This window comes from Vidua macroura, chromosome 31, assembly GCF_024509145.1.
Source record: "Vidua macroura isolate BioBank_ID:100142 chromosome 31, ASM2450914v1, whole genome shotgun sequence".
In the NCBI taxonomy this organism is placed as follows: Eukaryota; Metazoa; Chordata; class Aves; order Passeriformes; family Viduidae; genus Vidua; species Vidua macroura.
This window is the reverse complement of record NC_071601.1, coordinates 604,846-658,641: the sequence shown is the minus strand read 5'-3', so window position 1 is coordinate 658,641 and position 53,796 is coordinate 604,846. Positions and strand designations below refer to the sequence as shown.

General features: G+C 50.8%; 2 protein-coding genes across 3 annotated transcripts in view; one reads left to right on the top strand and one right to left on the bottom strand.

Annotated features, from left to right (window-relative positions):
* Positions 1–633, top strand: part of LOC128820838 (L-threonine 3-dehydrogenase, mitochondrial-like) — a 12,610-nt gene extending 11,977 nt beyond the window's left edge. For both annotated transcript variants that reach the window (XM_054001663.1, XM_054001662.1), the window contains exon 10: positions 1–633. This exon is cut by the window's left edge and continues 2,240 nt beyond it. The gene's annotated coding sequence lies outside the window, so the exon portion shown is untranslated.
* Positions 634–32,561: 31,928 nt separating this feature from the next.
* Positions 32,562–52,711, bottom strand: FAM167A (family with sequence similarity 167 member A). The gene is made up of 3 exons (XM_054001695.1): positions 51,905–52,711; positions 43,882–44,422; positions 32,562–34,975 (listed from the first exon to the last, which is right to left on the bottom strand). Exons 2-3 carry the CDS (start codon positions 44,254–44,256, stop codon positions 34,712–34,714), a joined length of 639 nt encoding a protein of 212 aa, XP_053857670.1. The 5' UTR covers positions 44,257–44,422; positions 51,905–52,711; the 3' UTR covers positions 32,562–34,711.
* Positions 52,712–53,796: the final 1,085 nt, after the last annotated feature.

Genomic DNA, 53,796 nt, shown 5'->3' with positions numbered 1-53,796 from the left:
CAGCTCCAGTTTAATTGAAGTCAGTAAGAGTGAGGAGCAGGAATGTTCTTTCTTCTGAAACACTATCCTTGGTGGTGGAATTACACAAAAGCCTTGGAACAGGTGTCATGGCAAAGGTGAAATTCAAACCTCCTGCCAAGATGTTACTGGCCTCATTTAGGAGCAGCCATTTAAGCAACTTCATTTTTTAAAAATCTGAAATGAATCATGTTCCTATAGAGAGTGGTCTGGAGGAAACTGTGGTGACAATCAGGGAATGTTGTTAAATGTGTCTGCAAGGTCTGTGTCCTGTTTGAAATTCTCATTTTCAATCTCACCAATGATCTGTATATTTTTTCCCCCCATGTCTTCCACATTAACTTCTCTTGTAATTATGTCATTTTTTTTTTCTGTATTAAACCAACTTGATGTGGTACAAAAATATCTGCCTTTTTCTACCAGTTGGAAGTTTGACTTCTGGGCAGAGACTTCCCTCATGACACTTGAGCATTGTGGCTGTTAAATTACCTATAATTACCTATTCAGGACAAAAAAAAAATTTAAAAAAAAAAAAAAAAGGTTGTTAAGAATATTTTTTTCAACTATTGTTAGTTGTGGGTGATGCCTCCTTTAATAAAATCCTATGCAGATGGATCCTGGGTTTGTCATCCTTGGTTGGAGCAGGTGAGAGCAGTGCTGGAGGCTCCGGCAGAGCTGGAGAAGGACTTGGGACAGAGGATGGAGGGACAGGACACAGGGAATGGCTTCAGACTGCCAGAGGGCAGGGATAGATGGGATATTGGGAAGGAATTCCTGGCTGTGAGGGTGCTGAGGTGCAGCTGGGTCCCAGTTTCTGTGTCTGAGCAGGTCCTGCCTCCAGGTGTTGCACAACCTGTGATGGGTCAGCAGAAGTTTGGGTGAGGAGATCACATTCATAACTCCCCACAGCCCCACCCTGCCTCCTTAATCCATGGATAAACCCTCCCTGCAGGTGAAACAAGGCCTTTCCCTCCTCCCACACCTTGGCTTTCTAACGATGGGAACCTCTGGTGGAGAGAAAATTCCTTCTGACCGCAGTTTAATGACTAACGTGGCCACTGTGCTTCGGAGGGTGTTGCAGCACCACGCTCTTCCCAGCTGCTCCCCTTTGATCCTTGGTCTGGATCTTGTTGAGTCCTGTTTGACACAAGCCCAGCCTGGCTTTTAGAAGTGCCAGAGGTGACGGTGCTGCCTCCAGAGCTGCTGCAGCTGGAGCCAGGCTGGGAGAGCTGGGGGTGTTCACCTGGAGAAAGGAAGGATCCAGGGAGACCTCAGAGCCCCTTCCAGGGCCTAAAGGGGCTCCAGGAGAGCTGGAGAGGGACTTGGGACAAGGCATGGAGGGAAAGGGCAAGGAGGAATGGCCTTAAACTGAAGGATGGTGGGTTTAGATGGGATATTAGGAGGAAATTCTTGGCTGTGAGGGTGGTGAGGCCTGCACACAGGTTGCCCAGAGAAGGTGTGGCTGCCCCATCCCTGGAAGGGTCCAAGGCCAGGTTGGATGAAGCTTGAAGCTGCTTTCTTCTCTTGGCTGTTTAAGACGTCAGGCAGGTGCAGGAAGAGGGAAGGAATCTCCTTCCCTCAGTGGAAAGGTGTGAGGAATGTGAGGGATTAACCCCTGTGCTTTTGGAAAATCCCTCCTGCCACTCCTCAGGTTGTAATCAAGCTCCCAGCTGTTTCTCAGGAGCTCTGCATTCCTGCAGGGAAGGGAAGTTGAGCCCAGGGAAGTGAAGAGAGGAGAGCATCTGGGTTATCCAGAGGGAAATCCGGGGGCTGGGATCCCTGTCTGGCAGCCCCCTCCCCACACTCTGTATTTCAGCCAGGCCTGGTGGCTTTCCTGCCCCTCTGCAGGGAGGTTGTGTCTATTTTAGGGAACATCAGCTGACATTTGCCCTTCTCCTGGAGCCTCAGGCCAGACAAATGTCCTCCAGGCTATTTCTGGCTTCGTACCATAATGGTATGTGATCCTAAATTCCCCGTGGGACTGAGCACCGTGCTGGGGCTGAGGGGCAGGGAGGGGGCAGCTCCTGGAACAAATCCAGACATTTCAGGATGACTGGGATGACACAGAGCAGCTCAGAGCTGGCACACACAGCTGTGGAGATGTAATTCAAAAGACATCTATGCCTCAGCAGCACCATTGTGGAAGCTAAGTCTGGAGTGGGCATTGCTCAGCCAGGAAAGAAAGTTGTTTCCTGTCCTTGTTTCTGCAACTATGAGCAGTTTTGGATGTTTTCCTACCCCTAAGTCCTTGTGCACCCTCCTGGAGCTCCTGAGAAGGTGCAGCACACAATGAACAAGTTAATGTTCACTTTTGAGGGGATTAAAACTTTTTAACAAAAAACACAAACAGTCTTTTGCCCTCGCCCCCCATTTCAATATGGGTGCCCAGAGTGGAAAAAGCCTTGGGTACAGGACAATATTTCTTCTGAGCTCAAGCAGAGCTTTGATATCCCAGTTTGGGTAAGAGAAGGCTCCAGAGAGACCTGAGAGCTCCTTCCAGTGCCTAAAGGAGAAGGTGCTCCAGGAGAGCTGGAGAGGGACTTGGGACAAGGGATGGAGGGATAGGGCAAGAGGGAATGCCTTCCCACTTCCAGAGTGCAGGGTTAGATGGGATATTGGGAAGGAATTGTTCCCTGTGAGGGTGGGGAGGCCCTGGCACAGGGTGCCCAGAGAAGCTGTGGCTGCCCCTGCATCCCTGGAAGTGTCCAAGGCCAGGTTGGACAGGGCTTGGAGCATCCTGGGATAGTGGAAGGTGTCCCTGCCCATGGCAGGGGGTGGAACTGGATGCTCTCAAAGTTCCCCTCCAACCCAAACCATTCCATGATTCCACAATTCTGTGAACTCTTCCGCAGATGAATGTGAAATTGAATGGAAAACTGGTCTGGGATGGGAATGCATCCTCAGGAACTTCCCTGATGAGCTTTGGACCAATCCTAAAAAAGAGGAGGCTCTTGGCAGGGCACACCTGGCTCCAAGGACACTGATCATTTTTTGGCACGGCAGGGGCATTGCTGCCAGGGTGATGTCACCACACCTGTGTGATGCAACAGATCACACATCTCTCCAGCCTGTCCTCTATTCCACGTTAAAGATCTGTCACCAGCAGAGCTGTTGCAAAAAGGATGAGTCAGAGGAGAGAAAGTAAAGTCCAGAGTTCATCCTCCTTGACCCAACCTGGCCCAAAAGTCCCCAGATTTGATGCATTTTTAAAGCTCTTCTTCCTGGACCCTTGTGATGCTGAGAGGCTTATAGGAGGTTTAGGAAAAATCCTTACCTTTCTAATCCTAGTAATTTTAAGGGAAAATTGGTCTTCTAGAAATGAATATGAACCGTGTGAGCTCCAAAATCTGTAATTATTTTTTTAAGACAGTTGAGTTTAAATATTTTATCACTATTTTATTTATAATAATTATTTATCTTACTATAATGCTTTATTTAGTGGGATTAGCTTTTCACTATATCCGCAGCAATAGTCCTTTGGTAAATACAGGAATTACACCACAATTGCTCAGATACAGCTTGCCAGCATGTCCTAAATTGTGATAAGCTGCTAAAATGACATTTTTTGTTAGGGTGTCTTGTAGGGAACGCATTACAGAGTGCCTGAGTGTGTTTGGCTGCACACAGACACCACCCCAAGGATGCTGTTTCATGGGATAAGTGGTTTACTGAGCTCCAGATCTAGGGAAACTTGGTTTGGTGGGTTTTGTGATTGATGTAGGTGTCTAATATTGAAAAAAAATATGTTCCTTTTGCCTGTGTCCAGCCCCATTCTGGGGGCACACGTGTGCTTCCACATTTTTCCCAGTTGCATGTGCCTTTGGGGAAGGAGGAAAGGTCTATAAATTGCTCATTTATTTTTTCATGTGTTTTTTCCATGGTTAGGTGTGGTTTAAGCAGGTCTGAAGTTGAGGCAGGGGAAGACATGTCACACTTGGGCTTTTTGGAGGAAAATATACTTCGGAAACTGGGGATAATCCCAATTCCTCCACAATCTTTCCCCCACCTCAAGGTAGTATGGAAGCTGACACATAAAACAAATAAAAGTAATTCCCAGTTGGATCAGAGCTGAATTTCCCAGAACTGAGAGCAGCAGGAGGAGGAAGAGAGGTCAGTGAGGTGCAGATCCTGCTCATCCAAGCCCAGGACAGCTGATCACTGAAACAAAGAATGGAATATGAGCATTAAGGTGGGAACAAACCTCCAAGATCATCAAGTCCAACCTTTGACTGCATCCCATAATTCCCACTAAACTACATTGTGAAGAATATTCTGATTCCCCCCACCACCTCTCTTCTCACTTCTCCATGAATTTTTCCACCTCCATGGAAGGCAGAGGCCTTGCAACCTACCCATCCCTGGGCACGTAGGCCTGGCAGTGATCCCAGGGCCCCAGCTGGCAGGAGACTGAGGCCATCAGGGTCAGCATTCCATGGCAATGGTGGCACCTCAATCCCTGGGGATACCCCACAGCCCTCTTGGACAAGGTGTCCATGCAGGTCTTGGGGAACTTCCGGGAGGTTTTGGTTCTCCGGAGGTTACAGCCACGGTGTGAAGGGGGTTGTGATGGAGGAGGGCTGTGCACAGGAGGAAAAAGGCATTGTTGGGCTGGGATCCATGGAGGGACTGCAGTCCACAGTCCCCAAGCTGTTGGCTGGAGGCAAATACAAGAAATTGTAATTTAATTATAAAGAACCACATGAAAATAGTAGAACCATAAAATGGTTTGTGTTGGAAGAGATCTTAAAGATCATCTCGTTCCACCCCCTGCCATGGGCAGGGACACCTTCCATTGTCCCAGGTTACTCCAAACTCCAATGTCCAACCCGGCCTTGGACAATTCCAGGGATCCAGGGGCAGCCACAGCTTCTCTGGGCAACCTGTGCCAGGGCCTCACCACCCTCAGAGCCAGGAATTCCTTCCCAATATCCCATCTATCCCTGCCCTCTGTCAGTTTGAAAGGCCTTACTTCAGTTTTCAGCCCTGATTCAGACTCTGAATGCAGTGGTGATGATGATGATGATGATGCAGTGACAACAGAGCCACTCACACTGAGCTCAAAGCCCGGATGCTCTTCCAACACTGTTCCATTACTGCCAAGAAGATCCCACTCATGGCTCTGGCTGATGCTTTTTATGATGGCTTTTTTTCCATGGCTGGGGATCAGATATTTGCCGGGCTGGAGGCTTGTGCCAGTTCCCAAATCCCTCCCCACGGCAGCCACCTGCCACTCCACCAGAAGCTGCCTCTCCATCTCTTCCAGGACATTTGGAACCAGACACAGCTTTACTTGTCTGGCCAGGGCAGGGTTCTCCACCTGCTGAGGAGCCTTTTGAAGTGGAAAGTTTCATTTAAGGCTTAACTTGTCCTCTCCCCAGAAGCCATTGAATAAGTGGTGCTGGTTTGGCCGGGAGGCTGGAGCGGAGGTGGTGGAGGTTGCTGTGCTCGGGCATAGAAGATGCAGCACAAATTTGGGGTGTGCTTGGGGCCAGCAGCACTGCTGGGGTGGGAGAAGTCTTTGGAAAGAAAATGCTCCAAGGGCTGGAGGCCCTCTGCTCTGGAGCCAGGCTGGAAGAGCTGGGGGTGTTCACCTGGAGAAGAGAAGGATCCAGGGAGAGCTCAGAGCCCCTTCCAGAGCCTAAAGGGGTTCCAGGAGAGCTGGAGAGAGACTTGGGACAGGGGATGGAGGAACAGGACAAAGGAAATGGCTTTAAGTTGAAAGAGGACAAAGCTAGATGGGATACTGGGAAGGAATTCTTGGCTGTGAGGGTGGTGAGGCCCTGGCACAGGGTGCCCAGAGAAGCTGTGGCTGCCCCTGGATCCCTGGAATTGTCCAAGACCGGGTTGGACGGGGCTTGGAGCATCCTGGGATAGAGGAAGGTGTCCGTGCCCATGGCAGGGGGTGGAACTGGGTCATTTTTAAGTTCCCTTCCAACACAACCTGTTCTGGGATTCTATGAAAAGTTTTTTCCATGTCCGAGCTTGGTGTCAGAGAAACACCTGACCCAGGATTCTTCTTTAAACTCAAAGATGGTGCTCAAAGAATGATTTTGAAGAAGTGGGAAGGTGGAGGATTCTCCATCCTCACACATTGAGCCCAGGCCAAAAAGCTGCTTTGCTTTATCACATCCTCTCTCCCCTGCACCCTGGATTTTGAGGACCTTGTGCACAATGATGTCAGCAGGGGCCGATGATTCAAAACTCCCTCAGTACTGGATTTTGTTTGGACATTTAAATGTTTTGTATTTTCACAGGAAAACGATAGTTATGCACAATTGGGATACACTCGTTTATGTGAAAGCAGCTCTCCCCTCCCCAAAATTGTTATTATTTTAATGGAATCACAGAATCATGGAATCATAGACTAAGCAGGAGGAATGGAAGACAGGAAGAGAGGGAGAGAGAGTTTGAAAGAGCTTCTTGAAATAAATCTCAATTAATTCCCAATAATGGGAATGGGAAGCGGTGGGATGGGAACCAAATCTCTCCCAAGAGGGTGAAGTTCAGGCAGGGACCACAGCCAGGTGTTCTGCTGGGACAGGATACATGGGACCAGCATTGCTTTTAATTTTTTTTTTTTCCTAAAGGTCTTGAAAATTGGCCATTCCCTTTTTTTGCCCCCCAGTCTCCCATGCTATAGGTATTTTACAGCCTTCTTCCCATGGAAATGAAGAATTACATGCCTGAGTTTTATTCCATTTGTCCATCAGCCCTTCCCTAGCAATGTTTGCATCCCAGGATTTACTTCACTGAGAGTCAGAGAAACAAAAAAATGCCAAATATATGGAAAATTTGAGGCGGGAGCAGCTGGAGGGAGTGAGAGAGATGCCCTGGGGTGAGCTGAACCCCATATCAGACACAAGAGAAGCCCCACCCTGGCACAGGTGGCTCCCAAGTCTCTCTCCCACTCGTGGTTACTTTCAGCCCAAAATGTGGGCTCGTCTTGCCATCTGCTGGTGTTATCTGGAGCCTGTCAGAGGAGCAGGACTGGGGGACAGAGGACATCCAGGACAAGGACAAGGGGAGGACTGAGCCCTTTATTGTTGTTGAGATCCCCAGAGGGGACAAGCCTGGTCAGGAAGAGACTCAGCACTGCTTTGCAAGGTAATATTTTGTTTTCCAGAAGGATTTCCTTGCTCCTGGAGCTACTAATTCCTCTTTAAATGTGTTTATCCCCACGATGCATGTCCCCCTCCTAAATATCCTTCAGGGTGCCTTCCCTGGACCCCAGGCTCGGCTCAGGGATGTTCCCTTCTCTGCTTCATCGCTGCTGCTGCTCTCCTGGTTCCACCTTCCTCAGCACAGACATCCCAAAGATGAGCTGCAGGTGGCCTGGCATGGATTTTTGGGGAGTTAGGAGGCCATGGAAGCCATCCCAGGATATGGGATGGACACCAAGGCTTGGAGAAGCAAAAGGATCTGTCCCACATGAAAGCACAGACGCACTGGGAGGAGATGGACATGGGAGGCTCTCGCTGTAGGCCTGGGGGAAGTGTCCCAAAAATGCAAGGCCATGCTTGGCACGGTGCTGGCGGTGTTTTGATTTGGTCCAACATGTTTAACGGGGTTTTTTGGAGGAGGCTTTGGAAGCACATTGCACCCCGTTATTCCTTCAGAAACTTCAGTGGGTGAACCATCTCCACAATTGGATTTTGGGGATACTTGAGGCACTCAGAGGTTTTGTTCGTGCCCCTGGCCTGGACCTGATGGGTGAAAAGCAATCCCAGTGCTTTCCCCACCAGCTTTTAGAGGATGGCTGGACCAGTGAAAGGAGTCAGGAGAGGGAGCCAGAGCCTCAGCTGAGAGCTGTGAGAGCTGCAGGGAACAGCTCCCACCGCTGCAGGGACACCCCAAATTACACAAGCACCCCTTTGGAGCCGGTCCCAGCCACATTTGAGGATGTTCAGAGCATGTCAGGGCTCTAATTTTTGGAGACTGTCCTTGTTTCATAGAATCACAGCTTGGAAAAGCTCTAAGATCCTTGATTCCAGCTGTTTTGGCTGGGATAGAATTAATTTTCTTCCTAGTGGCTGGCAGAATGGTTAAATCAGGATGGAGACACATCCCAGAGTAGTCAGGACAATAATTTTAAGCCCTGTGTGAGTTTTGCTGGGTATTTTAACTGCATGGAGTGCTCTGGGCTGTGGCTGGGATGTCCCTTTGTCCCCTCTCCTGTGGCATGAGGAACCTACATCCCATTTTTACCTGCCTCAACAAATGCCAATCCCTCTGTTTTGGTGAGTCCACCCAGAAGCTCAGCCGATGGGAAATGCATCCAAGGATGGGTTACACTCACAATTTAGCAAAATGCACCCCATGTGCTGTTTTAACTTCAGCTTCAGGCTTTTTCCTTCCAGTTTTCCTTCCCTCTGAATTTAAGGGATGCTCAGGAAGATGAGGCAGCCCCTGTCTCAAGGATAGGAAGAGAGATGCATTTCTGGCTATATGGATACTCCAACCCCAACCTCATGAATAAAACCCTATTCTAACAAATTCAAAATCTTACCCAGGGCAGAGAAAAGTGCAGAGCTGAGTGTGGGAAGAGGTGGTGAATGGCACTTGTGTCTTTTTTTGAGAGAAAACCTGGAGCTTGGTGGCTTTAAACACAGAGAGAGGCAGGATCCTGTCAGCTTCACTTGTCAGTGAAGCAGGAGGAAGGATGGGGAGCCTGAATTTGGTGTCTGGCCCTGGAAATGCAGAGGTGACAGAGCTGCATCCCACTTATTCCCCGTGATTTGGCCACCCTGACTCCGGGTGCTTCAGGCACTGAATGAGCCCTGTCCTGCCACTTGTCTCCAGCTCCATTTCAGCTCCCTGAATTATTGATGGCTCTGATGCAGGAGTTTATAATTAGCTCCCCAGACCTTCTCCCTGTGGGCTGGAGCTAGGAACATGCTTTCCTTTTCCAGTGGTTTTGCTCAGAGCTGAGCAGATTGAGGAGGGAGGAGGGGAGTAAGGGATGGATGGGGACCTTGGGGGACATTGAGGATGGTTTTGAGTGCATGGGGCGATTTAAGAGTGGCCACCTTCAGGGAAAGGGGTCTAGGAAAAGCCTGGACTGTCTGAGGCGTCTTAACCCCAACTTGAACAGCATGGAAGCTGTGACAGGAGCTGGGAGAAGCCAAAGGATCTTCATGTCACCTTTAGGGACCCCCTCAGCCACAGTGCTCATGGATTTACAGGTCAGGGGGAGAAAAACGCTGAGCCCTGGCTGCTCAGAGAAAGCCAGACTTCATCTGGAGGGGACAAAGAGCTGTGTTTGTGTGTGTCTGGATATAGAAAATGATGGGTTAGAGGCACAGCTGGGCAGCAAAGGGGCAGTTCAGTATCTCAAAGCTCTTCTTTAAGAGCCATTCATAGCCTAAAAATGGCTCCAGTGATTTCTATGAGGCCTGGGCACAGTAGCCCTCATTCCTTGAAACCCCAAGTCCCAGTCAAAACAGGAGCACAAATTCCCTGGAGTTCTGAGGTCGGAGGCACCAGCCCTCAAATTTAAGTTAATGAATTGCTTTGTGATTACCAGGCAGTTTGAGCTGAGTTTAACCCAGTCTGAGCTGCAGCAAAGAGTGGTACCTGCAGAGTGCCTTGGCTCCCAGAAGTCTAATTCTGAATTAGTCATGCTGGGGATATTTTGTTTATGCATTTATAACACTTCCCTGGAAGTGTCCAAGGCCAGGTTGGACATTGGGGCTTGGAGCAACTTGGGATGGTGGAAGATGTCCCTGCCCATGGCAGGGGGGCACACTGAATGATCTTTAATGTCCCTTCCAACCCAAACCATTCCATAAGAGGCTTGGCCAAGGACTGCTGGAGACCAAAGGCCCTCTCCAGCCTGAGGTCTCCCTTTTTTCACTGGTAGAAACCCCATGGCACAGTGCCAGTGGGAAAAAAACTGTCAGGTAAAGGAGGGCAGGATGTTTTTGGTAGCCAGATGAACTGTGAGATTGAGTCTGAGGACAGACATCTCCCCCTGACCTCAGCTGAGCGCTGCACGGAGCCCCCTGCGAGCCCTGCCTGGAGAATCCTCAGGCACGGAGCAGGGAGGAGAGCCAGGGCCAGCAGCAGGGAGGACTCACAGTAAGATTTGTTCTGCCAATGCTCTTGTGGGTCTGGGGGTGATCAAAGCCCTGCCAGGAGAGCTCCCATTCCCACATCCTTGCTCCAAGGTGGAGTCATAGAATCACAGAGCAGTTTGGGTTGGGAGAGATGTTAAAAACCAGCTCATTCCAACTACGTGCCTTGGGCAGGGGCACCTTCCACTACCCCAGGCTGCTCAAAGCCGACTAAACCTGGCAAATATTTCGCTGGGCTACTTTAAAAAATGCACGGAGATTAAGGAATTCCCTTTCTTGGATGAGGCAGGCACTTCACCTATCAGCAGGACTCTTCTTCCAGGGTGATGCAGCAAGTCAAAGGGAATAAAGACAGGGAATGATCACATCTCAACAAGAAGCAGATGAGCTGTCTTCAGTCCCAGAAAGTCTTGGCCTTCCCCAGCATGGTGACAGGGGCTCTGCCTTGGAGAAAGCTGGTGCTGGGGTCAGCCCGGGCAGCACTGAGGGCCACTCTTGCCTGTTCCAGGCCTGTTCTCCACTTTCCTTGGGGATTCCAGCATCAAGATCTGGCTTGAAACAGCAGCAACCAGGCTCAAGCAAGAAACTGCATCTATTTATAGGGTATCTGCATAGTTCAGGGCATAGCTGACCCCTGGCTGACCCTTGTATCCCATTCACAGGACAGGCTGAGCAGGGGACAAGTCACTTTTCCACCCAGCACCACCAAGAGCCCATCCTGCCCCAATACCAACCCCTTGGACACCCCTCACTCTGCCCTTGGAGGTCTCACTAATCCCTGCTTGCTTCAAGATGTACATTAAATATACATATTTAAGCACATTCCCTGGAAATTGTCCCTTTTTTGAGAAACCTGGCATTGTTAAAGAGTTGATTTAGTTTCAGTGGCACGGGAAAGGCTGCAGGCAGGCTCAGGGCCATGCTCCTGTTCTGCACCTGCTCACCCCCAGCTTTGGGCAGAGCTTTGGCCAGGGTGAATCCCACTGACCCAAACACCCACTGTACCTGTGCACAAGGGGGTGGTGGACTGAAAATAATGGGCTTTTTTGGGGAAAAGGAGGATTTTCCTGATGACACCTGCAGGGTTTGGATGGAGATGGATAATTCTGGTAAAACCTGTGGCTACCCCATCCCTGGAGGTGTCCAAGGCCAGGTTAGACAGGGCTTGGAGCACCCTGGGATAGTGGAAGGTGTCTGTGCCCATGGCAGGGGTGGAATTGGATGATCTTTAGGTCCCTTCCAGCCCAAACCATTCTGTGATCCTCTCTCCACATCACGAGCATCATCCTGGGGTGAAAATACAGAGATAAGGATGTGCAGCCTTGGAACCAAGCAGGGCTAAAGAGGATTCTTCAGCCTGTGGCACAGGAAACCCAGGGCAGCTGGGGTAGAAGGTGACGGCCACCGTGTGGGTGTGGTACTTGAGACCCTCACATGGATGTTGCCAGCTTGGATTCATGTGTAATTTCTGCTCCCTCAGGGCAGGGAAATAATTGGAAAAACCTCTCAAGGTACTTTGCAGATCTCTTTATCTGCATTTCTGAAGGGCTCAGCGAGCCTGCTAACCCACATCCTTCCACCCAGCCAGGCAAAAACCCAGAGCTGAGTGGATAAGGGAGCAGAGGGGGAGACTGAAGTTCAGGGCACAGGTCATGGGAGCCCATAATAAATAAACAAGGCTTGTTTAGGAGATGATTTATGCTGCACTAACATTGTCCCCAGTCTCCCACTCATCACTGCGAGCTAATTACCCTTCCTGGAGCCATCAGACTTCCCTTTGCATTTCCATACACTGTGCAAAGGCCTGGACGTGACCTGGCAGCTGGGGGCTGGGGCTGACCTTTCTGTTTCGGTTTCTTTCAGCTTTCCTGCTGTAATTGGTGCTGCAATTCCACGCTAATGAACTGTGTCCTGCCCTCTGAGGAGCTCTGGGTGCCTGCCACGCTTCCTTCAGAGAGCGTGGGGTTGGTAGGAGGTGAAGTCCCACATAAATCTTATATAAAGCTCTGTGCAAACGGAGTGGGACTTGTTACTGTGTTTGTGTCGGCAGAGAGGGCTCCAGGAGGCTGGGAGATGGATGTCCTGGACCATGGACATCTCCAGCTGGGTTGTGACACTTCCTCACATGGTTTTGGTCCCACTGCTTACAAAATAAAGGGGTTTTGCCTCAAATCTTGAAGGGAAGGACGGTAGAGACTCCTTTCCCATGGCTGGTCTGTGTGGCCTCTCAGATGTGGAGCTCCCTTTGCCAAGCCAGGCTCTCACAGAGTCACAGCATGGCTTGGGTTGGAAGGGGCCTTTAGGGGTCATTTATTCCAACCCCCTGCCATGAGCAGGGAGACCTGCATCGAGATCAGGACCTGCCTGAGGACACATTTTATGATGGAGAGCAGCAATCCTCGCTCTCTTTGCCCTTTAACTTGGTCGAAGCCCAAGGCTCCTTGGGCCACCTTTGCCGTGTGGTGTCACGGTGGGGAAGGTGGGTCCCTGAGCAGGAAAGGGTTTGCTTCATGCAGACTTACATCAGATGGCATCAGTGGTTCAAATTCCCTCCCCAAATCCATCCCACTGGAAAAGGTCCCCTTTCCTGACCTTAACAATACCCTACAGCTCCTAAAAGCTTAATTTCCACCAACCCACCATTCTCCCAGGGCCAAAGACTCCTGAAAGCTTGCAGGGAATACAAAACCCAAGGATCTTTTGTGTGTCCACATCTGAAAGGAGTTGATTTTGGGTTCTGGAGGCTGAGGGTGGGTGCAGAGTCTGACTGGATGAGAGGAGAGCCTGCACCAACCTGGAGAACATCCTTGTTAACCCCAGGGATTTTAGCAGAGGACATTTGGGGATTGTAAATATAATCCCAACCTCAGTTTAGCTCCAGTGCGAAAATCTACTTAGAGCAGGACATGGGCAGATGGAAATCAGGTGGATGGGGACACGGATGGGACTGGTTTTCTTTGTGGGAAACCAGGAGGAGGCACAGGGGTCTCTGGAGTTGCATGAACTGATCTCACAGTTCTCAGGAGAAAGCTGGAGCCCAGCACAGCTGAGAGCATTCAGATGTCTTGTTTGGGAGGAATTATCCCTATAAAGACAAACCACAAAGCCTTGTTAATAGGAACAGACCAGGCAAGGCGTAAAGAGCTGGAGAATGGATTGCAGAGAATTGTGGAATCATGGAATGGTTTGGATTTGAAGGGATGACCCTTTTAAAGGTGATCCAGCCCAAAAGCCCTGCCATGGGCAGGGGCACCTTCCAGGTTGCTCTGAGCCCTGTCCAACCTGGCTTTGGACACTTCCAGGGATGGGGCAGCCACAGCTTCTCACCTTTGTCAGTGTTTTACAACACTCGTTGTAAAAAAATATCTCTCTTTATCTAATCTTTTCTAAATCAACCCTTCTTCAGCTTAAACCCATCACCCCTTGTTCTGTCACAACAGGAGGAGGCAAAGCTAAAATATCCTTCACCAAGAAGGATTTGGCTGTGCCTCAAAATATTCCTGAATTTATCTGTTGTTTCCTTCTGCTCATTCACCAGCACTGAATTTCACTGCCACAAAATAATGTGACATCCCAACCATTTCATATCAGCTTTTAGCAGGAACAGCACCTTGCAGCAGGGAGTTGCCCCATTTCTGGGAAGTGAGTCCATTTTTAAGCACTTTCCCAGCTGAGTCGAGCCTGGGTGGAAAACAGGGTTCCAGTCAGTCTCTGGGAAATACCAACACCTCCTCCAGCTTCGGGACACAGCGTTGGCTTCTGTCTCTAGAAAATGCTGCTGCCTCTGAAGCAAGGATGGGGACAACAGATCCTTTCATACTCCACAGGAGAAGGAAGCAGGGCCACAATGCAAAACACCCAGATTTTCCACATTTCTGGGCCAGACAGGTGGAAAACAGGACTGTCAGCAAAGCAAGGAGGGAAACCCAAACACCTCGGGTGCAGCGTTACATGGTGCTCCAGCCAAATTTGAAATTCTTGCCCCTGAAGGTTTTAAAATGGCTCTTCCTGGGGCTGGAGATTGATGGGTTCATTCCCTCCCTTCTCAAGTATAATTTCTCTTATTCTGACCCTATTGTAGCAGCCCCAAGTGTTTAATGTCTGGGATATTTCCAGGTAATTTAAACATCAGCTTCGGGGGCTGACTTGAAGCTGTAGTTCAGGCTGCAGTGGGATGCAGGAATGGATGCAGGTGATTTCTGTCTGGCTTTCTCCACAGACCAAGAGGTTTCCATGGAAAGATGTGAATTTGCCCCTCCTCATAATTCACTTTACCCTTTCCACCTGTAACACCTGCTTTGCTTTTGGAAAATTGCTCCAATATGAAAATTGCGCCAGTATTGCTGAATCTGAACAGCTCCCAAGAGATCCCATCCCCACCTTTGAAGAGCCTCCTGCAAGGCTTTGCCAGTACCTTTCTGGGTGAGTGGTTCCCATTTATTCCAGGTATTGGTGTCACTGACGTTCAAAAATTATCTGGAAAAGTTTATCTTAAAAATAAACCAACCACCAGATGTAGCCCCCAGGGCGAGAGTTTGTTCCTGGCCTGGTGGCTGGTAGTAGTTATTTTATTAATACAAACCACAGCAGCAATTTAAAATCATGGAATAATTCAGGTTGGAAGGAATTCATGGAGCTCATCTCATTCCATGCCTTGATCAGTGCAGATCTAATTAAATCAGGTCACTGAGGGCCATGTCCAGGTGTGTTTTAAACACCTGCAAGGCCATGAAGGAGGATGAAGAAGGGCCTGGCCATGTTGTGTGAAGTTTTGGGGAAGGATGGATGCCTGTTCCCCATGTCTGGCGTAGTGTCCCTGGTCTAACAGAGCCAGGCAGGGGCAGTGATGAGTAAATGCAGCTCTGCACCCGTGGTACTCCTGGATTGGGTGGGGAAATGGTCATTTCCAGTCCTGGGCTTTGGAGACTTGTCCTCAGTGCTGGGGGTGTCCAGCCTGGATCCAGGGAGACCTCAGAACTCCTTCCAGTGCCTAAAGAGGCTCCAGGAGAGCTGGAGAGGGACCTGGGACAAGGGATGGAGGGACAGGACAAGGGGGAATGGCTTCCCACTGCCAGAGGGCAAGATAGATGGGATATTGGGAAGGAATTCTTGGCTGTGAGGGTGGGGAGGCCCTGGCACAGGATGTCCAGAGAAGCTGTGGCTGCCCCTGCATCACTGGAAGTGTCCAAGGCCAGGCTGGAGCAGCCTGGGATAGTGGAAGGTGTCTCTGCCCATGGCAGGGGGTGGAACGGGATGGTCTTACAGGTCCCTCCCAACCCAAACCACGTTGGAGTCAGACTCCAAGGCACTCATATTCCTGATGGGAAATATCCCCCGGTGTTTGGCCATCCAGGCACCCTGGGGCTGGACCAGCTGTCCCAGAGCTCTCTCCCAGCAGGATTGATCTCCAAGGGCTCTGGCAGAGGAAGGGGGTGAGTTGCATGTGCTGGATGGGAGCCACCAACCTCCAGCCAAAGGACACGTTCTGCTCCACCAATCTGTTCCCTGTTTTTCCTCATTAAAGCTCCTTCCATGCTCCACAGTTGTGATTTGAATAATTTGGACTGATTAGTGTTTACACAGCAACAGTGAGAGGAAATGAAACCACACCAGAGCCAGCAGCCAACTCAAGGCTCTGAGACACCATTTTTGGGGGGTTTCTAAAGAAAAGGGCCCACATGACCTGCAGACCTTTGTCACTTGCTTGCCTGCAAGTTTGGTCACCTGAAATAGGTGACAAATCACAGCCATGTCTGATCTGGGGGTGCAGCTCTCAAAGAGAGGTGTTTTTTGAAGGTTTTAAGTAAAACTGGTTGCTGGCTGAAGGACAGGAGATGTTTCACTGTTAGCACTGAAGGAAGGGCAGGGATGGCAGTGCCTGAGATTGTTTACATTCCTTAAAGCACAGATCCAGCAATCAGAATGTGTCTCTGCCCTCTTGCTCAGCACCTGGAACATCCCAAATGAGGTCAGGATTGGGGGTATCCACAGCCAGGAGAGCAAGGATGGGGAGCAGACAGGGTCAGAAGAGAGAAAGCAGTTAAAATTTGCACCGGGGAGATAAAAGGGACCTAAGTATAAAAGATAAGGGTTGTGGGAATATCTTGGAGTCTTGTGTGAATGGGTAAAAGCAGCCTTGGAGCTGTGGGATGCAAACATGAGCTCTGAAAAGATTCACCCATTTTGTGGAGCTTCTTTGCCTTTCTTCCTGATCAGAGGCGATTTTTCAAAGGTTGCTGGGGATGTAGAAACCCTTTCAGCAAAACCTCTGCCTTCCTTCATCTCTGCAGGCAGAGAGGCCTTATCAGACCTTTCCCTGGAAATGGATGTCCTGACCCCATCTCCAGAGGTGCTGCTGGAAACTGTGATCCTTCAAAATGTTGTGTGCAAAGCCAGGAAGGTTCCTCCTCCTCGCTCTGCTTTGGGCACTGGCCACTTCTGCTTTTTCCTGAGCCCCTTCCTGGGGCCCAGCACTTTGAGCTGACTCAGGTGATCCCAGAAATGTCCTTGTAGATCCAAATTGGGGGAGTCCACTTGGAGAAGGCTCCAGGGAGACCTCAGAGCCCCTTCCAGGGCCTAAAGGGGCTCCAGAAGAGCTGGAGAGGGACTTGGGACAAGGGATGGAGGGACAGGACACAGGGAATGGGTTCCCACTGCCAGAGGGGAGGGTTAGATGGGATACTGGAAAGGAAATCCTTCCCTGTGAGGGTGGGGAGGCCCTGGCACAGGTTGCCCAGAGAAGCTGTGGCTGCTCCTGGATCCCTGGAAGTGTCCAAGGCCAGGTTAGATGACGCTTGGAATAACCTGGGATAGTGGAAGCTGTCCCTGCCCATGGCAGGGGGTGGCACTGGAGGAACTTTAAGGTCCTTTCCAACCCAAACCATTCTGTGGCTCTGTGAAACTCCCCAAGGAACATTTGCAGGGGGGATATTTCAATGCAGAGGGAGAATCTGAATAACCTCAATGGAGCTTCTGAGCTCCACCAGTTCACTCAGTTTGAGCTTTGGGTGCAGCAGCACTGGTGAGATTCCCTGCACAGGATTCCCCACCCCAGAGGGATGGGCTGAACACGAAGATTTGGGGACCCTTTTGTGCTTTCCTTGTTGTATTTTCCCCTCTCCTCCAAATCCACCTTGCAACCACTGAGAGCTGCTCATTTTGAGCTGCTGCATTTCCCACCACCCTCCCTCTCCAAGCAACCAGGAAAAGAAGGGTAGGATTTAACAGAAACTGAAATAATCAGACCCAAAATCATCCAAAGCTGATATTCTATCTGGGGAAGGGAGCAGCTCCTGAGCCCCCTCAGTGCCTGCTGGGAGTGTGATCCAAGCACTGATATTATCCAGGGGATGCTCTGATCTCTGACAGCGAGCTGAGGGCAAAATCCATAGAGAACTAAAGAAACCTCCCTGTATTTATTTATTTATCTGACACCGTGTGCGTGGGCAGGTTTGTTTGTGTGTGTAGTGATTTCTGAGGGAACACAGTCTTGGATTTCCTTGCTAGCTGGGTTTTTTTGTGGTTTTTTTTTTTTTTTGTGGTTTTTTTTTTTTTTTTTTTTTTGTGGGTTTATTTTTTATGAAAGATCAGACTTCATCCCTTTAATTTAGGAAGATCTGAGTGTTGGCAGTGACCAGACCCCCCCCCCCCCCCAGCTGCTTCCTCAGTGTCACCATGGATGGATGAGCAGCCTCTGGCTACGGCTGTGTGTCCAGGTCCTCTCCAAATGAGGGAAGAGCTGACATTCCTGCCTTTTCCCCTCCTGCCAGCACACCATACTGCCAAGGAAATGCAAAATCATCCCTTCCTGGCTGCAAGGATTAATAACCAGCTCATTGAGACAAACGACACCAGGCTCTGCCTGTTCATGGCTCAGCGAACACCGACGCTCCGCTCTCTCAGCTCCGCTCCACGTGTGACGCACACGGAGCTGGAATGCTGCTCCCGGGGGAAATTCTGATCCCCATGAGCTCTCAGCTTCCTCAGTTTTCCAAGGTCTCTCTCCCTGCAGGACTCCTGGGCACTGTGAGATGCCTTTTCCTTCCCCCATCTGCCTCCCTGCTCCCCAGATGGGCTGTGGGGTTGATGCCTCAGGTTTTAGCTTTTATGTTTTTCAGATTCTGCACTGCTTCAGTGTGTAATTCTGAGCTTCATATTATGGGATAGTGTGCTCTCTTCACAGAGTAGGGAGACAAAACAATTCCTTCTTTAGCTGGGGACCGAGGACAAATGATCCAAATTTCAGGCCCAAGAGCACAAACAACGTGGGCTGAAGAGAGAAAAACAAGAAGAATGGGACTTCACAACCCAAAGCTATAATTGGACAATTAACTCCAATATGCAAATGGACCAGAACATATAAAAGTGAGAGACCCCATGACCCGTTGTCCATTTTGTGACCATTGTGGTTCATCTTGGGTGTAGCCCTGGCTGGGCTCTTGTGCTGCCCAAGGTGGATCCTTTGAGGCATTTTAATAAATCTCTACTTTATTCTTTAACTCTGTCTAGTGTCTGTTCTAGGTCAGCATTCTCAAGGCATCAGGGCCCCTCAGGATGTGATTCCACACAATCTGGGCAGAGGAGCATCAGCCCCAAGAGGGACTGTGAGGATCAGAGTGGTACAGGCAGGAGTGGATGTAGGAAATCTCTCCAGGGTCACAGCACAGTCCCTTGAGCCCAGACTGGCCAAAGAGATGCTTTTTAGGGAGAGCTTGTTAATCCACGGGCAGGAGCTCTCCATGGACCCATCCTCGAGCGCTTCCTCAGCATCCTCATCCCTGGAGAGGATGATTCTTGGAGTTAGGGAGGACACCTCAGCCTGGTCTTCAACATACATTTATGGCCTTGCTGCTATTTCTCACCCTTTCCCCAACATCCTTATATTTTCTGATGCCCACTGTGCCAAGAGCTAATTCATGTTTCTGGTTTTAATCTGCTCCCTGAGGGTTTCATCCCTTGCTTCACAAGATTTGTGGAAAGATGGGTCTTTAGTTGTTATACCCAGCTCCTTTGTGGCCACTTGACACAGCCAGAGGACAGTCTTGGGCCAGAGGACAGGTCCAGGCACTGGTCATTTCACTGGTGTGGATGTAGTCAGTGTCCAGCATGTGTTAGATCCTGGAAATATGGAATATTTTGGGTTGGAAGGGAAAGTAAAGATTATCTCTGTATAACCCCCTGCCATGGGCAGGGACACCTTCCACCATCCCAGGTTGGTCCAATCCCCATCCAACCTGGCCTTGGACACTTCCAGGGATCCAGGGGCAGCCACAGCTTCTCCAGGCAGCCTGTGCCAGGGCCTCACCACTCTCACAGGGAACAATTCCCTCCCAATATCCCACCCAAATTTCCCCTTTTCCAGTTTGAACCCATTCCTCCTTGTCCTGTACCTCCAGACCCTTGTCCCAAGTTCCTCTCCAGCTCTCTTGGAGCCTCTTTAGGTTCTGGAAGGGGCTCTGAGTTCTCCCTGAAGCCTCCTCCTCTCCAGGCCCTCTCAGTCTCCTCTGGATAACTGCGCTGATGGAAAAGCACTTGAGAAATGTTTGTGGGAATGTGACATCTCTGAGGTTCACTGGTCCATCAAATCTGGCTGGGATGAGGAGGTTCCAGAGTGGTTTGGGGGGAAGAGGGGGTGGGTGACAGCAGGATACACAATCAGCATCATTCTCAAGTGTAGGAATAAAACAAACACTCCAAAAGCAGCTTGTGCATCAGCAATCCAAACTGATATCAGGAGAAGGGAAACCAGGACAACTGGGAAATTTCTACAAGGCGCAATTAATCAGACCCAAAAAATAAACCACAGCTCTGCCTCTGAGGCAGCCAGAGAAGCAGAAAACGAGGCTGAGCCTCTCCTCCTCCCCACACCCAGCATACAAATCCATCCTGAGCAATTTCTGGAGCAGCAGAAGGTCAGTAATTGATTTGGAGACCCGAATTTCTGACTACATCACCATGCAGATGTGCTTCCCAGCCTGGCTGGCGGCTGTGCAGCTCCCTCTGCAGCAAATGAGCTCGGAATACCAATGGAGAGGGGAAGGAGCACTCTCTTCCCTTGACAGAGGAGCAACAGGGATACAAAAACCTTTCCATGCTGAATTAACCCAGTTTTGTCTGGGGTTGCAACCCCCCTTCCCTGCCTCCCTTCACTCTTCAGAGCAAAATGCCTATTCAGGGTTCCCTTGCTGGGGTAAAAGGGAGCTGGGAATGCTGGGGGAGAAGGAGGAGGAGCAGGGGATTCACCTGGGGCTGTTTTTAACTTGGTCTGGAAGCTGCTGGCCTTGGAAACAGTGCTGCTGTTTCAAAAACCAGAGTGGCTCTGGTCCTTCCCACTTCTCAGCCCTGCAGCTCAGGCATCCTTTGGGAAGCACTGGGAGCGCAGTGAGCCTTGCTCCAGGGATAAATCCATGGTGCTGTGGTGGGGAATGGCTGCTCCTGGCTAGGGAGGCTGAGCACGGGCCCAAGCACCTCATCTCCCAGCCTGGATTTGAGCAAAAACCTTAAAAAACTCCAGGCTCCTGGACAGCTGCATCCTCCCCAGGGGTTATGGAGATTCAAGGAAGGGATGAGAGAAACTCATGCAGGGTTGGTCTATCCATAGGAATCGAATGAAATCTCACTCAGGAAAACCTGACACTGATGTCAGGAGGTTAAAAGTGGTGCCCAGGGTGAAGATGAGATCCTCCAAAATGAGATCCTGAGGAGGCAGGATTCCTTCATCCTTTCCCACTGAAATCCTTGGCCGTTGCCATGATGAGGATTACCCCAGCTGAAGGGCCTGTGAAGGCTCTTAGGGTGTGGCCACTCATCCTGCAGGACCTGGATGGAGAACCATGGGTTTGTACAGGGTGATCCAAACCTCTGGTTTTTGGGCTTGGGCACCTGAACTCCACAACCTTGGAGTGCAAAGCAACAGCCCATGGAAGTGACAGCCTTGGGAGATTTTGCTGTGGTTTCAAAAAGTCCAAAGGGCCTCCAAGTCCGGTTTTGTGGGTTTTAAGCCCAGCCTGGCTCCTTAGCAGTTCTGGATTTTGCAGCAGCAAATGGAGGAGTATCTCAAGAGCCATTATGGAAAATCCAGGAATAAAAAGGAATGTGGTGCCCAGAAGAGCTCTGGGCAGCAGAGACTCCAACCCTTATCAGCCTTGCAGTGCCAAAATCAGCTCCTACCTGCTTCAGGCTTGGAGTTTGTATGTCTGTGGTGCTCCAAATCCCACAGCAGCCAAGAGGGATTTCCTGGGATGCAGCCAGTGCAGGATGAGCACTAAAAGAAGCAGAGAAATATCTGGGAACACGACTCAACAGCAGAGCAAGACCAGCACAGCTATTCTTTGTTTCTTCTTTAATGATGTCCTTTCTTTTAAAGAGATCCACAGTGATACAGGGGACAGATGGGCTGGGTGAACTGAGACCATTCCCTACTCCCCCTCCCCCTTGTGTGTACAAAGAGATGCTGCAGGGAAAGGCAAATATTTGATTGTTTGGGATGCTGAGGAAAGAGAAACTGGAACGTGAGCCAGCAAGCAGCTCCTTACTCAAGCAGAGTTTTCTGTGGCGTGGATACAGCCCTCCAGAGGGGCTGGAACAGGGAGTCCTGGAGGCAGGTGGAAGGCAGGATGGAGGAAGAACATCTGCATCCTTTTCAAGCCTGTGCCCTTATCTCAGCCCCACAGCCGAGGGTGTTTCAGAGGAAAAATGGTGTTGGAGGGGATGCTTGGGAGAGGAGAGGAGGAAACCTCCCTGGGAGAAAAGAGTGCAAGGACTGGCTTGGAATGCTGGTGTAAAGGAGGAAAAGGGGATTTGGGAATGAAATATGCCATGAGGATCCATCTTCTGACAGTGGCTCTTGAGGTGTTATTTCAGTTCCAGAGAGATGCCCTTCACCTGCTGTCCCCAAGGACAGCCAGCACAGATCTCCTCCCTCCAGCCTGCCTGTGCTGGCACGAGCTCCCAGGAGCAGCAGGGTTGTCCCCTGTCCCTGGGCATCCCTGGGACAAGGTGGCTGAAAGTCACAGACACATGGGACAGCCCATAGGGGACAGGTGCCCAGGGCTGGTGTGCAGCCCCACCCCTGGGAATGGGCATAAAATCATAGAATCTTTGGATAATTTAGGGTGGAAAAGACCTTTGAAATAATGGAGTCCAACAGTTCCCCCAGAACTACCAAACCCACCACTAACCCATGTCCCCAAATGTCACATCCACACGGCTTTTGAACACATCCAGGGATGGTGACTCCACCCCTTCCCTGGGAAGTCTGTTCCAATCTTTCTCACAGAATCTCTGTGCATGTCAACAGCTGCCCCAAAAAGTGCTCCAGGGAGAGAGGGAGGGTTACAGGCTACTGAGAAATTTGTGTATTTAATATTTTTCAGGCTACTGAGTAGTTTGTCTATTTTATGTTTTTCATATTATCTGAATTTTAAGGATTTGTGGGATTGTTTGATATTCATGTTTGGGTTTGTGGTTTTTTTTTTTTTTTTTTTTTTTTTTTTTTTTTTTTTTGTTTGTTTGTTTGTTTTTTTTTTGTTTTTGTTTTTTTAAATATATAAATCCATGTCTAAGAGACTGCAGACATGAAAAGCCACTCTGAAGTGGAGGAATATTGGAAATAATTTATGTTGAAAAAGACCTTTAAAATCCTTGAGTCCAACCATTCCTCCAGCACTGCCAAGCCCACCACTAACCCACGTCCCCAAGTGCCACATGCATCTTTTAAGTCCTTCCAGGGCTGAGGACATCAGCACTACCCTGGGCAGCCTGTTCAAATGTCTGCCACCATTTCAGTGAAGAAATTGTTCCTAATGTTCAGTTATAACCTCCCCTGGTTCACGTTCAGCTCCAGAGCCTGGCTCTGCCCCTCTGGTCTGTTCAAGGAAACATCCTGCAAATTAAAATGAAAAGTTGTGGGGAGCCCCAGACACAGCAGCAGCCCCCACACAGGGGCACAGTGAAGCACACACGGGTTTCCACGCTGATGTGCACCCTTACAGGAGGGCTTTGGAGGCTTACCTGGGGTCTGCAGATGTCCCACGGCTCACACAGACACCCCAAAATCCTGCCCCTGCCGTCCTCTCCTGTAAATTTCCCCTTCCCAGCACCCACACCCCAAATGTGGCATGACCCGGGCAGGAGAGCATGGCCAGGTCTGAACCCCAGCCAGGAATGAGGCATAGGGACATCATTTCCCAAAATATCCTGTACCAGCAAATTTTGGCCCTTTGCTCTGGCACATCCACTGGGCAGATGGTCGCAGGACATGGCTCAGGTAGGGAGGCAGCTCCTGCACGCTCAAAATCCTCTCTTTTCCCTCTGCTTCCCGGCAAGAAAGGGGCTGATTAGCACAAAATCCATGGCAACCCGGCCAGCAGCCTCAGAGCCAGCTCCTTGCTCCCTCCCCTGTTTGGAAAGCCTTTGTCTGCTGCTGGCACACCCCTCAAGCCCTCACTTTTTGCTCTCCTGGATTTTGGAGGGAGTAGCTCTGCTCTTCTCTTCCCCTCTGGGCAGAGCTGGCTAGGGAACAGAAGATTCAGGTTTCCCCCTTACCTGTAAGTGACAATTTTACTCCTTTTCCTAGGGAATTTCTGAAGAAGCCAGGCAAAGGACATGCCCTCAGGATTCAGGCTTGTCCTAGAGATGGGTAAATACCCTGGACTGATGTCCCTAAGGAGATGATTTTCACCTGGAAACAGCACAGGGGGAAAAAAAAAATCAGCCTGTGACTGCAAAAATCTTTTCAACAACCACCTGGCAATTACAGAGCAGGGTGTCCCCCTGAGGAAAAACCCTATAATAACAGTCAGGTGTGGCCTTCTTTGGGGTTAAGGGTGTTCTTGGAGTAGTGAAGCAGCAATTTTTCCCTCTGGGATTCACAGAGTATCCTGGCTAAAACCAGCCTGGAGTCCAGTCTGTGCCTTGCCTAAAATCTGGAAGTGCAGCCTGCTGAGGGGAATTTTCCTTTCCAAACAAAGCTAGGCTAGAGGGAATCCCCTCAGACCCTCTCTGATCCCTCTCACCGAGCCCACTCCAGACAGGAAAATAATTTTAAAAGCACCCCTTGAATTCACCCATGAGGATTTCCTTCTCTGAGGGACTCAGCCCTTGCAGGGCATGGAACCCTCCAGGTACTTGGATGGGGTGAATTGAACCTTTTACATACCATATTGGCAGAGATTCCTGCCATTCCCCCTGAACCTTTACATCCCATATTGGCAGAGATTACTGCCGTTCCCCTTGAACCTTTACATCCCATATTGGCAGATATTCCTGCCATTCCCCCTGAACCTTTACATCCCATATTGGCAGAGATTCCTGCCGTTCCCCCTGCTCCCCTTGGCAATCACTCCGGGAGACCGGGGTGAGCCCCCTGGGAATCCTGAGCTGGCCAGCTCAGGAGCCAGCTCAGGGGCCAGCTCAGGCCAGCTTGGCCTTCCCAAATCCTGGCCAAGCAGCCCAACTTCCTCTGGCTGGTGCCAGTAAGGGATGGCAGACTAGCACGGCAGCATCTTCGGGTGAAAACCTGGAAAAACGGGCAATTTGTGGCAGTGGGGGCTGGAGCAGGGGATTTCTTGAGTGCTGCAGGAGGACCTCGGGTGCCTGGCACGGTCCATTCAGCGTTCGAGTGGTTCTGCTGAAGGCTGTAAAGCTGGCTCTGCCTAAAGATAAGCCTGAGCCTGCAGCCCGGGCTGGCTGGAGCCCAGGCCGGCACAAAGAGGGCTTTGTGCGAGCAGGATGCTCAAGGGGATGGGGCAGAGCGGCTCCAGGGGGGTATTGAGGGCCCGGAGACAAAACGGGGAGAAGCTGAAAGGGGACCTTTCTTTCTTTGCTGTCCGGGAGATGGAAGGGAGCTGCACATCGGGATTAAAGAGCCGCAGGTGATCAAACCCCCGCGGCCACGGAGCGGTGGAAGGGGAACAAAGCGGCGCAGGGGGGAGCGGGGAAGGCAGAGTAAACACTCCACGGGGATCTGATGGGAAAGAAAGGAGCTGCGAGGCTGAGCCGCGACGGCACCTCCTGGATCTGCCAGGCTTGAGCTCGTTAGAAGCCGTGTTTCCTCTGGGCTGTGATGCCAGGCGTGAGGTGATGAAGGGTGGGAGGAAGGCAGGGTGATATCCAGGATAAGCATGTCCCTGTGTCCTGTACAGGCTGGGATGGGCACACACACAGGGTGATCCGGGGCGTGCAGAGGGCCCATCTGAAGTGCCCCGTGCCACGAGCAGTGGCTGAAGGATTGCAGCTGAACTTCTGGCAAGAGCAAGAGTTTGGCTTCAGGTCAGAGTCAGGTTTGGGTTGGAAGGGACACTGGAGGTCACCCAGTCTGAGGTTTCCCTAGAGCAGGTTACTCAGGGTTGTGTCCAGATGGCTTTTAAAAATCTCCAGGGAAGGATAAATCCAGAAGCACAGAATGGTTTGGGTTGGAAGGGATCTTGAAGTTCATCCCATTCCACCCCCTGCCATAGGCAGGGACACCTTCCACTATCCCAGGGTGCTCCAAGCCCCGTCCAACCTAGCCTTGGACACTTCCAGGGATCCAGCAGCAGCCACTGCTTCTCTGGGCAGCCTGTACCAGGACCTCCCCACCCTCACACTGAATAATTTCTATCTAAGATCTAATCTAAATATGCCCTCTTCTAGTTTAGAACTGTTCCCGTTGTCCTGTTACTCCCTGCCCATATAAAAAGTCTTTCATCCTCTTTTTTATAAGCCCCTTTAGGCCCTGGAAGGGGCTCTGAGATCTCCCTGGATCCTTCTCCAGGGGAACACCCCCAGCTCTCCCAGCTCCCCCAGCTCTCCCAGCCTGGCTCCAGAGCAGAGGGGGTCCAGCCCTGGGGGCATCTCCTTGGCCTCCTCTGGACCTGCTCCAATGATTCCATGTCCTTATGCAGAGACTCCAGGGGTGGATTCAGTACTCCAGGCTGGATATCACAAGGGCAGAGCACAAGGAGGGAGTCCTTGGTCAGTCCTGTCCACATCCACCAGAGTGTTTGACCTGCTGTTCATAAAGGAGAAGGAGCAGAGGAAAATTGAGGTCAGGGGTGGCAGGTGGGGCTCTCAGAGCTGTGAAATAACTGGACTTGCACCTGGAGAGAGGCTTGAGGAGCTCTAGGATGAGAGGACTATGGATTTCAGGAGAGTTGACTTCAGCTTTTTGGGGAACTCTGAGGTTGTTATGAAGGGGAGAAGGTGTCCAAGGCAGCTGGCTGATTTATTTTTAAAGAAAACTCATTCAGAGCTTGGGAACAAACCCTGCCTTTGCTCATGAAAATCAGGAATTTCAGCACAAAGCCTCCTTGGCTAATTAAGACACTTCTTAGTGAGCTGAGCTGTTAAAAGGGAGCATACAAGAAATGGAAATAAGGAGGGGAAATGAAAGAAGAGTGCAAATGCAAGCCTGGGGTACTTAGGCATGAAAGCTGGAGGGCTGAGGACCAGCTGGAGCAGAGAGTGGCCAGGGATGCTGAGAGTGACAAAAAGGGAGGTTGCAAGTGTTTTAACAGCACACTCCAGGGAAAACGTGTGTGGGTTTTTGGATGGGAGGACAGCCTCACAAAGGGTGATTATGGCAAAGGTTGAATTCCCTTCTTTGCCTCAGTTTCTATAGGTCAGACTTGCTCCAAGATTCTGCACAGAGCAGCAGTGTTTGGGAAGAAGAATAACCAGCAGCTGGGGAAATAAAATTTTAGGGGCTGTTTAGTGAAATTAAATGTATTTGCATCCATGGGACTGGATGAGAGTGCTCTAATGGAACTCTGTGGTGGAATTATGGGGCTGCTGCCTGCCATCTACAAAAAAACTCCTGGTGTCTGATCTCTGCCCATTCTCAGATGTCTCCAAGATTTATACACACTTTAAAAATGAAAAAAGGAGGATTTGGAGAGCTCTGGAGCTCAGCCCCACCTTAGACCCTGGAAAAATCATGGAGTGTGTCCTCTGGGAATTCATTCCTGGACATGAGAAGACCAGAACTCACAGAGTCCAAGTTTAGTTCTCTGGAGGCTGGTGCATAAGGTGCTCTGCAAAAATGGAATTCCAGGTGAGAGGAAGAACACAAAGCAATCAGCCTTTCTTCTCCTGTGGCAATAGCTTTGAACTGGGCCCACGAAGAAGGCTGGCATGTTGAGCATGTGAAGAAATCCCTTAGGAATCAACTCCTGGTGCTAAATCCTCTCCTTCCCTGCCAGAACTAGGAAGAAATCATGAACAATGAGGCAAATTTCACCTCACTCTGTGGCACATGGCAAGTCTCAAGGCTTGCACCAAGATCAGTCCCTGTCCTTGCTCATCCTGAAGGTGGGATGGGAAAATGGTGAAAAACTCCAAAAAGGGCTTTTCCCAGGAAATATGGCTGGGTATATACAGCCAGCCCCGGGCTTGAAATGTTCCTTTTAGCTCAGGGCAAGGGCTCAGCCTGGCTCTCGTGTGACATGGGTTCTTCCTGGGTTTTTCCCACCCAGGAAGATTTTTGGTGGATGTTTTTTTTTTTTTTTGCCCAAAGGAAGGATTTCCAGGAGCACCACAACCTGTCATCCTTCACAGAGGTGCTGGAGACTGCAGCTCCTCCCTGCAGAGCCCCTGGGACATCCTTCCTCTGCCATCCTCTCCTCCTGCATGGCAAAGAGCTCTCTGATAAATAATTCCCTTTTTTTTTTTTTTGGCTGATTGCATGCTGTTACTAGGAAACCTCCTGGCATCCCTGGGACTGAAATTTGGAGCAGGCTGGCAGCTAATAGAGATAATAAAGATTTTATAGCCTCCTTTCTAAACGAGCTGGCCAACCCTCCTTGTGGGGGTCTCAGAGGGCTGGGGTCCTCTGTCTGGGCTGAGTGGGCTTGGAAGAGACCCAGGGAAGAGAAAATAACTTCTTCAGGACTTTGCTGGTGTCAGTGCTGGAGCTGTACTGGGACTGGGAGCAAACCAAAAAGCTGAGGAGCATTTCCACGTGCTGGATTTCAGTGGTCATCACAGTCCCTGGCAAAGTCAACAACTTCCAGGCAAAGTCTGGGAACTTTCATGGGTCAGGGACATTCCTAAGAGGTAGTTTGGTGTGGCTGCTGTTTTGTAATTAATAATATGGGCTTGATCAGATTGGGCACTTGGCCTTAGGCCAGAGGATGGGTACTGGTTGATGGTGAAGACACAGCTCCTGCTGTTCCCATCCAAATGAGTGATTCCTTTGCTGGGGGAGAGGTTTGTGTGTCACAAGTCAAGAAAACTTTGCCTCTACAGCCTTGGCTTAAAAATGCACTGGGGACTTGTCCCTTTGCAAGATTTCTGAGCGCTCAGTGATTGCTGTCTGTAAGAAAGGATTCTTGCACTCTGTCCTGGCTGAGTTTCCTCGGCTCTGTGAGTGAACTGAGCAGCACCAGGGTCACTCCTGTGCCCAGGATTCCAGCTGGTACAGCCTAGATAGTTTATATGCTTAAACCCTCATGCTCCCAAAGAGTGTAGCAGCACCCAGACTGGCAGTTTGGGATGATCCCTGGCTCCCACAACTCCTGAACCCAACCTGCTGGTTGTTGGAGTCACTGCTGGTTGGGCTGGACCCACACCATGCCAGGAACCTCGTGGAGCAGGTCGAGCCCACCCTTGGCAAGCCACTCAAGGCACCAAAGCTTTGGCTGGAATTGGCAGCCTGGGAAGGGAGCAGCACACTCTGAAAAGCTGCTGCCTTCACAGGATGAGCCTGAGAGAATTGAGAACTTGATCCCTCTGATCTGGTTAGAAGCCTTGCAACAGGCTTTCAGTTGTAATTCACCCACAGGACAAGATTTTCTGTAAAACCCCAGTCCCAGCAGCTTCCAGGGTGGTGAAGGATGTGCTGAGCCTGCCAAGGTGTTCACACCTGGGAGTCCAGGAGGTGCTCAGCTGCATCTCCAGCTGAGCACCCACAGCAGGGACCATCCCATATCTTATTCCCCACCTTATAATCACAGGATAATCCCTACAATCATCTTCCTGGAGTGGCAGGAAGGAGCTGACCTTTGCAGATCTCCACAGGGCACTGTCAGCAGCATTCCTGCTTGCCACTGAGCTGCCTCCTTGGCTACCCAGGCTGGGAGCTGATTGCCCCCCCTGAGCAATCCCTATCCAGGAGAGATCCCCTCGTAGCACATGGCATTTCTGGAGCAGCTCCTTCCTGCCCCCATTGTTCCTGGGAAAGGCAGACAATGATCTAAGAATGCAAAACTCCTGAAACCCCTCCAGAAAGCCGAAATTTATGAGCAGCCTGTTCCAACTGGCAGAGGGAAACTGTCAGTGGAACAAAAACATTGTGTAATAACCTCCCTCCTCCCCCTCATCCCCCTCTGGGGGGAGCTGAGACAGCCACAAGGGAGAGGGGGGGTCGGGGAAGGAGCAGTGGTGAAGCACTGATCATTCCTCACTGAGAATGGACTGGTTTGGAAGGGAAAATAAAGATTATCTCGTTCCAACCTCCACTTTCCACCATTCCAGGTTGCTCCAAGCCCTGTTCAGCCTGGCCTTGGACACTTGCAGGAGTGGGACAGCCACAACTTTGGCACTGCAGACTTCTCTCAGTGGCTGCCCAGAGCATTTTAAAGCACATTTAGGTGCTGAGGGCAACAGTGACCAGAATGGTTTGTCTGGCCACAGGGACTCTGTAATATCCACCTTTTGCAAGGATGGGACCAGTCCAGGTCTTGGCTGCTCTGAATGATGGGTGAATGAAGGCGGTTTCTTGATCCTTTTTCATAAAATAGATTGAAAAGATGAAAGATGAAGTTTGGCCCAAATTCAATTGTTGCTTACCTTAAATTCTGCGTTTACATTTCACTTTAACTTCCCAACCATTGGAACCTGGGGCTCCCAGGAGTGAGTGTGACCACCCAGGACTCAGGAGTGTCCTGAGCCTGGAGAGGGGAGGGAAGCGCTGCCCTCAGCTTCCCAGATTTCCCAGGTCACACGGAGATGAGTGAGGATTTCTGGAGGGGTTTGCACATCTTGGGGTGCTGCTCCTCCTCGGAGCTGCTGCGTGGCTCCTCTGGCCAGCATCTGGTTTATGAGTGATGCCAGAGGGGTGGTTCCTGCTGGGGTTTTGGGATGTCTCGCTGCCATGTGTGCATCCCCTCAGACACAACACTTGGTTGTAAAACGTGCAGCGGGGGAAGTGAGCCTGGCTCCAGTTCTGGTGTGGAGCCTGCCACCTCCTCCTTGCAATCCCTTGTTTTTTCCTTCCCCCTCCTCCTGTCTGCCTGGATCTGAAGGAAAACCCACTCAGCAGAGAGTGTCAGGCTGTGAAATAAACCCACGAGGTGCTGGGAATACTCCAGCTGGGATTTTTTTCCCTTATATATCCATATCTACATCATCTCTATCTATTAAAAAGGTTAAACTGTATTAAGTTAAAATCCTGTGTAGCAGAGTAAGTCTGAAAATTCAGTCTTTAAGTCCTTAAATGTGTCATTCCTTGGCATTCCTGGTGCAAGGGGAGCCAGTGTGGCATTCTCTGACAGAGTCTCCACTGAATTTAATTAAGGTTTTATAGGGGTGATTGTGGGAGACCTCGAATCATTCACTGATTATGGGATAGCACTTCCCGTGCCAAAGAGTGAGGAATGGGGACAATGACCCTTTTCATCATTTCTGCTTTGGGGCTGTGACAGAGGAGCAAGGTCCTGTCCATTACTAGATTGTGGCAGCTCATGGCAGGGAGAGCAGCCAGCTGATCATGAAGTAAAATGTGTAAAATTGCTTTGTGCTTCCTCTTAATTGACCCAAAGGAAGTAAAAAGAAAAAAAAAAAGAAGAGACCTGGGCCAATTAATTTTTAACTGATTTCTTCATGGTAAAAAATGTGGAGCTTTGGATTGACTAGAACTTCAGGGATTGGGTCTAGCTGAAAAAGAGAAAGTGGAAAAGTTTTATTAAGGCTTCTTCAAGGAAAATTTTTTTAACAGTTAACAGCAAAACAATGTTTGAATGAAAATGAAGTGTTAATGTCTCAGCTGTAATTTAAAATTTTTAGAACTATTTTTGCAGAATCCCAGAATGGTTTGGGCTGGAAGGGACCTTAAAAATCATCCAGCTCCAACACCCAGCCATGGACAGGGACACCTTCCACTATCCCAGGTTGCTCCAAGCCCCATCCAGCCTGGCCTTGGACACTTCCAGGGATGCAGCAGCCACAGCTTCTCTGGGCAGCCTGTGCCAGAGCCTCACCACCCTCACAGGGAACAATTTCCTTCTAAGCAAAGAATTTTAAGTGATGTATTCAAGTTGTGAGTAAAAGCAAAATGTATCCAATTAAAATGCTAGACTGACTCCCCCATTTAAAATTTGCATTGAGCTTTTTGGGGGCAAGCAAAAATAATCTGAAATTTTATCTTCCAGTTAGCCTGGAGAAGTCCATAGTCCTCCAGCCTGGCCACCTAAATTAAAAAATGCAGTTAATTATTCCCATGGATTAGTCTCAAACTGGCTCTTCCATTTCGTGAGGAACATGTCTCACTGCTGAGTGGCTAAAAACAACACTGGAATCAGTGCCCAGAAGATTCCTGCTTCCAAGAGATGGAGCAGCAGCCACTGGTGCTCCAGATGGAGCTGCAGCTTTGACTTGTTGGTCTACAAAGAAGCATTTTTTGGATGGACTTCAGCAGAACCAACCTTGATTTCCACCAGCTTTTCTCTCCAGGCATCTGGGAAAGGGAATGTGGCTCTAAGCCACAGGAGAGGAACCAACACTCGATGGCTTGAATCATCTCACTGTGGACAGCAGGCTCCTGTCTGGGAATTTTGTGGTGGGAGCAATGACCTGTGCTCATGTTTCTCGAATCCAACATTTGGGTGACTTTTTATTTTAAAATTCAGCAAAAATCAGACCTATTTCGATTTTTTTTTCCTCCCTAGCCTGATATCTTTTAAGTGCCTGGACCCACTTTTCACTCAGTGACTAACTAACATAAAACTTTTTTTTTTTTTTTTGCTTTCTTTCCCAAAGGTTTTTGTCCAAACACACCATACATGCTCCAACCTCATTTTCCTCCCATCTCTCATGGGCTGCCAGGTGGAGCTGATGGGCGTGAGTGGATACAAAAACCTGCCAGGAAGAAACCTGGCACACCTGTAATCCTGGAACACACCATCCTGGTGCTTCCCCAACACAGTGAGAGACCAGAGGCAGAAATCAATACAGACAGAGGCTTTGTAATTAAAAAAATGTGCATTTCAACAAACAGCTGGCAGTTACATCCATCCCTCTTCCCCCTTAATGCAGAAGATGCATGTCTGGAACCCAGACGTCTGATTTTCTAGTGCCACGTGTAATGACCCACGAAGACTGTGCTTGAATTAACCCCTGCTTTTGGCTACCAGACAAGAGCCCAAAGGCAGGCCCACCCTGTACTCGACTCCATTTGACCCTAGAGAGAACCAATCCCCCTTTCCAAGGCATTATTTTCATGGAAAACCCATCATTTCTATCCTCTGATTGAAAACACCTCTGAAAATCAACATGTGGGACACAAACTGATTTATTTTTATGAAAAAAGTAAACAAAGAAGAATTTTAATGAGGTGGGGTTTTGTTTTTTTTTTCCAAGATGTCCATGGGGAAGTAAGGCTGTTCCTAGTAAACTGAATGGCACCGTGGCTGGTTGTCTTGTCCAGAGGCCAAGTGACAGTCTGGTCACAACCCAAAATAAACTTTCCTCACCTGGGGAGCACAAGATTCAGCACCCAGGCATGGTGCTGATGGTATGCATAAAGTTCTGGTGCCTAAAATTCCTCCTTCCTTAGCAGAAAGGAAAGATACTCAGGGAGCTTTGGAGTGGATGGGGAGGCATCACCCAGGGGCTGTGGGGGATGGAGGACTGATCTCAGCTCGGCGTCCCCAGCCCCACACGTCTGTGAACCCCTTAATTCATCCCCACTGTGCAGACCTGTGGAGGCACACAAATTATTTGTCTTTGCACCAACCTAAAGCTCCCAGTGGAACCCCAGGTCTGGAAGCCTCCTTGCATCCTCCCAGGCACGTCGGAGTCCCGCTGGATCCCAGTTCCCGTCACGTTTCGGAACAAAGGCGTGAACCCAGCCTGGAGCCTCTTGGGAGAGGCGTCCTGCGGGCTCAGATGCACACACACAGTGACTGACACACACACATGGAGCTCACGGACAGCTACAGGCACATCGACACAGCCACAGCTTCCAGAGCAGTGAGATTGCTCCTCCTGCTCCTTCCCAGGCCTTGGGCTGGCGCTGTGGGCACAGCCAGGTCTGCTCAGCCAAGAGCTGCTCCTGCTCGGGCACGTGGGGAGGGGCAGAGTTGGGCTGAGATCCTAGAATGGTTTGGGTTGGACAGGACCATAAAGATCATCTGATTCCAACCCTCCTGCCGTGGGTATGGGCACCATGAGCAGGATTGTTCCGCTCTGACAGGGTCAGGAGCGGTGTGGGCACAGGAGGGAGAGCCTGAAGGCATCCACACTTGATCTGTCCTGTCCTGGGTGCCAGCTGTCCCAAAATTGCCATGGCAAGACCTTTGGAGTCCCTTGCTGGGCAGCACCAGAGGTCTCTGCCCCCTGTGCCAAGTACAGGCAGCCGTGTGCACTGAAAGGCAAGAAAATACAGCATCCATCTCACATTCTGCTGGGCAGGGAGGGAACCCCATGTGTTGCTGCAGGTCCAAAGCTCATCACAGTAATTTCTCCCTTTAATTTTAAGTCCCATTTTGAGTTCAATACCCAAAAGTCCCCTTTCTCCTCTTGAAGTTCCCTCTCTCTGATGGATGTGTGCTGCTACAGAGGATCCAGGGTTTGCTGGTGCTGCTGCTGGGGGGTGTCAGCCTGGGGATTTCCCTGGCAGGAAACGTCTTGGGTACACATTTCCTTGCTTGCAGGGTGAGCCACAGGGTGTCTTGGGGCTGACAGCCCGATCCAACAGGATCAGAAATGTGTATTGCTCTGGGTATGACTTCCAGGGCACGCAGGAGACTTCTGGTCAGCTGGAATCTCTGAATGTGCCCATGGTGAGTCTATAATCTATACCACAGGCAAAATGAAGCTGTAGTGCCCTGGACTCTATGGAGCAATCCAAGAAACACATCTTCTCACCACTTCTTGGGGCTGGTACCATTTAACCCACAGTCCTTTGCTTGCTGGGAGGGCTCCTTCCCACTGGAAATCAACTTCCCACCTGAAACAGCCCCATGGATCCTGCACTTGGAGCAGCAGAGGCTGAGGGCTGCTGCCCAGGGAGACATCCATGGAGGAGAGCAACATTGCTCCAGCCTGGGAGGAGGGGAAGGGAAGAGGGATTTTGCTTTGTGGCTGATTTTTGACCCCTCCTTTGGTTTTTGAGCACAACCACCCACACCGAGCTGCATCCTGTGGGAGGAAGAGGAGGAGAAGGGACTTGGCAAAGGAGCTGAGTGCATGTGTTGGGTCTGGATGCTCTCCAGGCTTCTTCCACGCAGGTCCTGCCTTCCCCCATGAGCATCCCTGGGCTGTTCCAGTGCCAATCTCTATGCTGCCACCAAGACCAGCTGCGGGTTCCCTGTTTGCTCCCGTTCCCTCTGCTCCTCGTTGGCCTCTCCTCACCCAGCCATGAGGCAGAGAGAGCCCTCTCCCTCTTTCTCCCCCATCCTTCCCTCTCCTTTCCCCCCCCCTGTTCAGCACAGCGAGAACCGGCGGGAGTTGATGTTCATCTTGGTGACCCCGATGAGCTTGAGGGGCGTGGAGAGGCTGAAGGAGCTCACGAGGGGGAAGTCGCAGAAGAGGTCGGCGAGCTCGTCCCTCTCCTCCAGCTCGTAGGTGGCATCGTTGAGCATGCGCTGGTGCAGGTGGCACGTCTGCTCGATCTTCAGCTTGTTGATGTCGCTGCGCAGCCGCATGAGCTGCCTGGCCAGCTGCTGGTCCTGCAGGCGCATTTCTGCCTGGAACAGGGAGGGAAGAGGGTTTTTAGTGGCAAATTTGCTGCTCGAGGCTGCACCCACCGGATCGTGGGGAATGGAAGGATGTTGAGGTGCTTGAATGCGTCCAGAGAAGGGCGACAAGGCTGGTGAGGGGTTTGGAGCACAAGCCCTGTGAGGAGGAGTGGCTGAGGGAGCTGGGGGGGCTCAGCCTGGAGAAAAGGAGGCTCAGGGGAGACCTCATCACTCTGCACAACTCCCTGACAGAAGGGTGCAGCCAGGTGGAGGTTGGGTTCTGCTCCCAGGGAACCAGTGACAGGATGATGGGACACAGCCTTAAGCTGCTCCAGAGGAAGTTTAGGTTGGACATTATGAAAAAGTCCTTCACAGAAAGAGTGATTGGACATGGAATGGGCTGCCCAGGGAGATGACAGACTCACCATCCCTGGAGGCATTTAAAAAAAAGGCTGAATGTGTCATGGTCTGGTTGACAAGGTCGTGTCAGGTCATAGGTTGGACTCAATCTCAAAAGTCTTTTCCAACCTAGCTGATTCTGTGAACTCATCTAGAGGTGCTTGATCTGTGAAGGAGACAGGGATCTTCCAAGCCAGCAATGCATCCCCAAAAAATACCAGCTCAGGATGGGGAATTTTTAACAATCAAGAAATTCTGTGCCTGCTTGTGTTTTCAGGAGCACCAGGAAACTGGAATTAAAGCCGTGCCAAGGCTGTTGGCTTGGGTATCTGTCAGGCTTCAGAGCCTCCATCTCAACATTAAACAAAGCCCAAATTAATTTTGCTCATAAGGCAGCAGCCACAGGGAGACAGAGCAATTAGAGGTGGAAACGACCAATTAAAAGAACACCAAATAACTGATCCCCAAATACTCAGCCTGGGTTTCCAGCCTGCATAAATCAGAGCTAGCCCATGACAGACTCGACCTCCCCTGTGGTTTATTTTATCTCGGTGATTTGAAGTGGCTCTCAGGATGGAACCTCCATGGTTTCCCCCAGGACAGAGATCTACAACCTCCAAGCTAATGATCTAAGTGTTTTGGAGGTATTTTTTCCTCCCTTGGCACCTGGCTTGGGAAGGTGGAAGATTCATAAGCAATGAAAGGAAAGAGGTCTTTTATTAAAAAAAAAAAATCTAAGTCATAATTAAGAAAATTCATTGCCACAGGATGCTGTGGGTAGTGAAGGAAGGAGTGAACACTTGGTGTGGGAATCAGCCTGGCAAACAGGAGAAGGGAGGGCTGGAAAAGCAAATCAAGACAATTCCCACTTCCCACCCCACTTCCCTCCTCGCAGAAAAGCAACAAAACCACAAAAGCTACAAAGAAAAGAAGGTGGGAAAGAAGCCCAACACGCTCACCAGGAGGGGCTGGAACAGAATGCTCTCTAAAGCCCCTTCCAACTCAGCCAATTCTAGGACTCTGTGACTCTATGTTTTAGGATAAATTTCCCTTTCCTGGATTTTAGCAGCATGGATGTGATCAGACCGTATCAGTTTCCTTCCAGGCCTGAAAATGAGCTGCTCATTTTGTGGGTAGAGATGTAGCCCTGGGGGAAAGGGAGTAAATTATTCCTGGCCTGGTGGCTTGTGCATGAAGATGCAGAAGGGAAGGGAGGAAGGAAAGTTCCCCTTGAGAGACCCCACAGACACCCTGATATTCCTACAGGAGACCTTTCCATGACCCCTTTCCAAGGGCCGCTGCAAGGAGGGTGTGAAGCAAAGCAGCCTTGGGGTTACTTTGGCTTGTGACATAATCCCTCCTCCTCCAGGTAGTCAGAGAATCCCTGAAGGGTTTGGGTTGGAAGAGACATTAAAGCTCATCCAGTTCTACCCCCTGCCATGGGCAGGGACACCTTCCACCTTCCCAGGCTGCTCCAAGCCCCATCCAACCCAGCCTTGGACACTTCCAGGGATGGGAACTTGTGCCAGGGCCTCACCACTCTCACAGGGAAGAATTCTTTTCTAATATCTAAATCCCTTCAAACCCAAACCATTCTATGATTCTCTGACACTACAGAGGCATCCTGAAGGACCTTGCCTGATGCTCCCAGCCAGCAATAAGACCCCAGCTTGGCTGTCTGGAGAGGATTAAGTCACCTTTGTACCAATCTCTGAGTGAATATCTCTCTCTCGCTCTCAGGAAATCTCTCTCAAATTGTTGGCAGGGTTGTGGTCATTTACCTTTATCAAAAAACTCACTATTTCCTCTCAGACCTCATAACCTGTACCCCCAGCAGAGCAATGCCACTTGGCAGTTTTCATTCTTCCACCTGAGTTACAATTTAAAAAAAAAAGAATCATTTTGTTGATATTTTGCCCTCTCTCACAACAAATACTGACATTTTATTGGAGGCAATCACAGGTGTTATTGAAGTGACCTTGGGTCATTCTTTCTTCTTGGTTTATCAAGTTACCTAAGAAATGCCAACAAAGGCTTTCATTGAATATTTGGAAGAATGTGAGATTAAAAAAGCCTCTGCTGCCAAAAAAAAAAAAAAAAAAAGACACCAACAAAAACATCTAAAAGAGAATTATGAGACCATTGTGCAAAGAGCTGTGAGTTATAGGTGCTTTTTTTCTCTTGCAAACCAGCTTTTCATGTTTTTGACTGGTTCTCTTTTTCCCTCTCTTGAGGAATCCATTTGATTTCACACAAGCTGGAAGGCAAAGCCCTCTAGAAAACAAAGATAAGGAACAAAGCCTGGCAGTGGTTGACTAAAACCATGTGGATGTGGCACTTGAGGACATGGTTTAGTGGTGGCCTTGGCAGTGCTGGGTTAAGAGCTGGACTCAATGATCTTCGAGGGCTTTTCCAACCTTAAGAATTCCATGTTTCTATGAGTGGACGATGTGCACAAGGAGGAGATGGAAGTTGGGATGAGGGCTGTCACTGTCTGTGCTCCTTGGAAGGCTGCCTTGTCTTCCCAAGGGCTTGGGAGTTCCTTGCCTGGTGGCAGGTCCTGTGGAGGCAGCTCTGTGGGGTGACAGCTGGGCAGAGGGTGGAGCACCAAAGTTGGGCTGCTCTGCAGGGCATGAACTCTCACTCCTCACACTCATCCCTGGGGCTTGGCTTGAGATGCAAACCCCCTGTCCTGCATCCATGGAGCTGTCCCACTAAACACTGCTCTATTCAAACCCTCCCAGAACATTTAGAGGAATTTCAGCCAGAACCCAGAAATCCTCGTTCTCCTTCCCTTTCCCAGAGGCTCTGCACAAATACTAAAGCCATTCCCCCCGTCCCATGCTGAGGACCAAACAATCACTGGAAAGGATGAGTGATGTCCCTTTAAAAGCGGCGTTGTCAGGCCAGCAGACCTCCACAAAGCTGCCTGGGAATGAATAATGGGATTACAGGGGCCACATCACGGGAAGCCGTGAGGTTTTTGGTTTGCAGAGTTCACCCACAGGGCCAGTCACCACGAGGTAACTGCACACTCCAGTTCATCCGTGTGAGGCAGCAGCAGGATCCCACACACGGATGCAGCATCCTGGAGAAACCCCTGGGGAGCATCCAGCAGAAACCAGGCTTTTGATTTCTTTTGATCCTCTCATGGCCAGGGCAGGAAGAGCCTTAGGTGTGCTTTGCTCATGAAAACCAACATTTTAACACATTCTGCCTTTCTCTGCACATCAAGCCCCAGCTGTTTCTCGCCAACATGGCTGGGGAATGTTGTTGGAAAGGACAGGATGCCAGGTTGAACTTCCCAGGCTGGAAGGGGGAACCAGACTCAGGTCCTTCCTGGGAGAGAAGCAACTGCTGGATTTAAATGCAAAGTTGGACCACCGGATCTTATGAACTTAGGGAGGATTTTCTGCTTGGATTGAGCCTCAGAGGTTCCCAGGGATGTTTAACAGAGGTGAGGGAGAGAAAATTCTGGATGTATTCTTTCCTGATTTCCAGTCTAGGTAGCTCAGCCCTAATAGCTACAAGCAGTTGCCTTCAATTTTGTCTTCAACAGACAGGAAGACCAATAATTTTCCCATTTCCAGCAGCCCATCTTTTCTCTGCATTGCTTTTGGGGGATTTTCAGCAGGCAGCACCTTGAGGCATGGAGACAAGGAGCTCTTTGAGATTTCCCTGTCTTCCCAAAAGAGAAGAGTCCCATGAATGAAGTCCCAGCCTGGTCCTTGAAGCTCAGGAGGATGGTCTTTGGAGAGGCAGCTGTTCTCACAGGGCCAGCCCTTTTTATTTCCAGAAGTTCAAAAGAAACTGAAATGTGAATCAGCACTTTCCTGAGTGCAGCCACTTGGATTCAAGCACAAAGAAGCACAGGCCACTTGTCAGATCCTTGCCAAACCCTTCAGACAAGCCTACATTATCTGTGTTTTAGTTTGGGGCTTCTTCAGAGGTGCTCAGATGCCACCCTGATATAGGTAATTTTAGGTGCTCACACCCTTGTGGTGCAACCCACAGCACCAGATGAGTTATCCCAGCTCCTTCTGGAGTGCCTGGGAGTTCTCCACCACCACCAGGAGAGCTTTCTTTGCCAGCTGGACCATGTCGTGGGTCCCAAATCTCACCCTTCTTCAGTGTTGTTTAGGTTGTGTTGGCTCCCTCTCTCCCCAGAACAGAGTGGCTGCACCCAAACTGATCCCTGGGGATGGTCCTGTTCCATAATAAATCCTAAACTCTTCCCTAGTTTCAGCAATTTAACAGTAGAAGTCAGAGTCGTGGAATGATTTCAGTTGGAAAGGACCTTAAAACTCATCCTGTTCCACCCCCTGCCATGGGCAGGGACACCTCCCACTGTCCCAGGTTTCTCCAAGCCCTGTCCAACCTGGCCTTGGACACCTCCAGGGGTGGGGATTCCACACCTTCTCTGGGCACCCTGTGCCAGGGCCTCCCCACCCTCATAATGAGGAAATTTGGTGCTGCACTGTTGTTTAAATTCACTCAAGCACTTGTTCAGCCAATATGAGTATCCCAAATAGAAATAAAAGCACTTAATATTTAATTTTAAAAAATCTGATTGACAGGACACAGGTGTTTCATGATTTCCCAGGAGGGACCATCAGAAATATGTGTTCCTTTTCAAGTCTTTCCTGCATTCTGGCTCACACCCCTCAGATTTCAGGGCCAAAGTGGTGAATTTGAGATAGAAACCTCATTTTTCCTAAAGGGACAAAGCTAGAACTGTTCTAAGATGTCCCTGTTCACAGGGCTGTACTTTAGCCATACTTAGGAGGGAGAGGACTTTGAGTGCTTAATTTCATAACTTGTAAAACCTGGCAAATTTCAAAAACAAACAGCAAAGTGTGACCCCTCCAGTCCTGGAGTCTGTCACCATCCCTGGGCTGGTGATGGTTTTGCTCTCAGCACAGACGAGGAGCTGCCACACTTGACAGTGCAAAGGCAAGCACAGGGGCAGAGAAGAGGCAGGAGGAACTGGGGAGGGAAATGCTCCAGCCCCGGGGCAGCTCAGCACAAGCTGAGAGCTGCAATTTTCTCCTACACCTCCACAGAGCCTCTCAGCACAAAAACAAGAGCAGTTTGCATGTCTGAATAAATCAGCTTCTCGAGGCCAGGCTCTCAGCAGGGCCTGGCTGACGTGGCTGGCCGAGGCTCCGTGGGTTCCTGTCAGCCCTACAAACCAGGGCCTGGGACAGGTCACGTGAGGTGACAGGCCCAGAAAAGCAGATGGACAATAAAACCTTGGGTTTGTCCTTTGCTTCACTTCTCAAGGTGAGCAGCCTGAACCTGGCTGAAGTCAAATCAGAGCACACCCTGAAGACACAGAGGAAAATTCCTTGCAGTGTCAGATGATAGCTTTTGTGTGGATTGGGAGTGACAAGATATAGGGCAAGAGGAAATGGCTTCAAGTTGCACCAAGAGAGGTTTAAATTGGATACTAGGAAAACATTTCTTCAGCAAAAGGACTGTCTAGCCCTGGCCCAGCTGCCCAGGGCAGTGGTGGAATCCCCATCCCTGGAGGGATTTGACAGCTGTGTGAATGTGGCTTGGGGACATGGTTTAGTGCTGGCCTTGGCAGTGCTGGGGAGTGGTTGGACTTGATGATCTTAGAGGGCTTTCCCAACCTAAACCCTTCCATGATAATACCAAATTTACTGCCCTGCCTCTGCTGCTTTTGGCTGGGATAGAGTTAAATCCAGAACTGGGTGGTCCTGTACCAGTTGCCTGATGGGAACAGTCCCCAGCATGTGCAAACTCCTGGAGCTCCAAGTGCTTGGCAGGATGCTCCCTGGGACAAGCCAGAACCATTCCAGGGTGATGCTGTTGAGACAACCCAGCCTGAACACGCTGGGAGCTGCGCTGAGGGTTGGGGGTGATGGAGCTGCACACTCTGCATTTCACTCCCTAAGGACAGGGCTGCTGCACTTCTTTCCTGCATGAAAAGAATCTCCACATTCACCAGCTTTTGCCCCTTCATTGGATAGGTGAGTCCTACAGACCCTCAGTAGCCATATTGTGGGATCACAGAAGCGTGGAATGGTGTGGGTGGGAAGGACCTTAAAGCTCATCTTGTTCCAGCCTGCCATGGGCAGGGACACCTTCCTCTATCCCACTCACTCCAAGCCCTGTCCAACCTGGCCTTGGACACTGCCAGGGATGCAGGGGCAGCCACAGCTTCTCTGGGTACCCTGTGCCAGGGCCTCCCCACCCTCACAGGGATGAATTCCTTCCCAATTTCCCATCTAACCCTGCCCTCTGGCAGTGGGAAGCCATTCCCTTTGTCCTTGTCCAAAGTCCCTCACCATCTTTCTTGTAGGCTCCCTTCAGGAACTGGAAGGACACAATTAGCTCATCCCAAAGCCTTCTCCAAACTGAACAATCCCAATTCTCTCAGTCTTTCCTCACAGCAGAGCTGCTCCATCCCTCTGAACATCCTGGTGCCTCCTCTGGGCTCTCTGCAGCAGCTCCAGGTCCTTCCTGTGCTGGTCCCCAGATCTGGAGGCAGCTCTGCAGGTGGGGTCTCACCTGAGAGGGGCAGAATCCCCCCTCTCCTGCTGCCCACACTGGGGTATCAGCCCAAGATCTGGTTGGTTTCTGGGGTTCATGCTGCTGTGGAGCCTTCCTGATGGCTTTGCTGCCACAACATGAGAAAAAACGAGGAAAAAATCTCGTCTGTGTTGGGATGTTTGGAAGCTTGTTCCTTTATTTGACAAGAAACTGCATTTCACCCTTGAAATGTAATGTGAAATGCACCTTTTGGTTCCAGCACCATGTGATGGGACGGCCTGGCTGTGCTCCCTCTGCCTGCTGGCAGCTCTTACCCACACTCGTGCCTTCAGCACAGCTATTTCACCCTGTGGCCAGTCAAAAAATTGCTCTCCCTTTTGGGGAAATTGTTCTAAATTACCAGTCACGTCCAGATCCAGCAAAGACCAGTATAATTAAGTGGCTGGGAAATGGAAAGTGAAGAACAATTAGGGTTTGCTTGGCCTTTTCTTGTCTTTAATTTAAACTTTCAGTTTTTGACAGATGGTGGTTTAGATACCGCACCCTAGTGTAAGGGGTAGAATCAGACTCTGAGACAATTTGTATTTCCATCATGGACAGAGATTGAAAGAAAACCCCAAATCTTTTAAAATCCAATGTTCTGAGAAGGAAAATCTGCTTCTCACTCTCTTTGATCATGATGAGATTCAGGGTTTCCATCGAGTGTGAATTTAAGATTACACCCAGATTCAGGTCACAGGTCTGGAGCTGAGGTTCTCCAGAGCACTGAGGGGTTGTAGAGGATGATCTCAAAGCTGTTCCTAATAGTCCTGCATTCCTGAAAACCACAATCCTGAGAAACAAAGTCACCAAAGTGCAGTATCCAGAACCATCTCAGTAAATAAATCCTCAGGGGACCAGTGGAGTTGGGTGAATGCAGCAACAGAAAGATGACAAATCAACGTTATCTGAAGCAAAAGTCGCAAAGAAATCTTTAAAACTGTTATTAATTTTTGTCAGAAGCTTTCCTCAAATATTTCAGTGCTTCTCAAAAACAAAGTGTCTGCACAGGAACATTTTCACAAGTGTTGGCCACAAGTGATGTCCCAGCCCCTGTTGCAAATATTCCTGCTGGGACTCACAGGCAAAATTCCAACTGGGCAACAGAAACAAAGCCACGTGTCATGAGTCACTTCCAGTGATTTGGGCCAAATAATAAAGATTTTCATGCCAGTGAGGAGAAGGGAAGGATCGCTGGGAAGTGGGCTTTTGGTGTCTGATTGCTTCTACTCCTGTGAAGAGCACCTGAGCTCAGTCTCCAGCTCTGACTTCAGCTGCCCTGACAGGGACATACCCATGCCATATCCTATTGACCTCCAGAGAATCACAGAATACCCTGAGTTGAAAGGGACCCACAGGGATCAAGTCCAACTCCTGGCCCTGCACAGGACAACCCCAAAATCACTCTACATGCCTGAGAGCATTTTCCAAACACTTCTTGAGCTCTGTCAGGACTGGTGCATCCTCCTGCAAATTATTTCCAGGCTGTACTGACTCCTGACCTTGGCTGGGAGCTGGGTCAGGCCCAGGATAAATTTGTGCCAAAAGCCACAATAGCAAACTGACAGAGAAAAGGTGAATTTCAGCCCTGTGCCCTGGCTCTCTGGATTTTCCTAGCACAGGTTCCTAGAAAAGACAAAGGATTTCTGTCCTCTCCTTCTCTGTGAAATGTCCAGCACATAACCACCAGAAATAAACAGATGTGTGAGACAGGGCCCAAGGCTGGGATCGGGGAATGACTGAAATGTGGACTGGGTTTGAATCAAGAAAAAAACAACAGAGGGCAGACCTGGAAGAGCCAGGTGTGGAAAACGCAATGAGTGAGTGATGGGAAAGGCAAGGACTGATTGCTGCCTTTCCACCTGGGGCTGAAGGCAGGTAGGAACAAGGAGTTTCCCCACTCTTTCATTTTTATCCCTCTTGAAAATCTGTGCTAACGGGGACAGGCAATCACTTACCAGCTCCTTCCTGAGCCACGTCAAAGCTTCGTCGATGCTCTCAAAGCCACCTATCCTCCCTGAGGTGACAGTCCCCTTGTCCTGGGCAGGGCTCCCGTTGAGGTGCAGCTGCACCTTCCTCATGGGGACAGTCTCCCCTGGGGTCTTTTTGGCCTTGGTGGCCTCATCCTCTGTCCCCTCAGGCTGGGGGCTCTTCCAAGCCTGCTCCTCCAGCTTTGCCTTCCATTCCAAGTAGGAAGGGCGCCTGGTCTCCAGTCTCAGCTTCTCTGTCAATGCCTTGAGGGTCCTCAGATGATCATCCGGAGGAGGAACCCCCCCAGAGCCAGCATCCTTGCTGTCCAGAGCCTCTTCTATTTGGATTTGGGGCACAGACATCTTCTCTGGGAGTCCAAAGGCATAGAGGTGGGCTGGAAAGGGCCAGGGATGGAGATGAGAACCCTCAAGGTTTGACCAGGCGTCACAAGGCACTCAGCACAGCTCCCTGGAGTACAGCTGAAGTGTGGGCCCCTCCTCAAGCACCAAGCCAGCCTTGGATGAACACCTAGGAAAAAAAAACAAAAAAAAAAACAAAAAAAAAAAAGGATTGGTTTTGAGAGGGAAAAGGGAGTGAGGAAAGTGAGACAGCTCTTGCTGGAGCAGGGGTGTGAGGATTTTGGGAGAGGCTCAGTGCCAAGGTGCTGCAGGGGAGGGTGACCTCACCTCGGTTATCTGAGTGCTCTGGGGCAGGAACAGACAGGCTCTGGCTTTTAGCAAAGCTCTGGTTGCCTACACCTCCAATCTTAACTCAAGGGGCCATAGATGGGCGACCAAGGAGGCCAGGACACATTCCCAGATCCCAAAGTCCTCTGGAGACAGCAGTGGCTGCTGCTGGATGTTGGGATGACTGGTTTTGCTGATTTTCTACCTGGCCAACCCACATTTCCCCATCTGGGCAAATCAGGTCCAGATGAAACAGGACAACCTGAAAGAGGGGAAGTTTAGATTAAATATTAGGGAGAAATTCTTCCCTGTGAGGATGGTGAGGCCCTGGCCAAGGTTGCCCAGAGAAGCTGTGGCTGTCCCTGGATCCCTGGAAGTGTCCAAGGCCAGGTTGGACAGGGCTTGGAGCAACCTGGGGTAGTGGAAGGTGTCCTTGTCCATGGCAGGGGGTGGAATCTTTACGGTCCCTTCCAACACAAACCATTCTGTGATTCTGCGAACCCAAACTTCTCCCAGGAGTTTGAGTCAAAAGGAGAACTGGGAAACAGGACTTACTGTTCCCCACACCACACTTCCCTCCAGTTTTACAGCTCTGGGTTTAGTTCTGGGTTTGCTAAAGCTGCAGCCTGAGGATTCTGGTCCCTCCTGGCCCACTGGCTCCAGTCAGGAACGTGGTCCCAGCCATGTGAGGAACTAGCTGGGGTGCTGGCATGGTTTGGGCTCAGACACCCAGGGAGACTTGGACTTGTGGTTTCCATCACCGGCCACGTCCAGTTTGTCCAGTGAGAATGGTCCCTTGTAAACACCCTTATGAGCAGCAGCACAGAGAAGCCAGGAGCTTCCTCCCCACTTCTCCTCCTGTCAGCACTCATGGAAGCTGTGCCCAGAGCTGGTCTGACAAACCCTGGCACCTGGAGGGGCAGAGAACTCTTCAAGAGTTAAGCTCAGGCAGCTTCCGTAATCATTTGCCAGCAGGATCAGATAAGAGACATTCTCAAGGTCGTGTGCTCATCTATAGCTGAGCTAGGAATAGATCCCGAGCTCTCCTCTGAACGTCAGGCACAAAACAAAATACTTTTCTGCCTGCCTGGTGAGGTGCCTGGAAAACCAGGCAGGATGTGTGCAGCTTCCTACAGTTACTCAGCCATTCTTCTCCCTGCCATTTACACAAAGGCATGTGCAGATCTGAAATCCAGACCATAATTACGCCTCTCCAACCTTTTCAGTAAGAAGATTCAATTTAAAATAAACACCGAGTGAGAGTAAGACTTATCCCAACAATTGTGTGGGGGCACATGAGCTGAACGAGGAGTTGGGAGCGTACACACAGACAGTGTGGGGGTGGAGGATTAGTCATGTTGTGGTCTCCTTCCCGCTCCTATTTATGTTAATGAGAGTTTTACGGGGAGAGGGAGCACGCACAGACACTCTGTCAGGTTGAAGCCAACAGCTCTCGTGCCTGGAACAGCAACAATTCTCCTGCTTCTGTTGAAAAAGAGAAGGGAAAGCAATGGGCTGGCCCGGTGGAGGGGTGCTCTGCAGGGCTCAGGGCTTGTCGATGAATTTACCTTTCCTCCTGCTCCAGCCTCCCCAGATCAATAAAGGAAAACAAGTAATGACTCTAAAGACCTCGTTTCTGAGCTTTTTTTCCCTGTCCTATGAGACGTCTGTGGAGATTGCTGAGGGTGGCCCAAACCCAGCAGTCCCAGAGTCTGCTGCAGCTCCACACTGGGCTGCTGGATTTGCTAATCCCCAGCAAAGATCATGTTTTTATAGTTTTCTGAATGCCACAGCTACAAAGCAGAGCCCCACACAAACTCTTTGGTCCTGTTTTTCAGCGTGTACAGAATCCTCAGGGTGGCAATGGCCCCTGGTATTTGAGCCCTGGGCACAGCTCAGTTAGCATTTAGAGCATTGGACCATGAAAACAGAACAGCAGCTTGGAGCATCCCCTTTGTCACAACCCTGCTGACATCTCCCCCTCCCTGTCACCACAACTCCCAGCAGCTTTGGAGGAGATTTGGTTTTTCTACCCTAAAAACAGCATTGATTCAGCCCATCCTTCACTTTCTCTCTGGTGTAACGTGAAATGCCTCATTCCCTCTGCAGGGACACCCCGTAAATTGGCAGCATTCCCCAGCCTGTCCAGACTCCAAAGTGACAGAAGGGAGCCACCTCTAACTTCCTATCAATATCTTGGATTTGGATCAAACACCTGCTGTGGAAAAAGAGATCTGAAAGTTGTAAGTGTGTGAAAAATGCCCTTGTGCTGTAACACAAACCCTTTGGTGCCTGAGAGTTACCAAATTCCCAGGAACAAACCTGCCCCTGGCTCAAATCCACATCCTCCCAGTCTCCCTGCCCCAGGCTTGGCTCCCCCTGGGCTAGCCTGTGTGAGGGGATTTAAGTGATTAATCCTTGATTTGTCTCATTATCACACCTGCCACAGGGAGTTCGTGCCACTCCTAATTAGGGGTAACGAGTTCAGCCCCAAAACAGGGTGAGGGTTTGCTCACACCTCACTAAGAATCTCTGCTCAGGGGTTCCCCCCCTTCCCTTAGATGAATCCTGAAAGCACAGAACACAACAGGTCACTGAGACAACAACAAAAAACCCCTTTAATTTCTTTCTTGTGTTAGGTTTCCACTGGAGAAGTCAACTGACCTACCCCAAGGGATCAGCAGAAGCACAAGCCTGGGACAGAGAAATAATAGGAATGTTAGACTGGGAGTTCAACAGTTAGCCAAGGAGGAGCTGTGGGGAGCAAATTATTCTTTTTCCTTTGCTATTCCTGGTGGACTCCTGTAATACCATTTTTTATTGCAGAGGAGCAGTAGTGACTGCAGGAGTCTGTGTTAAAGGAATTCTGCTCCTCTGGAGGCTGGGAAGACAAAAAAGCCTCGATATGAGACAAAACCTCAGCTGACAGAAGCCCTTTTGCCCAAACAGACCACAGATGTCACTTCTGGCATGGAGCAAACAGGGCGAAGGCAATGCTTCAGGCTGTGAATGACCTTCAAAAAGCACCTCAGCCCCTTTGTGCCTCAGTTTCCCTCTCACTGTTCAGTCTCTGAGCTGGTCTTCAGGGAAAAAGCTCTGGGGATTTTCAGAGATGTACAGAATTCACCTCTGGTGTCTCCAGGTCTCATCTGAGTGCTCGTGCTCGCACTCCAGTGGGTGCAGGGACACCCTCCATGATCCATGGAGTTTGGGATGGGGTTCCCCTGATCATTTGCTCTGAAGGTTTGCACAGGGGTCTCCCTGGCCCACCCAGATACCCCCTGGTCCTACAGAGGAAATTCCTGGAGCAAATCCAGCCTGCTGACATTGCCATCCAGCTCTGCAGCTCCCAGCTGACCCTGAGCCTGGAAAGGTGGGATGAAGGAACACCAAGGAGGAGTGAGAGGTGGGGGACAGTGCCTGGTGTGCAGGGAGAGCTGTGTTTGCCTCCCTCCTTGCACAGCAATGACACAGGGATGGGGTGGGGGTGACTGACCCCCCTGCAGGTCTCTGACCCCCCCCCGGGTGTCTGCTGCAGGTTGGGAGAGGGGTAGAGAGGAGGAGATGCCTGTGAGAAGGGGTTGCCATAGCAATGGAGTAAGGGAGGACTCTGGCTGCTCACGGAGGTGGATGGATGTTCCGGAGCATCCTCAGGGCAGCAGAGACTCAGAGGCCTCAGGAATGGGGTGAGGGAAGGAGAGACCCATCAGGATCAACACTGCAGCTCCCTGGAGCTGGTGGTTCCTTTTCAGGGTGGCTGCACATCACTCATTCCTTTCCCCATGCCAGACTGAGCTCTGTCAGGAGAGGAGCTGCTGTGCTGTGTGGATTTGGTGAGCCGGGGGTTCCTCACCCTGCCAGAGCCCCCCATCCTGCTGGTTCTGCACAAGGGCACTGCAGAGGTGGAGAACAACTCCCCGGCCACCCCACCGACCCTGAGGAGAGCTGGTTTCCCTGGATTCTATTATTCAGTGTTTACCCACCCAATCCTTTTCTGTAGCAGCTGAAATCCTCTCCTGCAGAAAACCAGCCTGGTCCCAAAGTGACCTTCAGCTTCCCTCCCTTCAAAAGGACAAAATTCCAGCACCAGGAAGAGCTGTCTGATCCCGAGGAGCCAGGACACGCTCCAGGGCTGGAATTGGTGCTGTCAGGATCAGATGCTCTCTGCCTGCTCAGGATGGTCGGGACAGGATGGAAAGGTCTCTGCCCATGCTGGAGGAGTCATGGCAGAGCCCTCAGTGACACTGAACACGGTGCCCATGGAGATCTTCCAGCCACACTCCTGTCTGTGAGCTTGTTCCTTTCTCCATGGAAAAATGACAGCACTGATGAGACCAAAATGGGCACTACAAGCATAGATGTGGACATGACATTCACAGAAAAATGGGGAAAAGGGAAAAAGAGGGGCTTTCCATTCACATATGACCTTGAGCAAGACGAGGGTTTGCTCCAGCACTTCTTTCTGCCCAAATGGCCTCCAGAAAGAGCCCTGAACACTGCAAGGGAGGAGGGGAGGGCAGTGGGGGCTGCAGAAAATCCATCAGAGGAGTGGAGGGATGCAGAGATGGCTGCCCCAGCCCTGGCAGTGTCCAAGGCCAGGCTGGACAGGGCTTGGAGCAACCTGGGACAGTGGAAGGTGTCCCTGCCCATGGCAGGGGTGGGTGAGCTTTTTGGAAGGGACCTCCCTTCCAGCCCAAACCATTCTGCGATTCTGTGAGATTAGAGGGGACCAGTTTGCACTCCCTGCCCCAAGGCACTTCTCCCTGGCTGATTTCCAGCATCACCGGCAGAGTCAGAGCCTGTTTCAGTAAACACATCTGCACCTTCCTGCCCGACTACACCTCATCCCTCCTGCGTCCTCCACACAGCTTCTGGCAGGCTCCTGGTGAGGGAGCAGGGCTGAGGCTGCTGCCTGCTTCAGATGGACCCTTGCAGCTCCATTTTCAGACCACTTATGCTCCCCTCGATCAGCAGATTTCCAGGCTTTGTGTGGAAATCCTGCATGAAGAAGTATTTGGCATTCCAGCAAACCAGTCTTCCAGTCAGCTGGAAGTAGCTGCAAACTGGGGAGCTGAACAGGATCAATGCTTTCAACCCATGAGCCCAAACCAGACAGCGTTCCTTTTAGGAGGAAAAGGATTAAGGAACGGAAGCAAAGGCAAGTTTTCAGGCTCTTGGTGAAGTCACCATGTCCACCCTCGGTGTGTTCTGAGCTCTGTGGAGCCATGGATTATGGGCAGGGGTTTCTTCTCCATGCACTGCCCCAGGCTGCCGGCAGGTTTTGGAGCTAATCTCAGAGGTGGCACAGCTAACCTGTTCCCAGAGATGCCCCCAAAGGACCTGTGGCGTGGCACAGCTGGTTGTTCCTCCTTTTTCCCCACTGCCACCCCAGGCACGGCCGCGTTTCAGCAAGGAGAGGCGGGGACCTCTGTGCCCGTGTGCCCAGGGTAATGAAAAGGGCTGGGATTCCTTGGGAATGAGCCAGGGCAGGCTGAGAAATGCTCTCTTCCCAGGAGAGTAGTACGGGGAGCTATTTTTTCCCCAAATGCAGCATGCAAGGGTGTGTTTTCAGAAAGAAAATACACAACCTAACCTTTTTGGTTTGTTTTGTTGAGCTCCAATCTGCCCAGCACTGAGCTCAGCCCCTGCAGGAACAACGTCGGAGCCAGCTCCCACTGGAGACCCCCAGGCTCCAAGTTAACATGATCAGGGGAGTGGGGTCAGCCCCTCGGTGACCCCCTAATCCCCTTTACATGCCCCCTGTCCCATCCAATTATCCAAACCATGATCGCCCAGCCTCTGTCCCCAGACCTGTCTTCTCCCAGTGCTGAGCTGCACTGTGGGATTTAATATCATTTAAGATCAGCTGGTTGCAAACAGACCCTCCTCTCCCTCCCTCCAGAAGGGCTACGCTGCTCTTAGGCTGATTATTTTTATTTATTTTTTTTTCTTCTTCCCTGCAGTGTCTCTGCTACATTTTGCAAACACCTAATGGCTGCAGGGCTGTTGCAAGCCCAGAGCCCGGCAGAAGCCGGATTCCTCCCGTTCTGGTGGATTTTTGTGGTGTGTAGACCACCCCCCGCCCTCAACACCCCCATGAAGGATGGGGGGGGAGGAATTTAATGGGCACTTGAAAGCAGAGAGGAGCTGGCATGCAAAAACCAGCAGCAGCTCCCGTGTGCTGAAATGATGGCTGGCACAGAGCAAACCCACAGCAGCCAAAACAGGCTCGTTCCCGCTGGAAAGTGGGGAGTTCCTCGGATCCAAGGGACGAGCAGACAAAGCCAGAGGAATCAGCTGGGCACAGCCCCTCGCTGGAAAGCCAGGAACTTGGTTTTCATCTATTCCCACCTCCCCCCACCTCCGCTGAGGTCTCCGATGTCGAGAAGCGCCGGAGGGTGCGGGATTGTGGAATAACAGGGGGTGCATTGCAGGAAAACAGGGAGGGGGGTCCTTGGAGAGGTGCCTGTGGTGGGAGAGGTGTCAGCCCGCCCGGAGCGGAGCGGTCCGGGCTGCGGGATGGGGATGCTGCCGTGCTGTGCAACACCCCGGGGCGTTCGGGCTGGGCTTGCACAAACACTCGTGCTGGGAGGGGTGCGGGCTGGCGCTATTATTTTAACAATTAGCCGCAAGCTGTTATAAAGGGCTCTGAAGAAGTTCTGGCTGGGTTTTTTCCCCCCTCTCCCCGGTGTAAACGTGAGCTGCGAGGGCCAGACCTGAGCAGGTGGAAACCTGCTCTGCTCGGCACACGATGCCTGATTCAAAAACCCGAGGTAGATACGCCCTGCGAGGCCACCGCGCTCATCCCACCATGTCTGCACTGCACAACCCCACAAACCTTTCCAGGTTTCGAAAGGTTTCCAGAGCTGCTGCACATCTCAGGCTGGGGGCAGAGGGTGCAACAGGTGACTGTCCCGAAACCCGGGCAGCCTCTCCCCTGTTACCCCTCACCCTGTGCGGAAAAATCCTCCTGGAGGGGGTGAGAAGCCCCACGCTGCTCCCAACTGAGAATAAAATCCACAAACATCATGGGAAAGGAGGATTCAGACATTCCCAGTCAATGGGGAGCCACCGTGCCGGCCATCTCCAGGGAGATTGCGGCTGGGGGGACACTTTGCAAACCCCAGCCCCGTCACAGCAGAACCAGCTCGCCAGACCCCGGTGCGGAACTGCTGCTCGGTGGGGTCCCCATCACCCCTCTCTGCTGCCCCCCAGGTCCTTGCCGGGGGTCCCCTCCAGCCCCGGGCAGCTCTCCGACAGCTCCCGTGCTAGGTGTCCCCAGGGTGGCTCTGTGCCCCCAAGCCACCACCAGCAACAAACTTACCGGGGCTGGAATCAGAGAGGGGATTGCACGGACATCTGGGCTCCCTCCTTCCACCTCGGGTCCCCAGCTCGGTGTTTGGAGAGCGGTGTCACCAGTGCCTCCCGGAGTCTGTCTCATCCTCCTCCTCTGTGTCTCGCTTCAGAAATCTGTGCGTGTGGTGGTTGGTTTGTTGTTCTTTTTTTTTTTTTTTTTTTTTTTTTTTTTTTTTCATTTAGGAGACTTTTTTTTTTTTTTCCCAGCCGTTGCGTCAGGGCTGTTGCCTGGAGACAGGCGAGCTATTCCAGTTTGAGCTTTTCAGCGCCGATTTCCTCTCTCTCTTTCATTCATACCACCAAGCCCTGAACCTACCTCCCACCAAGCAATAACCCTGGGGAGACCTGGAAGGGAGGAGCTGCACAGCCCGGGTCCTAAACATCCTCCGGCACCCGGGAGAGGGAGGAAGATCAGCGATGCTTTCGGCGTGGAGAACAGGGATGGAGCGGTCCAGTGGAGGGCAGGTACCCTCGAAGCTTGCAGGAGATGCCCGGAGAGCTGCTGTGCTCCCGAAGGAATCTGTGGCTCTTCCCGACACCAACCTGCTGGTGTCCCCATGCAGATTGTGTTTTTTTTTTACCATGGATATCAGCCCCACAAGGAGTTTGGGGTCCTCTGGCATTCGGGAGAGCTTTGGGATAACGTTTTCCAGGTGCCACAGCTTGCCCACTGCGTGTGCCGAGGGGAATTTTGCAAGGATGCATCAGCGCCTCTGGGAAGCCCCAGGATGGTGCCTCGGGGCTCCCTGGCTGGTACCATCCATCCCCGGGCAGAAACCAGTTTAGGAACCAGCCTACGCCTGAATTTTGTACTGGGGGAGCTCCTGCTGCTTCCACAGCTGCCCCAGCGGGGCTGGAAACCATTTTAGCTGCCTCTGAGGAGGAACTGAGAGAGGCAGTGCCCCGGCTGCCGGCTGAGTGGGGTCCAGAATCAAAGGCAGGGGACAGAGGGGATTTCCTTCCTTCCTTCCTTCCGCAGAAGTTGGAGGTTAACCCCTCAAAGCCCTGGGGCCGCTTTCCAAAGCATCCCACATATCACACATCTGGGGGCTCAGAGCCACCGCCCGCGTTTGCAAAGCTGGTGCTGCGAAGGGTTAAGCCTTGGCCAACGACCCCCAACCATCCAGGCCCCTTTCCCCATTCCCACATTCAGCTTTTGTGAGAGAAACCCCTTCACAGCCTTTTTATTCCTTTTTTTTTCACCCTTCCCTTTTCCTGCCTGAACCATCCCCTCTCCCCCCTGAGGGCAACAGGGAGATTTACAGGGAGATTTACAGCCCCTTCCTGAGCTCCAGCATGGAAGGGCTGGGATTTCCCACCTCCCTTCGAATGCCAGGGGTACCCCAGACCTTTAGAGGCTGTGCCTGCACAGGGTTTGGAAGTCTGGAGTGCAGAGAAAGGGGGTGCCCTGGATGCAGCAATGCAGATTCAGAATGAATAGCAGCATTTTCACATTTCTGATGAAAATGCAAATTTTTTTCAATTTTTTTTTTTTTTTTTTTTTTTTTTTTTTTTTTTTGCTTTGCCAGCATCTGCATATGCAAACTCAGATGCAAACTCAGCCTGGTGATCAGCTCCCACTGTGCTGCAGGGAGGCACCTGAAGGCTGATGATGATGGAGAGGTACCAAGGGAGATGGAAGAGCTGTCGGCTGCGTGTTAAAACTCTCTGACAAAGACCTGCAGGAGCTTTTAGCAGCAAAAGGAATCCCAGAATGAATCCCAAGAGGGGTCAGGTTGGAAGGGATCACAGTAGGTCAACTGGTCCAGCCTACCTGCTCCAGCAGGGCCATCCCAGAGCACAGGGCACAGGATTGTGTCCAGATAATTCTGGAATAACTCCAGAGGGGGAGACTCCACT

What these genes read in the sequence shown, in the direction of transcription:
- FAM167A (XM_054001695.1), bottom strand. Translation starts at nt 44,256, where the DNA reads ATGTCTGTGCCCCAAATCCAAATAGAAGAGGCTCTGGACAGCAAGGAT. An exon ending in CGTGGCTCAGGAAGGAGCTG is followed by an intron (nt 34,976 to 43,881) that starts GTAAGTGATTGC and finishes TCCCTGTTCCAG; the next exon opens with GCAGAAATGCGCCTGCAGGA.